A 68,414-nucleotide genomic window follows, 5' to 3' on the forward strand; every position below is an offset into this window, starting at 1 on the left:
AAGAGAGAGAGAGAGAGAGACCCCTGAGAAGAAAGGGGTGAGGGGAGAAAAAACCGAGTGTGACAATAAGAGTCAATGTGAAGACTCCAGCCTAGGAGTGGCAGGGGCCGGAGGCGGCAAGTGTGAGCAAGCTTTCTCCCAGCTGAGGGCCAGGGAGCGGGGCAGCAGGGATTTGCAGAGAGGGGAGGGGGCGCCTGCAGACAGATTTAGGATTAAGAAGTCTGCTGTGTTTCAGACGCTCCCCCATTGGAATAAGATGGGCTGTTGTTTGCCAGGGCCTGAAAGGTTTATTTAACCATTCCAGATAGAGTATCGCCAAACAGATGTAGTCTTGTTCCTCGAAAGAAGAGCCGGTTGGCGGCGGGGGAGGATGGGGAGGGGGGCAGGCCCATCTCAGGGCCACCGCAGCCCCGCTCACATTTTCCATAGCTGCTCACCCTGCCGGGACCTTTTCAGGGAAGCCGGTTGCCACTTCTCCCCCAGTTCTGATCCAAGACCTCCGCCTGGCCCGCCGCGGCCTCCCTGCGTCTTGTCCTGATGACCAAGAGGCGCTGCTGGGGCCTGGCCGGATGCCAGATCCAGACTCTTGTGGGGTGACACTGGGGGGGGGTACCTGGAGAGGGGGGCACCGGGCTGTGGGATTCTGGGAGGGACGGGGATAGAGAGGGAAGGGGGGATGTTGGGAGCTGGGACCCTGGTGAAGAATCAAGAATGTGATGTTTATGGGGCTGGCCTTTCCCACAGGCATCCTGTGGCCCCCTCAAGGTCACAGGGTGGGAGGCTTCCTGGGCCAGGCAACTGCTTTCAGCTTGGCAGGAATACTCCAGGGTTTGAGGACCTCCTAGGCTCACAGGGTCTGAAAGCCTGTTCCCCATGGCTGAGGAGGCCCTGGCGCAGGGGCCACCACGCTGCAGACCTTGGGCCCGTCCTGGCCTCTGTTTGCTCTTGGAAATAAAATAAATAAAATGTTACTACTGGAACACGGCCATGCTCCTCTCTTTGCACATCATCCTGGGCTGCTGCAGGCCTCAGATGGTAGAGATGGGTGGTTGTGACAGAGACCCCAAGAAGCCCCCCCCCAACCCGTGCCCGAAATATTCACCTGAGGGTCTTTGCTTTTGCCGACTGACTGACCCCTGATCTAGAGAATTTCGGTGCAGCAATGCTTTGTCAGACACCCCTCCTTCAGGTGCAGTGGGTCCCACGGGCCTGAACCCATCCAGAATTTCCACATCCTTATGACCTCAACCATCTCACAAAAGGACAGAGGGGACACCTGATTTAGTTCACGGTGGGCCCCCATCTAAAGCATCTGCACTGCTCTTTGGGAAACTGTGAGCTTCAGAGGCCGGGAAGGAGTGGGGGCGGGGGGTGGCCCACTGGAGGGAAAGGTGATGATTTTATTCCTCCTCCAAGGAGCCACGGGGCTCCTTGTTCTCCAGGCAATGGGCAGCAGCTTGAGGAAGGGAGGTGCTGGGGTGACAGCCTGACTTACGTGCACATCTTCTCATCAATAAAGAGCGGTGGGGACTGAGCCCGTCATGCCGCCCAGAGATGGCCTGTGCAACCTCTTCTGTCCTGCGGGCTGATCCTCCACCCCCTTGAGGATGAACAGGCCTGGTGGCCGTCTGACTGGCAGGATGAGGGGGGCATGGATTCTGGATGCCAAGAAGCCTTGCAACTTCGATCTGGTTTCCTGGAACACTCCCTCTGGGGACACTTCCTCTTGAACCCCAGCCTCCTCATCCAGGTCCCCGAGGAGCCCAAACCACGGGGAGAAGCCAGAGGGAGGCGCCCTGGTCCACCACCCAGCCCAGTCAGTGTCAGCTGCCGGTCAGGCAAGTGAGCTACACTCTTGGGTGTCCAGCCCAGTCAGGCCTCCAGGTGACCCAAGTCCCTGACACTGTGGCTTATAGCCTGTATGCAAATTACCCAGTGGAGCCCTGTCGATCCACAGTAAGGCAAGAGATGATACAGATGGTGGTTTTAACCCTTCAGTTTGGGGATGGTTTTTGCACAGGGAGAGGAAACAAGGCAATGGCAGTGTGGGCCACGAGGGGGTAAGGGACAAGTGTGGCCATGCACCTTGATGTTAGCAAGTCTTGAGTTAGAGTGTTGGTCTCCCCAGAGTAGTAGAAAGGTAAGGGAGGGTCTGACATCCGGCTCTATTACACCCTATAGCCCTTCCTCCACCTACAGTGGGGTCGAGTCCCGATAAGCTCATTGGAAGGAGGAAATGCATCATGGCTTAGCCTCGCCCACCTTAAAGGTGCTCAGCACACAACGTGAGCCTCGGGTTGCACAAGATCATCTCACACAAAGCCCATTTTGTAATAAAACGTTGACGATCTCCTGTAATTTATTGAATACTGTACTAAAAGCGAAACCCAGAATGGTTGTAGGGGTTGGGAATGGTGGTAAGCACACCGGTGGCTGACCCTCGAGATCCAGGACTGCCGATGAGCCGCGGCCCCTGCCACTCACTGGCGGGGCATCAGGAGAGAGAACCGTCCACGCAGTGCTAGCCTGGGACAAGATCCAAACTCAAAATTCGAAGTATGGTTTCTACTGCAGGCACATTGCTTTTGCGCTGTTGCAAATTTGAAAAATTGCAAGTTGAAACCACTGTGCGTCAGGGACTGTGTGCAGTTGGCTGACTGGGGACAGGTCCCTTAACCTCTCTGGGCCTCATCTGACACTCATGAGAATTAAATGAAGTAACGCCTGGGAGAGTGCTCTGACTTTTGTTCCATGCTTCCTCTTGTCACCGACCTTCGTTGCCTGTGGCTGTGGCCTTGATGATCAGTTGGATCTCCAGCCAGGAGGGATAAGGTTCTGGACTCCATGGCCAGCTCCATGCCTTCTTCCAGGCTTCTGAGGGAACACTATGCTCTGATGTCTACTTCTATTTCTTTCTCGTTACTGCCCCCCTTTTTTTCTGTCTTTCTTGTTACTCTTCATTGCAATTCCTGGAAGCTGTGTGCATCCATTATCCCCTTCCTGCCTCACTTTGTGCCAGGGATCTACTCCCACCCCTTCCCCACAAGCTTATGATGAATTCCTCCTCCTGCAAACATCTTCCCAGCCTTTTTTTTTTTTTTTTAAGATTTATTTATTTATTTGAAAGCGGGGGGCGAGGGTGCACATACACATGCAGGGGAGGGGCAGAGGGAGAGAAGAGTCTTACGCAGACTCCATGCTGAGTTCAGAACCCAACGTGGGGCTCGATCTCATGATCATGGGATCATCATGACCTGAGCCAAGATCAGGAGTTCACGTTTACCAACTGGGCCACCCAGGCACTTCCATCTTCCCAGCTTTATTAGAGGAAGGGCCTTCCTGGCCTCACGCTGAGGCCCTGTCAGCCTCATGCTCCATTCCCATACAGCGCAAAAGGACATGGGCCCCTCTCATGAGCAGAAGGTAAGAACAACAGCGAGACTACTGTCAAGGGCTCTGTGCTTGGTGGAGGGTTTCACTTACTCCTTGCACTACCTCTTTGAAACAGGTGTTGTTATTATCATTCCCTTATTACAGATGGGAAAATTGAGGCTCAGAGAGGCAAAGTAACTTGCCTCAAACCACACAATCAGTAAGGGAAGGGGTCGGACATGCATCCAGCCTGGCCCAAAGCCCTTTCTCCTTAACTCCTCCACCAGCCTCCAGGGCTCGCATTCCCACTCCGCTTTTCCTTTCTGTGCTCTCTCTCCATTTGGTTACTTTAAAGTCACTCAACCCAATTTCATATCTTCTAGAGGGCAGGGCCACCCAGAAGCCTGAGCCAGCATCTGGGAAGAGGCATCTGGTCCAGATGCTCTGAGGACAAAGATGATGATGGTGATGGGATCTAGTTGTTAGCCTGGCATGTAAGGCCGGTTCAGGAAATCACCATGAAGCATATGCAGCCTCTTATTTACCTCTGAGCACTTTTTCCATTTTTTAAAAAACTCTTTTCCATGGCGATGCTCCTCAGATTCTCCTTATGGAGTTTCCCACCAAGGAATCAGATCAGAAATGCTGGAGGTCATCTTGCTTTTTCATTGCTTCAGGACTCACCAAGGAAGAGGTACACTGGTCTGTGGTGTTTCCTAGCAGTGTGAACAGAGAGAAGAGGATGCTTCATCTGCTCAAGCAATACTCTTACCCTTTTTCACTGCTTTCTTCCTCCTGAAACAAACAAAACTTCCAAAATAAAAATGTCTGCACCTGGTGTGGCCAGGATGATTTTAGGCATTACTCACAGTGTTTAATCATGATACACGGGCATGACATTATATAACCTGATATGATAGGATTCTCTTTTAAAATTCACCCCACTGGGGCACCTGGTTGGCTCAGTCGATTGAGCATCTGCCTTTGGCTCAGGTTGTGATCCTGGGGTCCTGAGATCAAGTCCCACATCCATCTGGGCTCCCTGCTCCGTGGGGAGTCTGCTTCTCCCTCTGTCCCTCCCTGCCCTGTTCATGCTCTCTCTCTCCACTCTCTCTCTGCCAAATGGATGAATAAGATCTTTTAAGAAAATAAAATTCATCCCATCCTATCATTAAAAAGGTACTCAACTTACTTAGTCATCTGGGAACTGCAAAATAAAACCACAAAGAAAGATACGCAACTATAGATCTACCATAACGGGCATGTTGTGAAAAGATGGACTATGTCAAGTGTTGGCAAGGACGGGGAGCAAGAGACTACTGATAGCAGTACAGATGCAGACGTGGACTTTGCAAAACTTTTTCTGCCTGTCCTCGGCCTACTAAGGCTGAACACATGTATGCCCCATGACCCAGAAATTCCGTATCTAGTAGAGATGCAACAGAAATGTGTGCACATGCTCAACAAACAGCATGTTCTGGGAGGTTCACAGCAGCTGTGTTCAGAAGAGTCGAACACTGGAAGCCGTCCAAACGCCCATGAACAGCACCAAGGATAAATACACGGTGGTATAGTCATAGCACGGAACGCTACCCCACAGCAAGAAGGGGCCAATGACCACATCCAAGAACGTGGACGAATTTCACCAGCACGATGTGGAGCAAAATAAGCCAGAGACAAAAAGGCTGCCTGCTGTATGTCTTCATTTATGTGAAATGCAAAAACAGGCCAAACTCATCCATGGTAGTAGAAGTCGGGATAATGGGGTGTTGGAGGTGATACCTGGAAGGTCTGGGTGCTAGTCATGTTCTCTCTCTTCACCTGGGTACTGGTTATGTGAAATGGCCAATTTGCGAACATTTCTCAAGTTTATGATAGGTGCACTTTTTTTTGCCCCTATGACATTTCAGTACAATGTTTAAAAAAATATACTTCTCCTTCTGATGACTTAAAGGAGACGAATCACACCTTGGGTCCTGGCTTGCCTTTAAGGCTTCTCTTTAGACTGGCTCATCTTTTGTTAAGCAGAGGCGTATGCCGGGTTCAGAGGCATCAGTGGGCAACAGTCTTCAGCTTGAATGACACTGTTTTGCTTTCGTTGTGTTTATTTTTATGGTTGCCATCTATAGCCGGCCATCAATCTTGATTTTCCATTTACTGTAGTGATGTAAGGTTTGTTTTAGAAATAGCTTTTACTTGCAAAGAAAAAAAGTGAACTGACTTAACATTAAAACAATATTATGTAAATAACAGTACAGGTGGTACTTGGTGAAGGTAAACCCTGGGAGGGTGGAGTTTGTGAAACACTTTTCAAATGGAAAAAGGCAGGGATTAGGCAGAGGGGAAGCAAACCAGTTTCAGCCTGTCCCCAGCTCTCAACAAGTCCCCACTGCCTGGCAGAGTCTCTCAGGCCTAAGTACACATCCTTGATAGAGGGACTCAGGAGCAATTTAAGGTGAGGCAGGCTCCAGAAACAGTGGGCATGGCAGGGATGAGGACCGAGAGCCGGGGCTCACCCAACAAATGCTTATCAGAGCCTCTGAGGGCCAGGCACTGTCCCAAGCCCTGAACCTACAGTTAGGGAAGAAAGTGGTGGGTCAGGTCCCTCCACTTCTCCAGGCTTCGGTGGATGACAGGTAGCCATCTAGTAGCAGCAGCCAGCCTTTCTGGAGTAGAACTCTGAACCTCACAGGGGTTAGGACTTCAAAAGATGGGGTTAGCGGTGGTGGTGGTGGTGGTGGTGGTGGTGGTGGTGTGTGTGTCTGTGGGGAGGGGCCATAAAACTAACTCTTCACCAGGGAACTAGGAGAAAAGAATTGGGAGTCTGGATGTCAGACTCATTCAAGAGAAGTCTCGAGTATTTTGCATGTGTCAAGTTAGCTTCACTTTGTTCATCTCCACAGTTCTTGGCTAAGGAATCAAGAACCTTTTTTTTTTTTAAATTTTACCCGATCTAATTTTTATTTTTTTATTTTTATTTTAAAGATTTTATTTATTTATCCATGAGACACACACACACACACACACACACACACACACACACACACAGGCAGAGACACAGGCAGAGGGAGAAGCAGGCTCCACACAGGGAGCCCGATGTGGGACTGGATCCCGGGTCTCCAGGATCCCGCCCTGGGCGGAAGGTGGTGCTAAACCACTGAGCCACCCGGGTTGCCCCCCCGATCTAATTTTTAAAGATTTTATCTATTTATTTGAGAAAGAAGGAGAGGAAGAGCATGAGCAGAGAGAGGGGCAGAGGGAGAGGGAGAAGCAGACTCCTTGCCGTGCTGATGTGGGTCTGGAGCTGGATTCCAGGACCCTGGGATCAGGACCAGAGCTGAAGGCAGATGCTTTTTTTTTTTTTTATAAAAAGATTTTATTTATTTATTCATGAGAGACACACACAGAGAGAGGCAAAGACACAGGCAGAGGGAGAAGCAGGCTCCACGCTGAAAGCCCGACGTGGCACCCGATCCCGGGACTCCAGGATCATGCCCTGGGACGAAGGCAGGTTGCCAAACCACTGAGCCACCAGGGATCCCCCGGAGGCAGATGCTTAACTGACTAGGCCACTCAGGCGTCCCTGATATAATGTTTTTTTTTTTTTTAAAGATTTTTAAGAATTTATTCATTAAAAAAAAGGAATTTATTCATTTGACACAGAGAGAGAGAGAAAGAGAGAGAGCGGGCGCACAAGCAGGGGGAACAGGGGAGGGAGAAGCGGGCTCCCCATTGAGCAGGGACCCCCCCCCCTCCATCCCAGGATCATGACTGGAGCCAAGGGAAGGCGCTTAACCGAATGGGCCACCCAGGTGCCAGATCAAGAACTTTAAACAGAGCTGGAAAGAGCATGATTCTCAGATGGTCTGTGAGTAGCTGAATGAATGAGTGAACGAAGGTCTCTCCTATCCCCTCTGCTGGACATCACAATGGAGAGTGAGAAGAACTGCCCGGAGTATTTTTGGAGACAGCGCTTTTCACCCATTCACTCATTTATTCCTTCACCATATTTATTGAGTGCCCACTAGGTGCCGGGCACTGTATCTTTAGTCCACATGGTCACAACTAGTCGCCTGTGGGTGTTATTTAAATTTCGGCTGGCTCAAATTGCAATGTGCTCTAAGCACAAAATACACCCCCTGAGCCTGAGGATTTCATGCGAAAAAAGAATCCTAAATCTTTCATTAATAATTTTTAGTACCGATTACATATTAAAAGGATATTTTGAATGTACTGAGTGAAATACTGGGTTCCGCCTACCTCTTTTTACTATATTTTAACGTGGCCGCTTGAGATTTGAAAATTGCAAACGCGGCTCACATTTGTGCTTCGCGTGAGACTTCCACGGGCCCGTGTCATGCTAGACACTGTCCCTATTCTGAAGGCGCTCAGACCCAGCGGGTGAGAACAACAGGAGCAAATGTTAAGCGGGCAGGACAAGGAGCCAGGGCACACCCAGGGGGAGAGACCAGCAGCCTCCCCACCACGCTCTCTCCTTACTTCTTCAGATCTGCACTAGACACAGCTCTACCGATTTCCAGAAGTTCAGCTCCATGGATCCTACTCCTCTGCTCAAACATGGACACGGCCTCCCCTGTCCCCTGAACGAAGCCACACCTCCTCACAAGTCAATTGGCTTTCCTGCCAGTGCTCCCTGCCTCCAAGCACTCTGCTGGCCCAAGTGGACTTCTTTCCTCAACCTTCCTGTCCCACGTCGCTGTCCTTGCTTCGGTTGGCCCCTCTGTTCCGAGTGTCCTTGTGATCCCTGCATTTCTGGGGGTAGGGGTGGTGGTGGTAAGATTTCTAAGTTTCGATTTCAATTCGGATTCACCCATGACCCCCAAACCCTCATCACCTCTCCATCCAAATACTTCTCCTCCTCCAAGCCTCTGACAAACCAGTTGTTTGTTCATCTTACCAAAATCCTATCCCCAAGCACCAGTTAATCCTTAAGCCCGAACTTGCCTTCCCTGGGGCATCTCACTCACCTTCGGGGCCAGGTGGCCACTTGGTGAGGAGCTGTAGAGTTCAGTCAAATGGCTCTAGTCCTAAAGTTAGAGCTGGCAGGGAGGGCTGGTGGGGGTGGAGGGTGGAGAGCAGGGCAGAGGTATTGGGAAATTAACTGTGGGCTGGAGTCAGCTTAACGGTGCGTCTTCTCTGACAGGGGTCTTTGTTAGGGTCACAACCCAGGGACGTGGGTGATAATGAAGGCCTGGGTCCTGCCTGGAGTGCTGGAGGCTGGGGGGCAGCAAGGAGAGGGACTCCGTGTAAACCCAACAGGACAATGAAGGGAGGTCGTCCTGGTCCATCTGCAATACTGGAGAGAGCTCTCAATGCCCTTCCCCGGGGCCTCCTCTCACACCTAGAAATCTGATCTAACCTCTCCAGGCTCCCTGAAGCAGGGTGTTTTGGGATCTGTCCCACAGCAAATGCGTCTGGAAGACTCTATCTGGAGAGGTCACAACTAAGGGATTACTTTGGGGACGGGGGTGTCCGAGGAGGCAGAGAGGAAGGGAGCAGGTTTCTCAGTGCCCCCAAATTGCATCTCTGGTAATTACATGTTACCGGACGCTCGAAGAGTTGGGAAGCTGGCGTGGTCCCTAATAGGGCTGCTCGGGCTAGGCTGGTGCAGAGGAGGGGAGCCTCTTTCGCCGGAGTCATCGCCCCAGGCCCCGCGTCTGCGCCGAGGGGAGCCCCGAGGATGGAGGGGCCCGGTGGGAGTGGACCCGGACCCGGACCGGAGGTCAGGACTAGGTCTTCTGCCCTTGGCCTTTTGCCCCAGCGGTCGGCCCGGTGCCGGCCACGTGGGACGCACGCAGACTAGGTCCTTCCGAACCCAACCGAACACAGGAGACAAAAGCGCCCACTTTTCTCCACTCCCGCGCGGATCCTGCCCCAACCCCGCAGTCATTGGGGGGCGCGGGCGCGCGGAGCAGGGGGGCGAGCGGGGCGCGGGCGGCAGGGGCGTGCGCGGGGCAGGGGCGCGCGGAGCAGGGGCGCGCGGAGCAGGGGGGCGCGGGGCGGGGGTGCGCGCTGGGGACCCGCGGAGCAGGGAGGCGCGGGACGGGGGCGCGCGGAGCAGGGGGGCGAGGGAAGGGGCGCGCGGGGCGGGGGCGCGCGGAGCAGGGGTCGCGGGACGCGCGGAGCAGGGGGGCGCGGGCCGGGGGGCGCGGGCCGGGGGGCGCGGAGCAGGGGGCGCGCGGGCGGGGGGCGCGGGGCGGGGGCGCGCGGAGCAGGGGGCGAGGGAAGGGGGTGCGCGGGGCGGGGGTGCGCGGGGCGGGGGCGCGCGGAGCAGGGGGCGAGGGAAGGGGGTGCGCGGGGCGGGGGTGCGCGGGGCGGGGGCGCGCGGGGCGGGGGTGCGCGGGGCGGGGGTGCGCGGGGCGGGGGCGCGCGGAGCAGGGGGCGAGGGAAGGGGGTGCGCGGGGCGGGGGCGCGCGGAGCAGGGGGGCGAGGGAAGGGGGGGCGCGGAGCAGGGGGGCGAGGGAAGGGGCGCGCGGGGCGGGGGCGCGCGGAGCAGGGGTCGCGGGACGCGCGGAGCAGGGGGGCGAGGGAAGGGGGCGCGGGCCGGGGGGCGCGGGGCGGGGGCGCGCGGAAAGGGGGTGCGCGGGGCGGGGGCGCGCGGAGCAGGGGGGCGCGGGGCGGGGGCGCGCGGAGCAGGGGGGCGAGGGAAGGGGCGCGCGGGGCGGGGGCGCGCGGAGCAGGGGTCGCGGGACGCGCGGAGCAGGGGGGCGAGGGAAGGGGGCGCGGGCCGGGGGGCGCGGGGCGGGGGCGCGCGGAAAGGGGGTGCGCGGGGCGGGGGCGCGCGGAGCAGGGGGCGAGGGAAGGGGGCGCGCGGGGCGGGGGTGCGCGGGGCGGGGGTCCGCGGGGCGGGGGTCCGCGGGGCGGGGGCCGCGGGGCGGGGGCCGCGGGGCGGGGGCGGGGTGGCGAGGGGCGCGCGCCCAGGGCCGGCGCGCGGGAGAGCGGGGAAGGGGGTGGTCTCCCGAAGGGGGAGGGGAGAAGCAGGGGGCGGGGAGAAGCAGGGCCCTTTAGGACCGGGCTGCGGGGGAGGAGGGAGAAGCGGAGGAGGCGGCTCCCGCGCTCGCAGGGCCGCGCCACCTGCCCGCCGCCCGCCGCCCGCCGCCGTCGCGCTGCCCGCCGCCGAGATGCCGCTGCTCCTGCCGCCGCCGCTGCTGCTGCTGCCGCTGCTGCTGGGCGCGGGCGGGGGCCGCGGGGCGCGCGCCGAGGTGCTGTTCCGCTGCCCGCCCTGCACGCCCGAGCGCCTGGCCGCCTGCGGGCCCCCGCCGGCCGCGCCGCCCGCCGCCGCGTCGGGGGTGGCCGGGGGGCCCGGGGGGCCGGGGGGGCCGGGGGGGCCCGGGGTGTCCGGCGACGCCCGTGCGCCCTGCGCCGAGCTGGTCCGCGAGCCGGGCTGCGGCTGCTGCTCGGTGTGCGCGCGGCTGGAGGGCGAGGCGTGCGGCGTCTACACCCCGCGCTGCGCGCAGGGGCTGCGCTGCTACCCGCACCCGGGCTCCGAGCTGCCCCTGCAGGCGCTGGTCCTGGGCGAGGGCACTTGCGAGAAGCGCCGCGACGCCGAGTACGGCGCCAGCCCCGAGCAGGTTGCAGGTAACTAGTTGGGGCGAACTTGGGCGGGCGCGGGCGGCGGGCGGCGGGCGGCGGGGCCCTGCACCGGGGGGGGCTGCGGGGAGGGCGCTCCCGGGCCGCCTGCGCACCGCTCGGTCGGGTCGATGGGCGCAGGAAGGGCCTCCCTGATCCCTGCTGCCTCGTCTCCCCCGGCTGCAAGGCCCCTCCACTTCTATTCTGGAGGGGGGATTTTCCGGGGAGGAGGGTGTCGGCCAGACCCCGGGGGGGAAGCGCTTGAGGCTTATTTAGGGGCACGGCTTGAGTCGGTGGCCGCCGGCGCAGGGATCCTGGAAAGGTCCCGGCGAGGGCGCTGCTGGGGGTGGGGGCGGCGGGGGCGGCGGGGGCCGCTGACTTCGGGGACGCCCGGCGAGCGGGGCGCACGGAGAAGGCGGCAGCGCCTCGAGGACCCTGCTCTGGGTCACTTCTCTCCAGGATGCCCATCCGCCTGGGATGGTGAGGAGGAAGGAAAGGACTTGGGACTTTGTCGGGTGGGTTGCTTAGGGGAGAAGTGCAGAGGCGCGCTGCTGTGTCGGCGGGGAAGCAGGAGGGCTCGTGCTTCCTTCCCCGTCGGTGGAACAATAAAAGTGGGGCGTTGGGGAGGCTCAGCCCCGCGGGCGGGTCCGGGTGCCTTAGGCCGGGGGCAGGCGTGCGGCCCCCGGGAGCATCTGGGCCCCCGGGAGCATCTGGTCCCCGCCGCCCGGCCCCAGGGGACTCCCTCCGCCCGGTGGGATGGGGGCCCCGGGAGTCCTTGTAAGGCGTCCGCATCGCCCCCACCCACGCGGAGGTTCTTGAGGGACACTCTCACTTTTGTTTTGTTTTTGTTTTGTTTTGTTTGTAAAGTTCCAAAAGCCTCCTGCCCCAGTGGTCTGGAGGAAACTGTAATTTATTTTCTTTCTTCTTGGAGACAGTTGGGAAATGTGTCCACTGCCTGCTGCTGTTGTTGTAAAAAGCGAGCCAGCCTGACCAAGTTCCTCAAGCTAAAAAAAAGAAAGAAAGAAAGAAAGAAAGAAAGAAAGAAAGAAAGAAAGAAAGAAAGAAAAGGAATAAGTGCAAACATTCTTGCATGCGTGTAAACTTCTGTGGTCCTAGCACAACCCCCCTTCCCCCGTAACCCCCCAAGGGCCCTCCCCCCCAGGACCCTACAGCCCCTCGCCCTTCCTCTACCCAGCTATTGTATTTTCCCTGTTCTCCTTGGGAATGGAATTGGGGGTCAGAGTTGAAATCTTTCCTCTGTGTCTCTGGCACAGTTTTGACCTTGAGTGCAGAGCACGTTAGGGCTTCCTCCCTCCGAGGGAGCTAAGCTGAACCCCCGAGTTCCTTTCTTCTCTCTCCGCTGGCTACCCCCCCCCCCCCCCAGCCTGCTTGCTTCCAAGTTAACCCTTCCCTGCTGCTTCTCTTAGAAAGTCATAATAGAAGGGAAATACTCGGCTCCGCCTTCCTCCTCCGTGGCCCCTTCCAGGCGGCCGGATCCCCCCCAGCCCCCCTCCAGGGAGGTGCTGCGCTTTTGGAGCTGAACTCTGACAAACCAAACCTCTTCCTCAGCAGGGTGAACTTTTCCAAAGGCCTCCGAGTTCGGAGACTCCTTTGGATTTTGACCGTCTTCATAAAGTGCATGGTACAGGTCCTCCCTAAACGTTGTAGTATTTTTTCCCACCCTTCATCCCTCTCACTGGCAGCTTGGAAACCGGCTCTCGGGCTTCCCAGCCCCAGAACAGATGCGGGACACTGTCCCCGTACCCTCCTCCCCGCCAGCCCGAAGGGGACCGGGGAGTTGTCAGGGGAGTTCAGGGACAATGGGGCGAGTTCATGGGAAGAATGTCACTCCGGATTTTCTGCCTGGTTGTGGGACTCCCCTCCGCCAGCTAGCCCCAGCTGCCTCCTCAGCCTTCTCCTCCCAGTGTCCACACGGACGCCTTCCGCATTTTTCTCTTGTGCTCCAGACTGGGAAGAGGGGCCCCTGGGGTGGGGGTGGGAGCTAGATGTGGAAGCCGGGTGGGCACCCTGGAGAGAAGTGACCCAGAGCAGGGTGCTGAGGCGCGAGTGGGGCTGGGTGAAAGGGGGCGGTGCAGGGAGAAGCCTGGGCCGCCAGGGGTGCAGGGGAGAGAGGGGCAGGCTGTGAGGCTTCTGGGCAGGAGAGGGTCTTGGGCTGGGGCCGGGATGGGGCGCTGCCTGGAGAGCCCTGGGGTCCGGCTCGGGTGGGCGGCCAGGACGTGGCCCGGAGGGGAGCGGAGCCCTGGAGGCCGCTGCCTGCCCCCCCATCTCCCATCCCCTCTCCCCCCCTGTCTGAAGAGCGAGCTCTCTCCCATCCCAGACTGCATTCCTCTTTGAGCAGGTTGCTTTTGAGAATTTTAAACATACCCTCTTATTTTGAGGCAGCAAACCCCAGCAGTTCCGGCTTTGCTGTTAGCGCTTTTGTCTTTGTTCCCGGGACGCAGGGGCTGTGTCGCTGACTTCCTGGGGACGGGCTGGGATGCAGGGGGTGGGGGGGCCATCTGCGGGTGCTGAGCCTCCATCCCTTGGGGGGTGATGGGGCGGGCCTGGTGGGCTCAGAGCAACTCGGAAGTCCGCCTGCCTCCGGGTTGGAGTAGGTGAGCGAGCCTGGACGAAACAGGGGAGTGGGGCCCCCCCCGGCCCCCCCCAGATCCGGCGGGGTCTGGACCTTAGCAGCGTGTGGGTGTGTTTGCTGGCGGAGCGGGGCTGAACCGAAGTGCCTAGAAATGTCGGGGGGAAGAGGAGGAAGTGGGCTCCCTTTCAGAACCCAGGGCCGGCGGGGGACTGGCCGGCTCCCGGCTCCCCTGCTCCTTCCCGCCGCGCACAATGCCTGGGCTTCTGCCGAGGGGCGGAGCCGCCGAGTGGCCGTCTGGCGGCTGCACATATAAAGGTGCTATAGAAATGTGCAGTCATTCAAAGTCCCCGGGCGGGCGGCTCTGAGGAGGCTTTGCATCTGCAGTTGCTGGGGGAGCAGAAAGGGGGGCAGAGGCGAGCGCTGATTTACAGTGGTGCCGTGCAGCTTCGAGAAAGGGGAGAAAAAGCAATGGGACTTCTGGCTCACAGCGCGCTGCTTTGCATCTTGTCTTGCATAAATTTGCATACTGAGTTCAAAGTCGTAAAATAGACTTGGGGAATGAGTGGGACCCACTGTCACCGATCGCTAACGCCACTACCTTCCGCCACCCTCCCCCCCCCTTCTGGACAGAACACCCAGAACTAGCTCTGCTAGGCCGCCCCGCCTGAGTCACCACCGTGCATTGGAAGGAGGCGATGGGGGAAGCTGAGGGCTGCTGCTCCCGGGGCTCCGGGACGCTGAGTCCCTGGGGCCACTGGACCCCGCGGGGGGCGGCCCTGAGGCAGGGCTGGACTGGAGGACGTGGCTCGCCAGTCCCCAAGCAGCCGAGGCAGGCGGGGCAGGGTTTGCAGGGTTTGGCCGGTTGCCTCCCCTTCCTCCTCCTCCTCCTCTGTGTGCCTGGAGGGCTGGAATTTGAGGAAGTCCCAGAATCTGGGTTTTTGCCGGCAGTCTCCTTAGTCACCTTCCACTTAGGTCCACACCGTTCACCCAGGTAGTTCCCCTTGTGTGGTAATACTGACCCCATCTATTCCTTTGACAAAGGTATTTGAAGAAGCTTCGAGGGGAAAAAAAAATCCTATGTAACGAGGTCAAAGGATCTCGTAAAAACAAGAACAGGGCTAAGGAGTCTCTGAATTTGCACACGTGGCGGTGTCCAGGGGGAAGAAGAATCTATCTGCTGGTGGCCACCGCGAGGGGCCGTCTGGCCAGTGGGTCCTGGCCAGGTTGGACTGCTGAGTTTCCCGGCAGGCAGAGGGAAAAGGGAGGCTTAGATGATTCTCATTGTTAGCTTTAAACTGAAAGCTCTCGTTGAGCTTTAAACTGAAATTTTCAGGCAAATCATGCCTTTGGGTTAGGGGACTGCATGGAAGTCGGTCCTAGAGAGACGCCTGCAGGTTACTTGGAAGCGGGAGCGTGTTTGGCCACCAGTTGTCCAGCATGTGAGGGTTTAGGGTGAGAGATTTGAGAGGATCAGTGCACCGTAGTAGCTCATTCATCAGGTTAACTTCTAGTCGGGTCTCACGTTAGCTCTTCTTTGCCATAGGAAACTGGATGCACAATTGCTAAATTTTGGTAGGAGGAAGTTCCAGGAATTCTTGGTTCCAGTGAATTCCAAAACAGGACGACAGTATTTGGTGGGGGTGGGACGGGGGGCACAGCACGGGCTGCTGAAGGGTGTGAAGGAGGAGCAGGAAATATGCAGACCTTGCTTGCATCCGTTTGGTTTTGCTGTTGACCCTCCTCACCTACTACAACACGGTACCAACAATAACAAAGGGCTTGGTCGTTACTGTTATTTTTAAAGAGCCCCCATCAGCAGGGACTGCTTTAGTTTCAACCTGTCCCTTCCTAGTGCTTCCAGTCCCTCCCCTGGCCCCCCTGGCTCCCCTAGGCCTCTCCCACCATGGCTGGGTCTTGAGCCCCCGGCTGGACGCTCAGTTAGGAGGACAGAGCTACCCCAGCCTTCCGCAGGAATCCAGGTAGGTGGAGACCACGTAGGTGATGGGGGACGGAATGCTGGGAGCACATCTGATCCTGAGATGAGGAGGGTAGTTGGCCGTGGCACAGGGGCTGGGCTTGGTGGGGGGGCGCGGGGGAAGTGGCCGTATCCCCAAGGGGGTTTGTGCTGAGGCTGCTCCCCCTGCAACCCGAGGCAGGGAGGAGCAAGGTTATGCTTTTAAGTCACCAGGGGAGCTGGTGTTCTGCTTGGCACCCGTTCTAGGCCTCTCTCCTCCTTGCTGTCTCTGGCCAGCATTTTGCTGAGGTGGCAGGCAGCTGCCAGGGGTTCGGTCGCCTTCCCATCTGTCCTCATCCTATTATGAACTGGCTTCTTAGCCTGCTTTGTCTCCTGACTTCCGAGATCCCTGGGAGGGAGAGAGGGAGGCTTTTTACCTCCGTTTCGCAGGTGTGGGGGACTCTGAGGTTCAATCAGGGGAGGCCTTAGCAGGTAAGTAATGAGAGGCCTGACCTTTCTTCTGTGCCCCTCCGCCCCCATGGCCAAACAAGGGAGGGAGGGGGTGTTGGCAGCAAAAGCCTTTGACCCTGTCAGCCAGAAAGTTTGTTCCTGGACACCTGCCACGTAGGGGCCAGGTTTGGTTATTTGCTTTCCCTCAACTCCATTGGGAGGCCCACGTCCTGGGGACTTCAGAGGGGAGTGACCAGCGTGCAGCAGTCAGGAGAGACAGAAGCGCGGCCTCAGAAGAGCTGGTGGGCCAGCTTGTGCCGCCACAGGGACTGGGTTCCGTTGCAGACCTGTCCCCGAGAACCTGAGCGCTGGTGTGCAGGGGCCTCCCTCAGATGCCAGTGTTGGGGAGACGGGGATGGCTGCGCTGCTGGCCAGTGTCTGGCACAGAGCAGGTGCTCACACGTATTAGCTCCTCAAGCTCAGCAGGCCGGGGCTCCCCCCTGACGCCTAGGGAGCCCGTCTCTGAAACGAAGAAGGCCACGCTGGCTGCGTCAGGCAGGCCACTGAGTCTCCCCAGAGGTTTCAGTGTGGCACTTAAGTGGCCTCTTCGTGGTGTGAACTTGCTCCGGCTCAAAGCCCAGTTTCCAACCACACACTAATCACCCAGGGCAGGAGATAGGTCCTTCTTGAGCCTCTGTGTCCTTATCTGTAAATCAAATATTGACAGCACCAGCTCCATAGGGTGGCGCCCGTGTGTGTGTGTGTGTGTGTGTGTGTGTGTGTGTGTGTGTGTGTGCGCGTGCGCCTAGAAAGCTAGATAATACAGTCAAAGCCAAGCACTTTGGTGTTTTTTTGGGGGGGAGGTTTTTGCTTTTTGTTTGTTTTTTTTTAATTTTTTTAATTTTTATTTATTTATGATAGTCACAGAGAGAGAGAGAGAGAGAGGCAGAGACACAGGCAGAGGGAGAAGCAGGCTCCATGCACCGGGAGCCTGACGTGGGATTCGATCCCGGGTCTCCAGGATCGCGCCCTGGGCCAAAGGCAGGCGCCAAACCGCTGCGCCACCCAGGGATCCCTGCTTTTTGTTTTATTTTTAATTAAGTCACTTGCTTTTCATCTCTTCACCTATAAAATAGAAATATCCGTACCTCCCGCCCACTTCCATGGACTGGAGTTGTAGGAAGAGTAACGAAACTATACTTTAAATATAGTGTCAGTGGATTTGACGTCAGGCAAGTGGTTTGAGGTCAGCCGGCTTCCATTTTTTTTGCGGAGGAGTTAGGCAATGTTCTTTAGGAGCCGGGTCCTGATGTCTGGGACTGACCATTTTTGGTCTGGGAGCCTCATTCTTGGTCTGGCCGCTCTTGGTCTGGGAGCCTCAGTGCCTCAGTTGGGGGTGGAGGGAATGTGGGCACAGAAGTGGCCCTAGAGTTGGGACACTGGGTACATTGCAGGCTTGCTGCTCCTAAGCTGGCGACAGGGCTGGGTCCTGCCTTCACCTGGCCAGTCAACCTTTAGCCCTCCAACTGCAGGTATTTGGAAGACCAGAGAAACTCTGAGGCCACATGTCCAGAGGGGGAAGCCCCTTCCTCCACGGACAGCCCTCCACAGGAAGCGCTGGGACCCAGGCTTCAGAACAGTAGGGGCAGCTAGGAACCAGCCTGGTCTTAGCACGCCTAGTACGTATGGCGTGGGTGAGGGCGCGTGGTAGTTGAGTTGTCCAAGCCTGTGAAGGCCCCGTGGCGCCTGTTTCTTGCTCCAGGAGAATGGGCTTTCACATCTATCCTGGCTGAGCCTAGGGAGCCAGAACGTTGAACGTGATCCTGCCAAAGAAATTGGACGTTCTGTCCAGAAAGTAACGTTTCCTTTCCATACTACGCTGTCTGCAGAGTTGACCTCACTCCCTGGGAGGCCGTTTGGGGAGCAGCATCTCATTTCGAAGGGGTTGATGGGTTCCCCACTGGAGTGCTCGGGGGGTTGGGAGGAGTGTTTTCTGGGCACTGAGATCCTCCCTAGTGTCTGATTCCATCTGAGTGACCGCCTGTCTGGGCGTAATGATAGGACGACTGTGTTTTGGAGCATCTTTTGGAGGTGAGGCCCCAGAAAGCAGAGGAGGGGGATGCTGGAGCCTTCAGGGGTCAGCATAGGCTTGTGGTGAAAAGCAGGACAGTTGGGACAGAGGACAGCATTTGCCACTGGGAATCTGAGCTGGCGGGTTCCTTAGACTCCGAGGCCCTTCATGACTGTGGGGATGCGGCCTCTGGGAGAAAAAAAAACCCACTTTACAGATAGGATCCTCAATTCAGAGAAGTTTGCTGGCTTTTGGGTTCCAGGGTAACTGCTGACCCCCAACCCACCTCCCCAGTGAGGAGTGTCTGGGCAAAGGATTTTATTTTCACTCCTGGGAAATGCCCCCCCACCCCCACCCTGTGCCTCTCCCCCTCCTCGGCCACTCCTGTCCTCTCACAAAGCCAGGGAAGATCTGCTCTGGCTCAGCTCCTGGGTGTCAGTCAGGACGCAGAGGGAGACCTTGCTCAGAAAGCCGGCTCCCCCGGAAAGAAATACAGAGTCGATTGTAGTCAGGAATTGTTTCTACCCCCCTCCCTTCTTTTTTGATGGGGGAGGGGGCACTTGGCAGCCCATGGGGCCCCTTCTGGCCGCAGGCCCCATGTCTCTTCCTGGCTGTTGGGAGGCAGGGCCCCAGTGGAGATTGGGGAGAAGGGGCAGGGGCTGGCAGGCCTCCAGCTGCGGGGCAGGAGACTTGGCCCACAGGCCCCCCTGGTCGCTTGGCCTGAGCTGAGCAGAGCCTGGGGTTTCTCATTAGCTGATGGGTATAGGTGTGTCTGCCTGTGTTTCATTCGAGGAGCTGAGCCCCGGAGGCAGGAGGCCAGGGAGGGAGGGGCCCAGAGCACGGGCCCAGGAGGGCTGAGGGTGCCCAGGAGGGCCTCAGCCCGGGAAGATGGGCCTGGGGGGGCTCGACGTGTTCATGAAGGTATCCGGGAGGTGAGGCCTTCTAGCCGGAGGGATCCGAGCTGGATTGTGGGCTGCAGTGAGCAGAGGGTCAAGGACAAAGTCATGCTAATTCAAATTGCTTTTTTTCTAGACATCCTCCACTTTGACCCAGCTGCCTGTAGGGTTTTGTTGTTTGTCTCATTTCTTTCCAGCTCTGCTTTAGCCTCAGAATTCTCCCCACTTGACAGATGAAGAAATCGAGGCTGCGTTCGGGTTCCGGTGCTGAGGCAAGCACAGACCGGAGTGGAGGCTGGGTCTCCGGACTCCCATCCCAGGGCCCCGTTCCCGGAGACTCATGCGTGCAAAGAAGCAGTGAATTATAGATTGCTGCTCCGAAAAGCTCCTTTTCCCTGGGAGGTGGTAATTAAGGCACAACTTCTCAAAAATATTCCTTAATGCGACTCCCCGGGAAGTTTCTTTTAGATCTGTTGTCTTGACTTCTGGATGGAGGTGCCAAGTTGCCTCTGGATGGTGCCCCCGTTGCTTTCTGAAGTGCCTGAGGCCAAGATAAAATGAAAATGGCAGGCCCCTCGAGCCCTGCCTCTGCAGCTGCCTGATAAGGCTGGGTAGTTTCTATAGCAACAGTGGCAGGAGGGGTGTCGGGCGGGATGAAGGGCAGTGGGGTTGGGATGGGGTTGGCATCGGTGTACTGGATCAGAAGGGTTTTTGAGGTTGGGTGGGCCTGGCTGGGATCTGACTGATGAGTTCCCTTCCAGGGAAGAGGTGGGTCCCGTCAGGAAGAGGGGTTGAGGGATAGGGAACAGGAGTAAAGCACTGGGGTTGAAAGCTGCCGGTCGAGTCTTCCCTTAGACGATGCCAATGACCAGACCCCATCCTGGTTGGTTAAGAGCTATGGAGCTGAACAACCTGGATCTGTGTTGGCTTTGCCGTTGACTACGTGACTTTGAGCAATTGGCCTCAAGCATTATGGCTTTTTTTTTTTTTTTTTGGTCAAGGTGAGAGGGGATAAGAAATTATCAACCTCGTGTGATTGCTCGATGATAAAAAACGAGGTTCTGTACACAAACCGCTTAGCACAGAAACTCAGATAATCAGATGATGTCACACCGGTTCTCCTTCCTTCTTCCTCTAATCTCAACACGCAGAAGGGAAGGAGAAGGCAAATGCCTGTTTTTCCGTGTTTTCTGATTGGACAAGTTTAGTAGAACAGGGATTTAAGGATCTGGTTCAGAGGCACGGCTTTCTCCACGGGGTGCGGCTTCCCTGGATAGCTGCCCTTTTGCTTTGGAAAGTCCAGAATGGCGTTAGAGGTGGACGGGTTTTCCAGGGGGCCGTCCTGGTCTTTGATGCCATTGTCACTCGTCATGGTTCTACCAGTGATTGAGAGCATGGCCCATTTATGCTCCAGAGGCGACGATTCTCCCTCGAAGCCCTGCTGCTTGTCTCTGGTTCTCTTTGCTGCCCCTAAGCCAAGAGAGCACAGCCAAGGAAGACCCCAGATGTGATACAGTATTAAGTCAGACACAATTAGTGAACTTTTAGTTGAAGAAAAAGAAAAGCCTGGTGACCTATTTAAAGACACTTATTTATATTCCGGACACTTCTTGTGCTGGTTTGAGAGTGTGGCAGGCAATCCTGGACATCTTTACAGGTTTTTAGTTTCTGTTTGCACCCTCTGGGTTCAGTTTGTCAGGCCTGCAGTCTCGGGGAAGAGTCTTACGGGGATGCAGAAGAGGCATGGAGAAGAGGTGGGCAGAAGGGGAGAGGTCAGGAGACAGGTGGGTAGGACCCGGTCTTTAGCTCTCTGGGAGCTGGCCTGGGGGGTCATGTCATTGGACAGTTTGAATGTGGGTCCCAGGAAAGGGAAGCGTCTTTTTCTCTCCCATCTCGTACTTCCATTTGCTGACTGCCCCCCCCCTTTTTTTTAATAAACCTCTGACCACTCCTACTGCTATAGGGCCTGGATGGAGAGGGAGAGCCCAGAAAAGTGAGGAGAAATAATACATGATCTGCTAGGCCAGAGAGTGGGATGCTCTTTGGGTAGTCAGCTCTCCTGATGTTCACACACCGACTGAGCACGCACTGCGTGTGGGACTTTCAACCCCAGTGCTTTATTCCTTCTGTTTCCTATCACCTCATCCCCTCTTCATGATGGGACCCTCATCTTCCCTGGAAGGGAACTCAGTGCAAGACTGTAAAGAGGCAGTTGTCAGTGCTCCCCGTAACACATGCTTTTTCATCCTGGAGGGGAGCCAGAGAAGCGTTTCATTTTATTTAAAACAATTTTTTTAAAAAGATTTTATTTTATTCTTTTAAGCAATCTCTATACCCAACGCAGGGCTCGAACTCACGACTCCAAGGTCAAGACTCTGGATCTCTCCTGTTTCAACTTAGGGCTCCTATTTCTCTGGGCTTCAAGGAGCTGGAATGGGTTCCTCCCTTCCACTGGGCGTGACTGGCCCTTGGGCACTTCCATCACTCCACACCTCTGGGCACCCCCTGGTGCCCTCTGGGCTGCACTGGGATGAGCTCGTCCCTTGGCTTTCCATTCTCAGGCCTGCCCCATCTTGATTCCTTCGCCGTCCTCTCCTTGACCCTGTAACTGTCTCCCATTCTCTTTGGGTCTTTGCCTCTGGCCCATTTCCCAGTTCTTCATGCCACAGAGACCTGGCCAGGAGCCCATGGTCAGCCTCTGGCAGGCAGTGATCCTGGTGATGCTGCGCTGGCCTCAGAGTGGCAGTGAAGTTGGCCATGGTATTACTGTTCGGTCCTCTTCCACCCAGGGGGCTTTCAGGAGCACCTCAGATTTACTGATACCCCTGCTTGGCAAGGAGAGAGAAGAGTGAATGTGGTGAGGGAAGTGACTTTTACAAGAAAATGGTTGCAGCGTGCCTGGCTGGCTCAGTGGAGCGTGCAGCTCTTGATCTCGGGATTGTGAGTTCAAGCCTCACATTGGCTATAGAGGTTAAGGATTATATAAACATGAAATTTGTAAAAAAAAAAAAAAAAAGTAAAAATACAGATGAGTAATAAGAATTATGCTAGAACACCAGTCTACCCCCTACAGCTGGGAGTGGTTGACATTTTGTCCTGTTTGCTTCACGTCCCTTTAAAACACCTCCGGATGACCTTCCCCGCCAGCCTCTTGTTGCTGGTCCCTCGTCCCCAGAGGCAGCCACCAGCATGCATGACTTCGTGTTTCTCTTCCTTGGCTAAACAGATTTGCTGATCCATGGCCAGCATCTAGAGTCGTTCTTGTGCTAAGTCAAATGTGCAAAAGGGTTTCATTCTGCAGCTTTTCCCCCTTTGTCAGTATTAGGTTTTGAGATCTGTCCACGTTGGATAGATGTCAGGAGTGATCACAGGTCAGAGCGATCTTGTCGACTGCCGTGTATGACTCCATTGTGTTTCCCTGCTGATTTTATTTAGCCATTGACCCGCTGAAAGGCTTTTTGGGTCAGGTTGCCAACAGTTTTTGCAGCTACAGGTAATGCTGTAGTGAACACTGGTGCCCGGTTGCCCCCGCACCCGTGTCGGAGAGAGTTGGACTTGCTGGGCCAGCCACAGTCCTCCTGTTCCCATGGTCCCTGTTCCAAGTTTGCACCAAAGCACATTCTCTCTCTACTCACTTGGGCTTTTGGCAGGTAGGCCACCTTGCCAGGCTCTTGGATGGCTTTGGTTGAACCGGAGGAGAACTGTTTGGGACCCACAGAAAGAGTGAAGGCTGGTAGTGTGTTTGCCACCTTGATTTCAATTTCTCTGGCTCTTCCAGGACAGCCTGGCTCACGGAGTCCCAGGGGACCTTGGCCGAATGTGAGCGTGTTTTTGTTTTCTCAAACGGTGTGCCTCAGTGCTGACCCTCCCCGGGTCTTTGTGACTCCAGGAATGACCCTGGTGTTTATAGAGCAGCCCACGAGAGCGCGTAGGCAGGGAAGCTCCGTAGAGGCTGTGCTGTTTCTGCTCACTCAGGGGGAGCCCGAGAGGAGACGGCGTCGGGAAGGCATGCTCTAGAAATCTCCGCGACGCTTGGCCAGGAAGGGCCTCCTCTGTGCGTCCAAGCATGCATGTGTGTCAGTTTACGAACTCATGAGTCTCTGGATGGAAAGAGCTCGAGAGGCTGTATCTTCGTAGGGTGAGTATGTGAAGTCCTAGCTCTTGAAAAGAAGAGGCGTCTTTCTCCTCCCATTACCAAGAAGTTCATCAGCAAACTGAGGCAGGAGCCAGAGAAACGCAGAGGAATGGGGCCTTGGAAATGCCGGAGCTTTAAGGGGGTTTTTCAAAATACCTAGTCCTTGACCTTTGCCCAGGCGTGCTGTCTGTGAACCCTGGGGGGCTGGGGTTGAGGACCATTTGTAGCAAGCTCTTTAGATGATTTCTGATGAACAGCCATGGCTGGGAAACATTCCCCTTATCTAACTCCCTGAATTTATAGATGAGCATGCTGAACCCTATATATCTTGACCATACAAGCTCCTTTTATTTCTTTAAAGTGATCTCTAGATCCAACATGGGGCTCGAACCCATGACCCAGAGATCCAGAGTCATGTGCTCTACCAACTGAGCCAGCCAGGTGCCCCCATCTATTAAAGCCCTACACATTTTAAGCACCTGTTGGGCATCACTCAGAGTCCACAGTCATGGTGGTAGGTTCGGAATCAGACCTTGCCCCCCGGTCCCCCCCCCCGCCCCCCGGCTTTCAGGCCAGCACTCCTCTTCCTGCTGTGTCAGAACCAAAGCTTTGAACCCGAGAGCTGGCCTTCCAAAGGGAATCCAGAGGGGGAGCTTGGCAAGCAGTGGGCTCTCTCCCATCCAGGAGTTTCAGTTCCTCCCCTGTGTGAGTGTGGGTACTGGCCGTTCCCCTCCCTGGAGGTTATGAGGGTAGCAACGCCTCGCTGGGCGATAGGCCCATGGCAGTTCTGAGTGCAGGGTAATGATCCTTTGGCGACAGTGGCCAGCTCCTGCCCTTGTGTGGTACAACCTGGATGATGCGTGTATCTGGAACCTCTGAAGAGGCCGCTCGCAGCTCTTCCCCACCACAGGGGGATTCCTTTTGTGCAAAAGCCATGCTGAGGAGCTACTGGTCCGTTGCCAAAAGAGTTTCTCCCAGAACATGGTGGCATCTGAGAGACGTCAGGTCTGCTTTGCTGGCACCATGCAGAGAGCAGGGCCCCAGAGGGCGGGGAGAGAACGGGAAGGGAGTTTGGAAGGAAGCTGGGTGTCAGCAGGGGGGTAGATGGGCTGATGGGAGGACGTCATTCGAGATGCTGGAATGTGTCCTGGGTGCCAGCCTCCACCACAGCAGACGTTCGTGGACACACTCTTCGTAATTCCTGCGTGAGGGGCCAATGTGGCCTGCCGCCTGTGACCTTTAGAAGAAAGAGTGGAGGGAGGCACACAGACAAGGCCACTTACCAGAGAGACCAAGGACCTCAGCTGAAAAATAAAACAAAGAAGCTCCCCTTTCTTCCCCACCACTGCTGACTTCTGCTGGCCTCCCTTCCCCCCACCTCCCAAGGTGGCCTGAAGGATCCCCCCCAGCCTCGGTGGCCTGTGTTACTGCCCGTGGTGGCCAAAGGCAGCCCTCCGAAGGCACTGGCTTCCAGTTCTCTCCAACAAAAGCTGTTTCCCCTGTAAGTTGGTGACTTTACCTATGAGCCCTGTTTCCCCTGTGCATGCGTGATATGTGGGAGCCACCTCTCCTTCTCCCCTCCCTTTCTTTCCCTCTCTCCCTTCCTCTCCTTTCTTCCCATAAATTCTGTGAAGTTAAAGTAATTTAGGCAAATCCACACTTGCCCAGAGACTTCCATCAAATGGCAGAGGGCTGTGATGTTTAGTGACAGACGGAATTCACGCAATCAACAAAATGAGGCTTTAGAAGAAATGTCAGACAGACAGTATTGCGGGACCTTCTTGTAACTCCTGTCTCCCCCATGCATATGGCCATTCTGCAGATCGGATCTCATCCCCCTTTCCCCTCTGCCTGGCCCATGCATCTTCCATTTACCCACTTGAGAAATAGCTCATCTGTCTGCGCATTTCTTCCGGGGCTTGATTTTGCCCACATTGGGCAAGTGGTCATGACAAATAGCAGCCTTCACTTGAGTAGGGTGATTATTTGCATTTTTCACACTTGAGGAGTTAGAGCTCAGGAACGTTAAAGGGTTTGACCAATGTCACGGGTGAATCGTAAGCGGCAAGGTCGGGAGGCCTCTTGACTCCTGGAGGCCTTTGCCCACTCAAGTTTGTTAATGAATTGTCCACTGCCGTGGCTGTTACTGGAGAGGTTGTCCAAGAGGAAAGAGGAAGATGGTAGTATTAATTCTTTTGCCCAGCATGCGTCAAGATTAAGTGCATTTGGGGAGAGACCAACAAAGCAAGAGCCACATGAGTTCTGTGCCCAGCGAGAGCGGAACCGGGAACGTGGCCAGCATTCCCCTGGCCCATTACTCGGAATCCATTCTTGCAGGGGCCTGCGATGCTGTTACCTGTTGAAGGAGGTGAGTCCACTGGAGGGCATGATTCATTTGGGGTCGGAGTAGGCTGCCAAGGAATCAAGGCTTTCCTCAGCCTACAAGCTTGTCTCATCTCCCCTCAGTGCCCTCAGCTCTTAGATTTCCAGATAGGAGGTAGGCTAAGGAGAAGGTTGGATATGGCAGCAGAAGGAAGTAGGGAAGCAAGTCATCTGTTAGGAAGATGTGGCCTGTTCTGGGGAAAGTCCTCTCTCTTGCCAGGTGTGCATAGGGACAGAGCCTCACGTTCTAAGCAAGAAGGAGTGTGGGGGGCTGCTCTTAGATGTTGGGGGCCTGTTTTCCTAAGTGGGCTTTAAGGTGCTTCCATAGATCAGGAATCGCCAGCTGTCTCTTGGAGCACGGAGGTCAGAGCACGGTGCTAGGAGGAAATGTGGTTTCATGAGCTTAAGAATCTGTCGAACACGATTCGTGCATTGAGTGATGTCGCCAGTGCTATGATCCGACAAGATTACGTCAGGGAAAAAAAAGGCGATGCCAAAATTAAGTTTTAAAACCAGGGTATTAATGCATAGTCTGGAATGCAGAATGTAGGTGTAAAGCTCTTTTTCTCCTGCAGTGGCAGCTTCCAGCTGCCAGCCCGGGCCCCTTGGCAAGGCTGGGTCAAGGAACAACGCCGGGGCCCCATGCCCGTTGGGAAGCGCGTCTGCTGATGGCACACAGGTGGGGTGTGCTCCTGTTAGACTGGGTGGTCGTCCTTCTGGGCTTCGGGCTTGGTGTCTGTAAAACGGGGCGACTCGTCCCTTGCCTCTCATTCTCCTTACCTGTCTCATGTCAGCTCCCCTCCAGGTGCATGAAGTAGAGAGGTACGGCCGTACACCTGCACAGGACAGGGGTTCTCATGCTTCAGGCCCTTTGGGGTCTCCGCCACCTGTCTTTGGAAAAGCTTTCCCTTCTTATATAGTCGGCAAGTCCCCTGCTGCAGTGTTGAGCCATCTCCGGGGGCGCTGTGTAGAGAACAGCTAATCCCTCCGGGAAGATCTCTGGGGGCCCGGGAGGTCCCTGTTGGTCATCACTAAGCCCGAAGCCTTTCCCAGTTATGTGATTTGGGCTGCTAAGAACCATTTCTTAGACTGACCTTTGCACTGCAGCCCACGGAGCTGCATACATAAGTGGTTGCATAATAAATATTATTCTGGACCTCACTCTTAGGCAGGCAAAAAAAAAAAAATGCAACTTGGTATTTTTGTTCTGAGGGCAAATTCCATCTCTAGTTGGAGTTCTGCATTTGGAATGTTTTCCTACGGGCTGCTCCTGTCACCTATAAGAGAACGTATGGGAGGAACTTGGTAAAACGGGCCAATGCCCTCGTCCGCCTGAGTGGAGGGGTGCCGTGTGGGTGCTTGGCCGAGTGTGGGGAGACGTGGGGGCAGGTGAGAGCCAGCTCCGTGTGTGCCTGGCCCTGTGTCTGCGTGCAGCACCTCTGGGAGTCTGGCTGCCCACTGTTCGTCCGTGACTTCGAGATGAGCCGTGGAGCCCCAGAGAGCTTAAGTAACTTGTCTGGGGCTGCGCAGCTGACTGGTAGACCTGGATTCAGTCAGGCGAGTGGACTCTGGACCTGAATTCTTGACCATCTCTGGCTGGGAATATAACAGTCAAGGAATCCAGGCTTTTCTCTGGCTGCAGGCTTGTCTGCTCTTCACCCGGTCAACTCTCTCGTTCCCTTCCCTGGGCTTCTCCTTCAAAGTGTGGGGCGTCAGCATGTGCGTCAGCAAACCAGGTTTCTTCATCTTATTGGCACGTTCGTTGGCAGAGCCGAGATCAATAACGGAATGGGGTGAAACCTAGCCTTGAATCCAGGTGGCCTCCGTGTGCATGGACAAACTGACCTTTACTTTGGGAGAATGGGGCTGTCTCGGGATAGAAAGCCAACTCCGTCCTCCTGGGAGCGGGCCGCCCAGGTGGCCCCCCATCTTCCAGGGCCTGGCCCGGGGCTGTGTTAGGACCGCGGACCCTGGACGCCTTGATGTTTGTGGCCCTTCCTCCGTGAAAAGATGTTAAATCATATATGATGACCGCATCTTCTAACTGTGAATGTATCGGTGTTGGCGGCTAAGGCTTAAAAATTTTTTTTTACCTAAAAGCTTATTTTTCAAGAGATTGATTTTGTTTTATTTTATTATTATTATTTTTTTAAGAGGTTGATTTTAAAATAGATCCCAACATTTCTTAGGCCCTTGGGCACTGTTCCTGCTGTGCCTGATGACAAGCCAGCCCTGCCTGGAGCCTGCAGGCCTGATGCGTATTTATCTGTGTGCCTCTTACATCTAATACGTTTTCACATGCTTTGTTGTCCCCCCTGGGACTCAGCCAGGGGTCCTGCTTTGACCCCTCTCAGTGGTCTGGGTGCCCAGAGAGCTCAGAGAAGGGGGAACAGCAGCCTGGGAGTCTTCTGGATGCCTAGGGAAGCCCCCTAGCCCCCGGCCAGGAGGTGGACTAGTGGACGCGAGAACTGTACTGGGGATGGAACAGTGGTGCGGGGTCTTAGCTGAGGGAAGGGAATATAGTAGAGCTTGGATCTGCCTTATTCGGGGCTTGGAGTCTTCAGCATGGAGCTGGGGAACTTCTAGGCCTCTGGATAAAGCCCGACTTCCAAATGATGGTTTTCGGTGGGGGGCACTTTTGCTCCCCAGGGACCGTTTGGCAGTGTGCGGAGGTATCTTTGGTAGTCACAGCTTCAGGAGGGTGCTGCTGGCTTCTGGTGGGTAGAGGCCCAGAATTCTGCTTGGCGTCCTACACTGCAGGAGCAGCTCCCCAGCGAAGAATCCTGGTCCCAGTCAGTAGTGCTGGGGTCAGGAGATAGGGTGAGTGATGAAAGTTTGGGGTGGGTGGGTGGGTCTAGTCCAGCATGGTGGGGACCGAAACTCCCATCCAGCCTGGTGGCAAATGCTTCAAATAGGTCATCCACTGCGGGTGGTGTTGGGGCTTCTGGAACAGAATTGATTGGTTTTAAAGATTTTATTCATTAATCCATAAGAGACAGAGAGAGAAGCAGAGACGTAGGCAGAGGGAGAAGCAGGCTCCTCGCCAGGAGCCCATTGTGAGACTCGATCCCAGGACCCCAGGATCATGCCCTGAGCTGAAGGCAGACACTCAACCACTGAGCCACCCAGGAGTCCCTGGAACGGGATTTAATCTGTGGTGGGTTTATTTATGGTAAAACCCAGGCTCCCCTGGAGCCACTGGGGAAATAGTCATTCTAGAGAGAATTTTCTGGGTTTCAGAGGGCTTACTCATTCAAATATTTCCATTTTTATTTTTCTAAAATTTTAACAATTTTGGATAGAAATCTTTTTTTTTTTTTTTAATGCTAAATGCTGGACATGTTATCCCACTCGCCTTTTTTGACCTCCCAAGGTCCTCGTCACTATCCACACAAATCTTGGGCTACACGATATGGAAGTCCTCAGGGGTCATCGATGGGTGTGGAGTTGTTTGCTATGCACTAAATATCCCCAAAGTTCTTATGTTTGGTTTTTTTTTTTTTTTTTTTTTTAGTGTCCTCTTTTCTTCCTGCCATTTGATACTTCTTGCCACTGTTCACATGCCTTCGTTCTCTCTCTCGTTTTAATTTTGTTGATTTTATTCTGCGGTGGCCCGGGAAACCAGACATCCAGAGCCCAGGCTTGCTGGAGCCGTGCTCCTGTGAGCTGTCAGTGTTCGTCCTGTGCCGAATGTCCCCGTGCCTTGTGAGGAGAGCACTGGAACTTGACCAAGCATCCGTAGAGCGACAGCTGTTCCCATGCTCAGAGGCTTCTCTTCCTCCGCTTCTTGGTTCTTGGGCGGGTTCCGTGTTGCTGACCGAGCGCATAACGGACAACTGAGGCAGTTGGCATCTTCGTCCTCATCAAAGTACTGTCACCAACAGGACACAGAGTTTCTGTGCTCTAGGCCTTACTTAACCTTATAAGCTTTACATAGAACATCCGCTCAGCAGTCCTGTGAAGTGAGAGCTATTATGATCCAACAGTTCGGGTAACGAAATGGAAGCACAGAGAGGTGGTATGTGCAGGACAAATTGAGCCGCTGTAAAAAGTCGGGGAGCTGGGCTTGTCTTACCAACCAGTGCTCGCCAGTCTGGAGAGCTTGTGCTGGGTTTCTAAAGGAATGTGGCCGTGGCTGGTGAGGACTGGCCAGGGGTCAGGTGGCCAAACTCCACCTGGGTCTCCTGGAGCATGCTCTGTGAAAGCAGGTGCCAGTACCCCGTGGCGCGCAAGAGTGTCCCCATCCCTTTGTCGGCGGGGAGTGAGTGAATGCCGCAGCTTGCAACCACCCACGGTAGGCATCGCGGCCCCCCTTTTATGGGTCAGGGTCAGCTTTTTCTTCCATAAAACACTGCCCAGGACAGTGGCCATCTGAGCCCACCACGCTGTGCCCGGCTTCTGAGGGGACCATCAGGTCCTAAGTGCCTCACCTGAAGCTTTTGGGTAGAAATATATGAAGAGCCATCCCGTTATGTCATCAGAGCTGTAAGTTTTTGAAGGCACAAAAAAAGAAGAGAAAATGCAAAATTTGCTTAGAAACATCCCCTCCGCACCTCCAGGTCTTGTCGGGACCTGCTGGGGAGCCGCTCCGGGCGGCTTGGTCAGAGGCGCTGTGTGCTCTGCTGTGTCTACAAGGGCGGTGTGAGTCCCGGGCCTCCTAGAGCCCGTGGGGACTTACTTGTCTCCCTGGTAACCACTCTTCCATGCCCTTCTGTTCCTCTGGCCTGCCCCTGGCTGGACATACCTGAGCCAGCGTGAGACCGTGGGAGCTGGGGGCTGTTCTCAGGGCCCCCTCCACCTGAGCTGTGCACTCAGTAGGAGCCTTTCCCTGTTGTTGACACACTGGTGGTTTAGGAAAGTTGAAAGAGACTTAACAGATGCTCCTTGGACAAGCATCTGGGTGAGGCTGCATGCCTTGCAATAAGCTGACAGTTCGGAGTCGAGCCGGCCCCTGTTCTCGGGGCTCCCTGTAAGGTGGCAGGCGGTGGCATGCATGGACAGACCAGTCAGGGCCGCGGGGTGGTGCTGAGCAGCCCTGGGACTGAATCTTCAGGGCACACGAGGAAGGGGGCAGGTGGGCAAGTGAGGAGAATAGCAGGACTGTTAGGAACTGGAGGCCGTGGCTTCTGGTGGTGGCTCTCGACCTCACTCCCTCGCCAGATGTGGCACGGCCCGGTGATCTCTGACGTTAGTTTTTAAAAACTGTACCTTTTAGGGCACAGATGATGAAGACTTCAAATCGGAGGTTAGGGCGGGTGGATCTGGGATGTCTTTCTAGGGGAGAGTGTTGGATCCAGAAGGACTTCGTCCCATTCCGGGGTGGGAGCCTTACAGACGCGTTCATCCTTCTGTGCTGCCCCGCTCCGCTCTGGCTGGAGGCACAACGGACTAGGCCTCCCAGACAGCCTGTGTTCCTCCCAGACCAGATGTGAGGTCTCGGTCTGGGTTTCTGCGGGCCTTGCCTTGGCCGCCCGTCAAAGTTGGGGTAGTGCCACCCGCCCCTCCCAAGAGTTGCTGCAAAACTGAAGTTGATAGTCGGTGTAATTTGCTCAGTACTGTTGCCTGGACGTCAATCACCTCCATCTTCACGGGTTAGGACAGTCCCGGGGTGGGGGGCCGGCACTCGGGAAACAGCACCCAGGGTTCTCCTTCCCTTCTTCTCTCTGCAGACAACGGCGATGAGCACTCTGAAGGAGGTCTGGTTGAGAACCACGTGGATGGGACCGTGAACCTGTTAGGCGGCGGAGGTGGTGCTGGCAGGAAGCCCCTCAAGTCGGGCATGAAGGAGCTGGCCGTGTTCAGGGAGAAGGTCACCGAGCAGCACCGGCAGATGGGCAAGGGTGGCAAGCATCACCTGGGTCTGGACGAGCCCAAGAAGCTGCGGCCCCCACCTGCCAGGGTCAGAGGGGCCGGGTCTGGGTGGCGGAGGGCCCCGGGTAACATCTGAGTCCTGGGTCGGGAAGCGCTTTCCTTTCTGCTTCTGCCACTAACACATGTCAGCGACCTTCAGGCTGATCGGTGTCTCCTTTGGGGACCTCAATGCCTTTGGTTGTGAAAGGGTGGATGATTTCTTGAAGCCCCGTCCTTCTGAAACCTCCACGTTTCTGCTTGGCTTCAGGCCAGAGGCCAGGCAACGGGTGCTAGAGGTGGCACTGGGTGCACTTGAACTTGCTCAAGCTTGCTGGGATGTGTTCCTTTCGCTTAGCTGCACCCCCTACCCTCCAGCTCCCCTCTGTCGTCTGGGGTCTTGGTCCTGGTTGGGTGGTGGATGGAGAAGAATGGAGGTTGGCCCACTGGGTCGGGGTAGTGATACGCCAGAGATGGCCACTCGAATGCACTTTTGCAAGTAGATCCCATTTTGACCTCTGAAAGCCACTGACACAGAATGAGTGACGGGCGAAAACCCCTACGCATGCGACTTTTCCTTAAAAGGTGGAGTGGGGCACGGTGACATATCAGTGCGATCACAGTCAGAAGTCCCTGGTTCCACCAACCAGCTGCGTGGCCTGGGGAACATCCGTTCCCTGCGCATGAGCTGCTTTCTGAGGCTGTTCCCAAGCCAGTGTTCTGTGAGCTTGGGCTCACTCTGAGCATCCTCTGTGCCCGTCTGTGCCCACAGACCCCCTGCCAGCAGGAATTGGACCAGGTCCTGGAGCGGATCTCCACCATGCACCTTCCGGATGAGCGGGGCCCTCTGGAGCACCTCTACTCCTTGCACATCCCCAACTGTGACAAGCACGGCCTGTATAACCTCAAACAGGTGAGAGAGGATCTCCTTGGCCGCAAGCCCCACAAGCCTTGTTCCTACCTTACCCACCTGTCATTCTCTGAGGTCTGAGAGCTGAGGGGGGCATGGGGAGGCCAGCTGCCAGGCCTGTCGGGGGTTGACTCCACTTACCCAGCTACCTGCCGTCAGCCTGTGGTGTCTAGGTTGGGAGGGAGCCTCTGGGAGAAGAGATGTGGGGTTACACCAATGCTTCTCAACATTTCATTGAACATTAGAATCGCCTGGCAGTGATTCCTGGGCCTTACCTCCCATTCTAGAAGGTTGGGTGGCAACCAAGAGTGTGCATTTCTAACAAACTCCCAGGGGTCGCTGAGGGTCCGTGGACCACAATTCCAGAATCATGGATTTAAACCATTGACACCCACCCCCCTGGGGGGTCTCCCTTCCTACCTCCTTCACAGCCCAGGCAGGCAGGCAGGCATTTGCCCCTCGAAATAACCAGTCTAGTGTTAAAAGCTACCTGTACACGTGCCCTCAAGATGTAAGCCGACTACTGCATTTGGAGCTCAGAAGAAGAAATAGTGATTTCTTCCAATGAAAAACAGGCTGTGTCCTGTCCCTTATGGGGTAACTCAAGGGATTTTCCGTGGTAATTAGTTCATAGGTAAGGAAAGGGACCCTGGGACAGGAATGGCTGGGTTCACATCTCAGCGGTGCCTCTTACTAGCTGGGTGACATTGGGCACCTGTCTGTGCTTCCTTCTGATCATCTGTGAAGTGGTGAAATCACCGTACCTGATTCACGAGGAATAAATGAACGGGGTTATGCTAGATAAAAAACAGGAGGGTCACCTGGCTGGCTCTGACGGAAGAGTGTGTGACTCTTGATCTCAGATGTGACTCTTGATCTCGGGGTCATGAGTTCAAGCCCCACATTGAGCCTCGAGCGTACAAAAATAAGTAAATAAATAGGGGCACTGGGGTGGCCCAGCGGTTGGGTGTCTGCCTTCGGCCCAGGGCGTGATCCCGGGATCCTGGGATCCAGTCCCGCCTCGGGCTCCCCACAGGGAGCCTGCTTCTCCCTCTGCCTGTATCTCTACCTCTCTCTGTGTGTCCCTCATGAATAAAGAAATAAAATCTTAAAAAAAAAACTTAAAAATGAAAGTTTTAAACCATAAATGAGCAGCGTGGAGTTTGCTGACACGGTGCGAGGCACATAGCAGGGCCGGTGCTAGCATTGTCTCCCCTCCCACTACAACCAGACCCCAGTAGCCGGGTCCCCCACTGGGTGGGGCCTCCCTGCCAGGTGGGGACAGACTCTTCCCACCTTTGGGCAGCCCCCCTACAGCCTTGCTCACTGGAGCGCGGCCCGGGCACCAGCATCCCATGGGGGCTTGCTAGCCCAGCAGAGTTTCAGCCCTGCTGCAGACCTGCTGAAGGGGAGTCTGCATTTTAGGGTGCTCTCTGGCACGCGGTCGGGGTTGGGGAGCCCCGGCCTGCAGGGCTAGCTTGCATGGCGCCCTGGAACTGCTCCCTGAACCTCGGGCTGGGAGAAGCAGGGACAGCTGCTGGTGGCAGGGCCGTCTTCCATGTCCTTTTTTTCTCTCCTCAGTGCAAGATGTCTCTGAATGGGCAGCGTGGGGAGTGCTGGTGCGTGAACCCCAACACTGGGAAGCTGATCCAGGGAGCCCCCACCATCCGGGGGGACCCCGAGTGTCACCTTTTCTACAACGAGCAGCAGGAGGCTCGTGGGGTACACAGCCAGCGGATGCAGTAAAACCACAGCCAGCCGGTGCCGGGCACCCCCCGCCCCCACCCCCTCTCCAAACACTGGCAGAGGGAGGAGAGCCTTGTGTGGTGGGTGGGGAGGGTTTTCCAGGAGTGTTGACACGTGTATTTATATTTGGAAAGAGACCAGCACCGAGCTCGGCACAGCCCCGCCTTCCCCCTCCCCGGGGCCCTCGCCTTCTCCTGTCCCTGCTGGGGAGGGAGGGTGCTTGCAGGGGTGGAGCTGGGGTGAAGGTTGGGGAGGGGGGAAAAAGAAATTTTTATTTTTGAACCCCCGTGTCTCTTTTGCTTAAGATTAAAGGAAGGAAAAATACAGTGTGTGTCTTTTGCCTGAGTCTTTGGGGCTTCCCTGGGAAGAGATCCTGAGGCCTACCTGCCTGTCTGTCCAGCTCTGTCCCTGACCCCTGGGGACGTGTCCTGGGAATGCGATAGGCACTGCTGTGGTTCCCGGTGGAGGCGGGATCCTGCAGGGCTGCAGGGCGGCCACCTGAATCTGGCGTTTCCCCCTGGACAGTCGTCCCCCGGTGGGCAGTGAGGGAGGGGAGGTGGCTCAGAGCCCGTTCTCTTTCCCACTTTCAGGTGCATTGCAGAGGGAGACAGGACAGGGAGACACTGGACTTGTGGTCCTCTGGCCCCTAAAAGGAGAGCTCCCTTCTGTGCAGGGGGAGGCAGCCCCCAGGTCCTCAAGGAGAGGGAGCAGGCTTGGTGGGTGCCAGCATGTTCACCAGAGCGCTGCCCCTGGGAATTCAGGAGCTGCTCTCCGAGGGGCCCACGTAACCGTCGGCCTTCCAGAACAGCAAAGTTGACATGACCAGGGACTACACATGTGCAGATAGGGACCCTAGCTCCGGAGCAAAATTCTACGTGAGAGCTCCACCCACTGTGTTCTGGGGGCCCCTAACCCCTGGCGAATTGCAAGCCCCCCACCCACGTTGCACTGGGCCACAGGGAAAGGAGTGCTCTGCTCCCAGCACAGGGCACAGAGCCCCACCTGTCACCTTAGCCGCTCTCCTGTGTCTGGAGTCTGACCCTTTCCTGCCGCAGGTGAGGGCAGGTGGTGCTGCTCCAGCCATATCCCTCCTGACCTTCCAGCACCTCAGGAGAGGCAGGGGGATGCTCGGGGCCCTCACGGGGGTGGGAGTGAGATGAGCTTCTCCCCTTAGAACAAAGCCAGGTGCCCCGAAGCAGACGACCCTGGCCAGGGTGCTCCGGCTGCGGCAGGCCGAGGCCAAGGTCTAGGCCAGCAGGCCATTTGGTCCCTTAGCGGGGTTGTTTGGTCTGCTGCTCCAGGAGTAGTCCATTCATGAATCCACAAATGAGGCTCTATTAGCTCCACTTTACAGATGAAGAAATAATCCACAGAGCTGCCGCCGCCCAACCTCCAGGGCCCAGGCTGGGGCCCCTAACTCCAGAGTGTGGGTGCTCCCTGGGCCATGATGCCCTCTCTGGGAGGAAGCTGGGCGGGCCGCCTGGAGAGAGCCCCGGGCACTCTGGCTGTGGGTTGGATCTGCACCCTGAGGGTCAGCCGTCCTTACCTGGGGCCTGATTTTCTCTCGTCCACGGGTGGGTGCTCCTGCCACCCGTCTCCGTGCCCCTCGGGTGTAGCAGGAGCTGGTGGCTGCTGGCCTGGGATGGGGCAGCCGGTGCTGGCCCCCCTGCAGTTGCAGGGGTTCTCAACCTTGTCTAACACGTGAGTGGACCAGGGCACTTAAAATACTCCTGTCCGGGGATCCTTGGGTGGCGCAGCGGTTTGGCGCCTGCCTTTGGCCCAGGGCGCGATCCTGGAGACCTGGGATTGAATCCCACGTCGGGCTCCCGGTGCATGGAGCCTGCTTCTCCCTCTGCCTGTGTCTCTGCCTCTCTCTCTCTCTCTGTGACTATCATAAATAAATAAAAATTAAAAAAATTAAAAAAAAATACTCCTGTCTGCACCCCCCCGTCAGAGAGTCTGATCTGATTGGCCTGGAGTGGAGCCCCGGTAGGTCGGCTTGTGTGTTTTAAGGGTCCTGGGTGGTTCCAGGGCAGAGCTGGGCAAGAAGAATGCTGGAGTCGGGACACCTGGGTGCGAATCTTGTCCCGTTGCCCTGGTCCTACGTTACTCGCCTTATCAGAGACTCCGTTTTCCTCATCTGTCTAATGGGCATGATCTCAGCCTCGCGTAACAGGATGATGCTCCATGTGAGACCGTGGCTGTGAATGTGCTTGAAAACTAGAGGGCCGGGTGAAATGGGAGGGCTCGTCACAGGCCGCTGCGGGCGGGAGCACTCAATGCCAGGCCCCAGGCCCCCAGCCTGGCCGACTCAGCTCTGCGGTATTTTGGCAGGGTGCTTCCGCGGCGGTCACAGTCGCCCTATCCATTTCCATGCCGCTTGCCCACCGCCTCCCTGTCCTCTAAACCCTCTGGAGAGGAGGGTTTTATGGGTTCCGAGCTCAGCACCCCCGCTGTGGCTCTAGCTACAGGACCCCCCTGACGGATGGCCAGATGCCCCAGAAACCTTGGCCGAGCGAAAACATAATTGCATCCAAGTGGGAAGGTGGTTAGCTGGGCAGGGATCTCCGGGATGTCAAGCCGCCGCTGCTCGCCTTCTGGAAGCGGCCAGCTGTTGGCACACGCCGGGGCTACGCTGCCCCCGTGAGGCGGCCCCGGGAGCCGCACCTGGCCCTACGCGGGACCTCGAGGGTCCTTTGGCTTCAGCGGGGGTCCCAGGTGTCCGCCGGGGGAGCTTGTTAAACTTGCCCAAGCAGGGCACCTGTTGTCGTCATCGTCGTCATCGTCGTTGCAGACTGCCCGGCTAGAAGCTGGGAGGGCGTCTGGGAATCTGCACTGGAACATTCCAGCCCCCCTGCCCCCCGGCGCAATTCTAATTCATACAATCACCCAATTTCTCTGTGACCTAATTTGTAAAATCCAGGGCACCTGCAGAGCCCCTTGTTCAGAAATTATTAAGAATTTCAAGAGCGCGACAGCAAAGCGTGAAGCTGAGCACAGGCCCCGGGTGGGCACGCGGGCAGCCGGCCCAGCTCTCGGGCCCTCTGAGTTAGGAGGGTCCCCGTGTGCAGCGACCCCGTGGGTTAGATGTGTCCGGAGTACTGGCTGCGTAGGGATGAGGTAGGTGAGAGAGCATCGCCTGGAGGTGGGGCGGTCTCCGAACAGAATTTGGACGCTACCACTTTCAACTTAGGCGACTTCGGACACATTCCTAACCTCTGAGCCTCACTTCATCTTTAAATATTAGGATAGTTTCTATTTCAAAGAATTGCTCTGAGAATGTAAACTCATTCCTGTGATACAGCAAGTGCTGCCTAAATGGAGTTACTACTGCCTCCTGGGCCCTGCGTTTGGGTTTTAGGATGTAGGAGTAGATGAGGATGATGTACATTGTGGTCCCCATCCTAAATGGACAGAGGGAGCCACAGAACTCCTCCCCGACCGCAGGTGGGATGGAGGTGTGCCCAGGTGCAGGTAGGAGAATATCCGTGTCCCACAGGGGGTGCAAAGACAAGTGTAGGGAGGAAGCAGGAATATGAGGGACGATGTGGTGTGTGTGTGTGGGGGGGGTGGGGTTCAGGCAGATGGGGCATGAGCTACACACGAGCTTGGGGCTCCCCGTGGTAGAGGAAGGTGTAGGTGGAGGAGAAGTTGGAGAGGAAGCCAGAGGAGAGCTCATCGGGAAAGCCTCTGGGGGTCTTGCTGTGGGATTTCAGCTTTGGGCTGAAAGTATTTAAGGAGAGGATTTGTGTTTTAGAACAGGAACCCCCTCCTGTGATACTTAGTAGGGATGACACGGGACTGGGCTGGTCCTGGCAGGAACAAGTGGCCGTGATCCAGGTGAAAAGCGGGTGTCATCTTGACTCGGCAGCGGAAGTGGGGAGCGAGGTCAGATTAGAAAGTTTTCCACGAGGGAGCTGGTTCCCAGGGCCTGGGGACCTGCTGGACCTGGGAGGGGGTGAGGGTGAGGAATCAGCGGTGACTCTGGAGGTCAGGCTACGCAGCTGGGTGGATGCTGGTCCCATCGTCTGGGAGGACGACCAGATGGGGAGGAGGGAAACAGGGCAGGGGGTGGTGGTAGGGAGAGTTTAGGAGGGAAGGTGACGAGTTCAGATTTTATTGGTGTTTTTGAATTTGTACTTCGTAAGGGGTAAGATACCTGAGCGGCCAGGACGAGTTCAATTTGGGGGCACATGGAATTGGAGTTGCCTGGGGGACACACTTGACTCTCCCATCACCCTCATCCTGACATCCTGTTCACGAACAAGACCCACTGGTTCTGTCCCCAAGATGCTGTTCGTACGTGTCCCCTTCTCTCCCCCTCCTGCATCACCTACACAGAGGAGAGGGGCGGTGGTTGGTGGGGAAGGGCAGGAGCGGCAGGTCGGGAGGGCACAGGACGGGGCCTGTCCTTTGCAAACAGGAGGGCGGGTTTGGAGAGGTTTTCTGGCTGACTCCAGGGGTTTGGATGGGCAGGGAGGACATTCTCACAGTCAGGTCTTGGTTTTCTCGGATGGGGAGAAGGCAGTGTGGGGAGAAGCATGAAAGGGTGTTGTAGACACAGGGGAATGTGGGAACGAGACAGCTCGAGCAGGTTTCCCCAGGCAGGATTTCAAGCTGGGGGGTTCTGTGGTGATGTCAGCCCGCACTGTGGGGGGACTGTCTCCATCAGGGCTCCGCAGGGTTGTGCGGGGGCCCCAGTGTTGGCCTTTGGGGCTCCTCCGGGCTGAGATGCTGCAGGGCAGGTGAGCTGCAGACGAGCAGAGGTGATGGTGGAGCCTGGATCTAGTCTCCTTAGGGACGGAGGCAAGGCCGGAGAGGCTTGATGGGTTGGGGAATAGAATGGGGAGAGCAGAGACTCCTTCTTCCATCGGCACGACGTTGACATTGAGGCCTCCACCTGGCCTCTCACTGCGATGTAGACCATGGGCCGAGCGGGCAAGTGGGGTGTTCAGACTCTCCATGCGGAGCACTGAAGCTCAGAGAGTGGCTTCCGAGCACTGAGTGATGGACGCAAGACTGGTGAAGTCAATAGCAGTGGCCTTGGACCAGCTTGGCCCGCCGGGGGTGAGGGTGGCATCCAAGCAGGCTCCAGCTGCCAGCCCAGTCCCTGCTGGGTCACAAAGGCCCCGTGAGTGTAGGATCCCCGGGGTGCTGTGTGGGTTGCTCTGATGACCCCTGAACTGTGCAGGGCAGGGCGGAGCAAGGTGTAGAGCGGCCGGGAGCTGGAATCCCAGATGACCTCGTGCGTGAGCCGGGGGTTCGCAGATGAGGGTTGTCAGGGCCAAGAGGAGGCCCAAGGGCAGCAGAGGAGCGTGGTAGAGAGGGCCCGGCTGCGGCAGGCCCTAAGGGAGGAGCCACGGGGAGAAGACGACTGGGTCACCCCCACGTCCCCCAAAGCTCCCCTGCAGCATGTGGGTGGCAGGAGGGTGAGCAGCTGCCGATGGAGAGGCCGGGAGACGGTCCCCGGGGCAGGTGGTGCCATGTGGCTGGACCAGCACGGCCTTCCTGAACGCTACTCTTCCTGAGGCCCCTCCTCAACCCCCCTACAAAGGGAGGTGGGGAGACTCTGGATCCTTCTCTGTGCCTCCTAGAGCAGCCAGGCAGAGGCAAGGCCAAGGGGCCTGCTGCATTGTTGCCTTTGCTGCTGGGCGCTGGCTGAATGACGGCACGGCTCAAGGGCCTCGGGGAAACGAGCTGCAGTGCCCTCGCAGAAGGAAGGGTGCCTGCCCGATGACAGGCCAAGCCCTTGCCAGGCTGGGGTGCTCCCAAGTACTCCACTGGCCACATGCCATGGAGCGGCGGGGGGTACAGGGGTCTGGGCTGGGCAGGGTGGGGAGGCCACCAACTCTGAGTACATGCTGTGCACGAGGCCTCACAGGGTGCCATCAGGGGACGCGTAAAGGGCTGTGTGCTGCTCTCACTCCCGCACAGGAAGGGGGCACGTGGGGATGGAGGGGCCCAGGTGGAAGGAAAGACGTGAAAGAATGTGGGGCAACGGCTGGAAGGTGGGACTCGGGTCACTAGCCATTCTGTAGCTTTCTTCTTCACGGGGAAGAGACAGCTGGGGGCTGGGTAGGAGCGAGAGGTAGGATTCACCTTGCCCGGAGGCCCCTGGTGGTTAAGAGCTTATGAGGCCTTGGAATGAGCAACTGATGAACAGTCTAGAAATGCCTTCCTGAAAATTCTCTCCAAGAAAGAGACCTGTCACGCGCCGAAGGGTAGGTTAGGGCCCCTTGACTTAATTGCAAGAGGCCTGCGATTGCCCACTTGCTGCTCTAAGCGCCCTGTGGACACTACCTCACTGGACTCTTGAACGGTAGAGAAGGGGGCACCCAAGTCTGGATGGGAGGCCGGGTCTGGGGGCTCCCCTCTGGAGGGACAGGCCCCTTGTGCTCTGGAGGGTGGCCCGTGGGCCTCTCACCCTCCACCTGGCTTCCCTGGGCCCTTGGAGGACGCTGACGCAGGGCTAACTGAATGCATAACTTTATTAAATAAATGCTTTGTCATGACAAAAGACAAAGATCAAGGAGTAACATAAATTATAAGTTGAATAAATAGTATACAGCAATCTTCACTTTTTTAATAAAACGTGAGATCCTCTGGCTTTTTTTTTTCTTTTTTTTTATTTCCTCAGGTACAAAATGCTAAACAGGAGGCGAGCCCCTCTGCATTCAGGTGATTTTTTTTTTCCCCGCTTTTTTTTAAAATTCTTTTCCCCACAAACTGGTTTTATTTGTCAATTTATTTTTTTTTCATCCTCTTCACCAGTAAAGATTATGAGCGTTTATTAAAAAAAAAAAAAAGTCGAAAACAAAACAAAGGGAGAGAATAGAGCTATGATATGTATGTACGTAACACTACAAAGAGCTACAGTAATATGTGCTGTGGTTATTGCTGTCTTCAAAAAAGAAAAAAAAAACCGGTAGGCAACTCGGAATCTGAAGGAATCTTGTCTGACAACTGTCTATCCGTGTGGGCTACTGTGTGGTGGTGGTGGTGGTGGTGGCGGTGGCGGTTGTGGTGGCAGCGGTGGTGGCGGCGGCGACGGTGGCGGGAGATTCGGGACTCAGGCTGGTGGCCGGGGACCTGAGAAGGTGGCTGACGCTCCCCACCTTCCCTTTCCCCACCCAGAGGAGTTTGAGAGGGGGGCCAGGGTCTGTGAGGATGGCTAGACCATCTAACTCCATTAGAAAACCCAGAAAGTACGTTTATAAAAAGAAACAAAAACCCAGGAGGAGAAAAAAAAAAAAAAGTGGAGAAAAGTGCAAAAGGAAGTCTTGCACTTTAGTGGTTTTAAAAATAAAGACAGTACAACGCCCAGGTGGCTGGCTTGGCAAGTCCCCATCCCCTTGTGCCACCACTTCTCAAAATTTAGCCTCCTTTCTCCTGCAAACCACAAATGTCCTCTTTGAGACCCAGGGTTGCTTCTCATGGGCTCACTTCCCTCGAAGGCCCCCGTGCACCGAGGCCCTCCCTGGTGCCAACAAGCCAGGTGTCGGGAGAGCGGTGGCCGGGCCCACCTGCCCGGGGGAGGCTGACCCTGCAGGATTCCCGGGGAGACCACTGAGATGGCGATGGGCAAATGAGCGAGGAGACAGGAGGTAGACCGCACGGGGCCGCCTGGGCCTCCCGTCCTCCCCTGTGGGGGTTGAATGTCTCCAGGCCTGTGTAGGCCTGGCTGTCTGAGAAACGTTCGAGCGTCACCCGTCCCAGATGCCCTGTTTGCCCAGGTGGGTAGGGAAGCTCTGGGGGAAGGAGGTCGGGTCCTGGCGAGGCCTCCATCCGCGACCCGGCGGCAGTGGCAATGACAGGTAGTCGTCTCCCTGCCAGAGCGAGGCACAGGTCAGAGGGGATGGGAAGAGGCCTACTGTTGGGTGGGTGGGTGGGGGGTGACATTTAGTCTTGAGGCCACAGAGAACTACAGAGCCTGAGGCCTCGAGGTGAAGCAACAGTAGGCTTCAGGCAGCCTGGAGTCAAGGAGATCCCGGGTCAGGATCCCCGCTGGCGGCGCTGCCCACCAGCCTTCCCTCCCGCCCTCCTGGCCCAGGGACGCTCCATCTCCATCCTCCTCCTCGACTCCCTCCCCAGGCCAGGCCGCCCCCTTGGGAGGCTTGTTTCATCCATCATGCAGGTCCTGCGTCCTCTAGGGAGTGGCCAGCTGACCGAAGTCACCCCTGCAAGCACTGGGCTCACAGGCTTGGGTGAGTCGCAGGAGCTCCGGAAACCCGAAGACTGCTAGGGTTCAAGCAGGCCCTACTCCCCCACCTCACGGCCGGCGGCAGGCGCCCCTTCAGAGTCCGGGACGCAGCAGGGGGAAAGGAGAGAGCCTCTCTCAGGAACCAGGTCCAGGTCTTGGGAGGGGTGTGCGGTGGGGGGTATGCAATTCCTGGCTCAGTCTTTTCTTAGGGGGAATGGCACCCCAGTATCCACTTGGCAGATCCCAGTTAGACGGCTGCTCAAGATGCGCAGAAAGGATGGGCAAACGGTAGAGTGAAGCGGGAAAGGTTTACAATACTGGCCTCAGACACGGAAATGTGAGTCGGGGGTTTGGGGAGAGAGTTGTGCAGAGAGATGGGGCGCACTGACACGGCAGGTCGACTCAGTCCTCTCGGCCGCCATCCCCATCGGGCCCTTTGTCCTGTGGCAATCGACCGTCTCTCCTGTCCCAGCCAACTGTCCTGTAGGGGGGGCGGTTAGGGAGGCAGGAATCCCCCCCTGCACCCCAGCCCCAAGTCCCGTAGCTGCAAGTCTCCCACCAGCTGAAATCTGTCTGCTTCTCCGCTGGAGAAGTTGGGCGCTGGAGTGGTCCCCACGGCGTCACGCCACCAGGGAAGAGTGGAGAGAGCTGTGTCCACAGCGAGGAGGGGGCCCCTTCGCCGGTGTCCCAGCCCCCTCTCCCAGCAGGCTGGCTCCGGCCTCCAAGGAGAGCCCCACGGGCGCCGGTTTGTTGAGGACGTCAGCGGGAACGGGAGTTTCCTTGGTTCCGAACCTGGCTCCTGAGGACAGCGCCCTGCAGCATCCGCTTGTCCTGGGCCCTTGTCCTGTCCCCTGCCCCAGGGAGAGAGCCTGTGCTGGCCGGAGGCGTTGAAGGGCTTGCAACAGTCTGCCACCTGTCCCTCAGTGCAGAGCGGAGGTGGCCACCTGCGTGCACGGTCTTGTCCCTCCGAAGGCACGGCTGGTCGTGCCAATCCCTGCTCCTGCCCAGCGGCAGGTGTCTAGAGCCCACCTAACGGTGCCCACCGTCCCCGGCGCCCAGGCCTGGAGCAAGCTCATTTCTCTCTGAGGAACTGCACCCCCATTCTCTTCTTGCTGTCGTCTCGAGTCCCAAAGGCCTAGAGGATGGGGAGCCAGGCAATCGCGCTGGGCTTCGTCCCCCTTCCTGTTGCTTTGCTCCAGAGCTAGAAGGAGGCAGTCCCCGCTGGCCCTCCAGCTGGTCCCCCCACCCTGCTCCCCTTTTACCGGCTCCCCTGTGTTCACCCCAGCTCACATCCCTCCTGCTCACGTCCCTCTCTCATTTCAGGCTCTCTCCTGCTCGGCCAGCGCGGAGGCCGAGGGAGGCCCTCAAAATGTCAAAATGACGGGAGAAAAAGGCTGGGCAGGACCAGTGGGTCACACTCGGCCCCGTTGTGCTCGTTTGGTGCAGGGTCCAGAGGCGGTGACTCCGGGAGGGTCTCAGGGCTAACAACGCCAGAGGCGCGGGGGGCGCGGGGGGCGTGGGGGGCGCGCCGCAGAGAGCCCTCGTCTACCCGGCTGGGTACCTGCGGGCACACCTGCCCACACCTGCACGCGGGAAGCCGGGAAAGAGTCTAACACCGTGGCCCACCGAGGGTTTGCGTCTGCCGCTCATGGGAGGCTGGCAAAATTGCAGTGATGGGTTGTGTCAGAAGAATATGGGTTTTCTCGGTTTTCCCAGAACGAGGGAGCTCCTCAGTGCACCCAGAGGAACTGCTTTGAAAAGTTAATGCAAACCTTCGAAGGAAAGGAAGGAAGAAAGCAAAATAGAAAGAACGTAGACGTATATGCCTTGTACATGACTACATGGAGCCTCGTAGAGAAGTATGGACGAGGCCGCATTGATGTCAGCCTGTCCTCCCCCAGAGGGAGCGCCGCGGGGGGCTCAAACCACCCGTGTCAGCATGATCTAGTCACCCTGGGAGAGCAAGCGTCTCGGCTCCGGGGTGTGTCCTGCTTTCTAGAAGTCTGCACGGGGCCTGAGGTACGCACACCTACTTACTCTTGGTATTTCTGCGTAGGCAAACCTATCTATCTAACAGCACTCGGCTATGCAGTTGCTTTGTTTGGAGAGGAGTGGAATGCATTTTAGTTTTCAGAAGTTTTGGGGAAGGAGAACCCTCTGCCGGGGGGAGAGGGGAGGAGGAGCGGGTTCAAGCCATGCAGCTTGCTGGCTGGCGGTGGAGATAGGTCAGGAGAGGCGCTGACCCCTCCGGTCTTTTCCCTTCTCCCCCCGCGACCAATCCAGACGGGAAAACCCCCAAGGGTGCCATCGGGTGCCACACCTTGGGCCATACCTTCCGGTGCCCAAACGTCTCCCAACTCAGGCCAGGGCTGGACACGACGACGGGCCGGTCCAGCCGTGGTCCCGGTGATCTTTCCCTTCCTGCCCACGTTCTTCTTTCCTTCTTCTTCGAAACGACGCTCTGGTGTCTCCCTCTCTCCTCTACACGTGCACTTTCTTCCCTTCTCTCTCCTCTCTCGTGTCCTCCTCTCTTCCCCTCCCTGTCCCTTCAACTTGCCTCAAAAAGAAAACCATTTTCAAGATTTTTCAAGGGGTGTGTGTGTGTGTGTGGGGGGGTCTCCTTAGCTGTCTGCATCTCTGCTGTTGCCGGTTTGAAAGTTGAGACCTTGCTAGCGATTCCGAGGTCCTCAGTTTCCTCAAATAGATAGATATATGATTTTTTTTTCCCTTAAATGAGATGAAATGAGTGGCGTCCTGGGGTGGAGGGAGGTGCTGGCTGGAGTCGGGGCTGGGGGTGGGATGGGGCCAGGGGAGGACGGGGAGGGGACGCGTCACTCAACGTTGCTGCTGTCGAAGGTGTGGCACTGAAAGTCCCCGTCGACATACTCCATGCCTGGCAGCTTCATCCCATACTTGTCCACGCACCAGCAGATGCCACGTTTGCGGCCACGGGAAGGCTTGCACTGGGGGAGGGGGGAAGGGAGAGGGACAGGTGGTGAGGGTGGCTGTCCCCCCGGAGGCTCTGCTCCTTGTCTTCCCCGCCCCAAGACAGACTGTGACCCCAAAACCATCGGGGTTCTGCTGTGCCCCCTGCACGGGGGTGGCCCTAGGGAAAACGCTCATGTAGACAGCCCGCCCTCCACTAGCTCTTACAACCTCTCTTTCACGCCACCCGTTCAGGGCCCTCCAGCTTGATAGTCTCCACCTGGCTACGTGATCTGCTGAGGATGGGGTGACAGCGATGCTGCGGCTGCATCATCTGTACGGCTTTATCGGGTACCAGACGCTACTTAACGCTTCCCACGGAGAAGGTCCTGTTCTAAGTCCTTTACAAAGATGAATCCCTAATCCCTCATCACTGCGTAAGGATAACAGGTACGATGGTCGTTTTGCATCAGAGTCTGGGGGCAGAGACTTTAAATGAGGAGATAAGGAGGGCACAGCTCCTAAGTGGGAGAGCCAAGAATTGACTCAAGGCCGTCTGGCTCTGGACCCTCAACTTAGACTAGGGACACCCTTAGGGAGCATCAGGGTCACCTGAGAGGGAACTTGTTAGGAATGAGAAATTCTCAGGGTCCACCCCCAAAGCCCCGGGGTGGGGCTCCACAATTGGTGTTTTAACAAGCCCTCCAGGTAGTTCTGACGCCCCAGGATCCCGGAGAACCACTGGCCTAAGATAACGGGGTAACTGCTTGAATAGGCTAAGTGTTAGCGCAGAAGTGTTGCCCAAAAGGGCAGCCTGGCTGGGAATGGGACGTAAATCATTGCACGTGGTTCCTGCAGAAAATTCGTTTGGAAGTCACTATCTGTGCGCATATATTTACGTGTGTGTGTTTATCAGAAAATAACCTATACAACCTGTGACATGACACAGTGATAGAAGAACGCTTGCTTTTTTGGTGAGTTCATGTAATAAGGCGGGTCACTAAAACGTAAGGTCCGCACAGGAGGGAAGGGGGAAAGTCACGATTGAGGTGTTTGCGTGGATATCAGGGATTCAGGAAACACTGTTGTTAACGGCACAGACCTTCAGCACTTAGAGGTAAGGGTATCTGGCAGCTGCCCCTTCAGGGGCCCCCTGAACTTGGGAGCAGGGGACGTACCTGCTTTCTCTTGTAGAACCCTTTGCGGTCACAGTTGGGCAGGTACACGGCACGAGGCACCATGCGTGGGCTGGCTTTGAGCTCCTGCAGGGAAGCCTCCATGTGTCTGCGGCAGGGGCCCTGTGTGAAGACGGCAGGAGTGAGACCCACGGCAGGACCCAAGTGGAAACCACCTTTCTGGGGACGCCTGGGGGGCTCAGCGGTTGAGCGTCTGCCTTTGGCTCAGGGCATGCTCCTGGGGTCCCGGGATCGAGTCCTGTATCGGGGCCCTCGTATGGGAGCCTGCTTCTCCCTCTGCCTGTGTCTCTCCCTCTCTCATGAATAAGTAAAATCTTAAAAAAAGAAAGAAAGAAAGAAAGAAAGAAAGAAAGAAAGAAAGAAAGAAAGAAAAAGAAACCACCTGTCTGTGCAGAACGAGGGGCGCAGGGCACTGGGAGCTAAAGGGTCGGTGGAGAATTTTTTTCAATTAGTCGCTTCCAGAGATCTCTCCTCCTTTGTACCTGTCATGCACTCTGGGTGTAGAAAAGTGTGCAAAACCAGCATCTGACCGGCCACGGGGGCATACCGTCCCACTTTTCTTGCACAACACCCGCCCTGCCCTGATTCAGTCTGGAGGTGGCCGTCCGCAGGTGCTCCGGGGAGCGTGCTGCCCAGGTGAGGACACAGCCCCTGGCGCTTGAATGAGTGCCTTGAATGAGCACCGCCTCTATGCCCCGCTCAGTTAAGCCCTGAGTTCTGATAAATGGAAGCCGTGAGACGTCTCTGAATTCCATGCTAGGACACACCTAAGCGCTGGCTGCTGAAAATGCTCATTTAGAAGCAAGGAAAGGTCAAAAGGCAGGGGTGGTGGTGGCAGAGGCGGCCTGGCAGGGATGCCGGTGGAGGCGGGGGGTGGCGTGGGGGGCAGTGTCCCTGTGACTCACCTGCTCAGATTCCTGTCTCATCTCGGGGGCAGAGATGACCCGGGGGTGGGCAGTGTTCTCGGCGCCCCCCACAAACTTGGACTGGGTCAGCTTCTTCCTGCGATCCTTCTTCACCGCCTCGGCCTTCAGCTCGGAGATGCGGGTGTGCTTGGGCCGGAAGATCTTGGGCGAGTAGGTCTCCTCTGCCATCTCGGAGGTGGTTGGCTCCTCGTGCTCACGGGAGTCTCTCTCTGCAGGAGAAGGAGGCGGAGGGTCAGCCTCTGGGGTCGTGCCAGAGCTTACCAGACTGGGGACAAGCAGGGGAAGAAGGAGGACATAGGGGTTCTCGCTGCCGGAAGTGCTGGGAAAGGCTGGCATGACTCGAGTCCAAAGGAGCAAACCTGGGAAGGCTTCATGGGGTGGCATGGGGTTGAAAAGGTCAGGCTGATAAATGAGGGCAAGTCTGACAGGAGGGAGAGGACATTCTGGGGGCAGGACGGGTGGGTGTGGGGGGACGTGGGTGGGACGTGGCCCGTGGGGGTGCTCAGTGCTGGTCGGGGGCTTGCTTGCCTGCCATGGGGCTGGCTCTGTAGATGGAGCAGTGGCTGGATGGGGGCTGCCGTCTAAGAGCATGACCTGGAGATGCAGGCTGATGGGGGAAGGAAGGAAAGGCCAAGTCTGTCCCTGAGTGGGGCCTTCGTGCTTCCAGGACTGTTAGAGCTGAGATCCGTTCAACTTGGAATCGGGGAGCAGGAGGGTCCTCGGGATCTAGACTAGCCGGGTGGTGAGGACCATCATGAAGAGGAGGGGACCTGAGAGGGCCAGACAGGTGGGGCCTGGAGGATGGGTGGGGGGACCTGGAACCCCACAACCCTGCCCCGGCTCAGGGCTGGCTCCGGGCTCTGGGCCCTGGGAGGCTGGAACGTAACCCAGCTCCAGGCCAAGAGAGGCCAACAGCTGGCGGGGGCTGGAGCAGTTATATATAGGAGAGACTTGGTGACAGTCTATACTTAGCTGACTTATGACCTTTAAAGAAGTAGGACTTTGTCCATTTATTTGTTGATCTGATAATTCCACCCCCGGCCTTGTTTCCATCTGCAGACTTCCAGTACATTCTTATCTCCCAGGCACTCTTCTCTGGGCCCCTCTTCCTCCTCTCAGCTCCTTGACCTCGCCAGCCTTGGCAGACCCAGAGTGGGGAGGGCTCCATCGCTCTTCCCAGGTGGGCAGGACGTGACCAGGATGCCCGCAGGGAGACCAGGTGCAAGGTGGGGGTGGGTAGGGGCGGGTCAGTCCTATCTTCATCGCCTTTTTTCAAATTTTAGAGAGAGAGAAAAATAGGGCTCTGGGGTGACCCCGGATAACTCATGAGGTGAAGGAAAATCCTGTTCTCCAGCCACTCCACTGTCACTGGGCTCTCCAGGAGCCATGATGACAAGGCCCTGGGATGGGGAATAGGAGAGGAGTCCAAGGAGGTGGGGATGACGGGATGCACAGGGAAGGAGAATCTTGGTGAAAAGACACTGTTTTGTGTCCCCAGGGGCAGGAACCCTCTTTCCAGGGGAAGTTCCAGGTGTGGGTTAAGGGAGGCATTTGGGGACCTGGCCTAACCTGGTCAGGATGGCAGGTGGCAGGAAGCACCTGAGCACCTGTTTGTCTCTTGGCTTGGGATTTGTCAAACTTAATTGAATAGGCATCCGGCCTTTAAGGCCCTGGCAGGGAAGTTCCCCGCCCTGAAGAAGCCTCCACAAGTTTGCAGTGTTTTGGGTGGTTAGCTGGCTTGGATATTTATCCACAGAGAGGAAGGGAGGCAGTCACTAGAGGGACACGATGCGGAGAGAGCAAAAGGCAGAGCAACGGGGAGGCATTCTCGGAGCAAAGTTCGGAGCCAGGTCCCCATCCCCCACTTTTGGTCTTTCCCTCCCTCTTCCCGCCTTGCCTGGACTCAGGGCTCTGACTCTATCAGACCTGCTGCGATCATTAATCAGTGTGGTGGGCGATGCGCCTGGTAGGGGGAGGATAGCCGTCTAGGGTTAGCTAAAGGAGTGACGTTTGGAGTAAACCAACTTTTCTTGGTTGCGGGACAAGCTAGAATGGGGGGACATGCAGAGAAGCAGTGGGGGGCTCTGTACAAACCGGAAATGCTAGGGCTCTGTTATCTAGTACTGAGCCCGGACCCGAGGTTCAGGTCTTGGGGAGAGATGCGTGGAGAGGAAAAGCCAGCTGTGGGACGGAAGGTTGCTGAGCCCATCTTGCTGAGTGATCTGAGGCACTTCCCACAACCTCTCTGGGCATCACCGAGTGCTCTGACCCTGAGAAAGCAGTTGACCACTGGGGAAGAAGAGAGGTCAAGAGATGGCTGCCATTGAAAGGTTGGGAGCATTGCGGGGGGGCATGGCCACCCCCTTCCCCTAATCAAGATCATAAGCAGGTGAAGTGAGCAAAGGTGGGTGAGGGCACAGGTGGGAGGGTGGAGCGGCTCCAGCCTGGGCCGGAGGGCCAGCAGGTTTGTGTGTGGCTGGGCTCCAGGAGTTGCCACTTCCGTGAGGGAGATCCCAGGGAGCTGCTGACCTCCAGTGGCTGGAGCTGTACCAGCTCCTGGAAGCCTTCCAATGCACCGTCAGGTCCATGCCCCTGTGTCCAAGCAGAAACAAGTACATGAACGTATCTCAGGGTGCTCTTTCTAGCTCTTAAAGACATCGGAGATGGGGGTGCTGCCCCTCCTCCTCTGGCCACCTATTGTGCTGGAGCCCCCCTGTCCTTCTGGTCAGGGGGTGTCATCCACCAGATGTGGCGTCCCCTCTCCCGGGGCTTCTCTCTCTGGCCTTGCTGGACACGGAGGCCTGCTGGCTCACGGCACTCCACATACCAACAGCTCTTCTCAAGACCCTTCATCTTTTAGGACCTTTTCTAAGAAATGCTGTGGGCTGCCCTTAACCTTGACTCACTCCTCCTGGGACGGGGATGGGGCTGTTAACAGTGGCTCAATAAACTTGGGAGCAACTTTTCTTGGACCTTAGTCTTTTCCCCGAAAGTGTTCAACGACGGCCTTGGGACTAAGCGCATGTTCATACTGGAAAACGATGTGGATTCCTGTATGTTCTTTAAGGAGCTCAAAGCACTTCTGCAGGGACCCTTGAGTGGTTTGCCTCTGCCTTCGGCTCAGGTCATGATCCCAGGGTCCTGGGACTGAGCTCCACGTCGGGCTCCCTACTCAGTGACAAGCCTGCTTCTCCCTCTCCCTCTGCCGCTCCCCCAGCTTGTGCTCTCTGGCTCTATTGCTCTGTCAAATAAATAAATAAAATCTTAAAAGAGAGAAAAACCCTACAAAAAAAGCACTTCTGCAAACGCTCTGTCCTTCCCCGGCCTCACGAAGGCAGGGTTCCGAAGGCATGCCCTCCCCGGTTCACAGGCGCTTTTTTGGCTGCTTCTGAAGGGCAGGCTTAAAGTTTTGATGTGTCTCCTGGTTTTTTGGTGCCGCTTAACCCCATGGGACCTATTACTTAGGCAGCCAGGGTAGTGGAGTCTCAAAGATACCAGTCAGGGTCTCGTGGTCATGTGCAGGCTCCAGAGACAGCGGAAACGCAGCACAGAGCCAGTGCGGAGCTACAAAGGTGAAAAGGCTGGAGAGTAAGACTTTGGGGGGCTGGAATGCCAGGGCCCGCTAGCCCTCCTCAGCTGCTTGCTGGCCAAGTCATAAATAGGCTTTCAATTTGGGAAGGGCTTAAGTTTTAGCTAAGACAAGAAGGCACACGCAGACTGGCGGTTCCTGTGCTCATTCATGGAGAGAAAATGGACCAAGGTTGCAGAGGGGATTTTAGGTGGGATGAAAGGGAGGACTTCCCCAACTGGAACAGCAAAGGAACTTCCAAGTGCAGGGGGTTCTCGAAGCTGTTCCACAAACAGGCCAGTACCTCCACGTGGCCGGTAGGTGGCGGAGGAGACTCAGGCTGCACAGCATGTCCCCGGTGCTTATTTCCAGGGACCTCAAGGCACTTTTAAGATCTGAGATTTGTGTGCTGCCCTCCTCGACTTCTGTGACAGCTACCCAAATCCTCTCCTTCCCTCTGTGTGTCTGCAGATGCATTTCAGGAGTCAGGGCGATGGACAGGTGAGGACTAGAAAAAAAACACCCATGTACAGGGAGGGTGAAGGCAGCTGTGAGAGCTGGAGGCTCATGGGGGGACAAGGCCGACCTGTGCATCTGTGCATAGCCCCCCACTGCTTCTCTCGTCTGCAGCTGAAAACTGATCTGGGGAAGAGGGGACCCCTTTGAGGGCCCCCTTGCCCTTGTCTCCATGTCCTTCTGAAAGGATTCTGCAGCAGCTGGAAAGTGGGGAATGCTCAGTATTGTTCCCGCCTCCAAGGGGCAATGGAGGCAGGGCCCGTTAATCCCTTGATCTCATCCAATGGCCAAGGGAGCAGGGGCTGTCACATGGTCCTGATGGGTGCATTTCCTGATGGGCGGGTTCTGAGTCTGGCCTGCATCCCCACAGGCTCTCTGATGGCCCCTGTCCCTGCCCCATCGTGGGGGCCAATGCAGTTCCTCCTTCATTCATGAGGGGGTTCTGGGTCCTGCTGCTGCGCCAGCACCCACGGAGGCACACTCAGGTACACGGCCCTTCCTATGGCAACATGAACACCTGCTGGAGGACTACGCCGTTTTCACGTCCCAGCAAACACAGAGGGTGTCTGGCTGGAGGCCCAGCGGCTCTGGATCCGGAGCCATCGTAGAGTGGGCAGCACTACCACAGCACAGTGGACAATGCCCGAAGCAGGCCCATGCTCTTAAGAAGCCTTCCGATTCCATCCTGCTCCATGGGCTGTGATGGAGATGCTAGGGACCTGCTGCTCCCTGCAATCTATCCCCCCATGCTGGTCATGCCCTGGCCCCACTAGCACCCTGGGCCCAGGCTGGTGGTAGTTTCCCACTCTATCTTAATCTCATCATCAGACTTCAAACAGAGTGGCCCAGATACCGCCACTTTGCTTACGGAAATTGAAGAAACCGAGGCGTAACTTGGAATTCACAGCTCAGGAAGACTGTGGGGCTTGGCCAGGCCACCTGGACCTGGGGAGAGGAAAGTCTCTTTTTGTAGCCAGGAGACAAGATGGGTTTGCCCAGAATCTCTCTACAAGGAATGAAAAGGGGAGCTGGGTTTCCTCTGGCTCTCACTCTAACTCCTTCTGTGGAATTTAAAAAGTAAGCTTCTTAAGAGCGGAGCCTGGTCACCTATGTTCACCTCTCCATCGGATGGCATTCGGTATATAAGCTGTGAATGGAGAGATGCACAGATTTCTTCAAGAGATAAAGAGAAGCGGGTCTGTAACATAAAGTCGGGCATGGTACAGTTCCACGGATGCCGTGAGGTCACCTCACCCTGCCCCTTGCCTTGAAGCCCTGGAGCTGCTGCAGAGGGAGCCGGGAAGCCGAGTAACAGGACCAAGTACGGCTCCCCTGGATTTCCTGGGCTTCTCTGATCTAAAGTCATGCTCTCCGATATAGCACTCAAGAGTCACATGTGGCCACTTAAATGAATAAATATTAAATCGAATTACAAGTGGAGCTCCTCGGTTGCTCTATCCACTTTTCAAGGACCCGTAGCTCCAGTGGTGGATTGGCTGCTGCGGTGCACAGCACAGATGCAGAGCATTTTTATCACTGCGGAAAGTCCTCCTGGACAGCGGGCCTGAGGGCACCGATCCACCCCTGGCCGTGGCCGGATGCCTGCACCCCCTCCCCACTTTGCCCTGTTTCCCCGCCAACCTGCCTCCCCCTGCTCTTTGCCAGGACATGCAGCTTATGGGGCAATGATGGATCGGCGGCTCACTGTTTAAAAAAACTGTGAGACGCGTTTCAATCTCCTGAAGTCTGACCGTTTCCCAGCCGTGGATGCCAAATGAATCAACGACACCGCGTGTGCATGCCTTTGCATAAAGAGAACGGGCCCAGGGCGGTCGGGAGGGGCTGCCGGGCCTTCCAGGGGAACTGCCTCCTCTTAGCCATTCCAGTCCTGGCCAGTGTGTGCTTTGTCCCAGCCTCTCTTGGAAGACACTGTTTTCTTTTCCTCTGTGGTCAGTAACAGGCCTGCATGTTCTGGGCTCTTTTTAACACGAATTATGGGCTGGGAGGCAAAGGAGCGCTGTCTTTTCAAGAGGAAAACAAACCCAAATAACCATCATCCTGAGGAACAGTTGCAAGAAGACACTGGAGAAGGAAGAAGTGTGACTCGGGGTGAGTGGTGGAGGCAGGGAGCACGTTTCAGAGAATCAGTGACTGGACAGTGAGGACAGGAGACCTACCCTGCTGAGCTCCTCTACAGCCCCCACCCCATTCCAGACCAGAAAACTAATGTAGCTGGGTGCTCTAAACCAACACCAAAGTTGGCCAATGTGGGCACGCAACATCTCTATACTAAATGGAGAATTGGTGACATCATATCGCATGGTGGGTGAACAGAGTAAGAGTTGGAGTACCAGGAAGTCTGATTGCCAGCCCCAGCTGAAAGGAACTGGTCCCCACCTAGAGGGTTCCCTCCAGAAGTATCCCCCCGTCTAATGGCATTACTTCATGCTGCGTTAGGCATGAGGTCTCCTTCCAAAAGATGGAGAGAGAAAAAGTGACCCACTGCCCTTAATGGCATAACCTGGCTGCTGTCAAGTTGGTGACATTCCTCCAGAATGAAAGGCGAGGCTCTCACTCATGCATCTCCCATTGTCCCGGGAACAGAGGTAAAGGCAGAATTCCCCCCATTCTTTTCCCCCAGGGCCAAAGTAGGATTGAGGGCTGCGCTTTCAGTACACATTTCTTGATCCCTGGGAGACAGTTGGTGATAAACTTACGTGTTAGACATACACACTTATGTCCAACTCCCCAGATAAGGTTCCCTGGCTGGGTTTCTCTAGAGCTGGGGAAGGTACAGCATGCTCAGGAGAAACGTCTGTGTCTGTTCCCCACGTACACCCTAAACCAGAAGGGAATGGAGGGGGCTTGGTGGGAAGCAGCCTCTGAATGGAGAAGGGGGAGAGGGAGAGGAAGCACTTGGCCATTTCTCTGACCTGGCTACACTTCCACTCATGACTCATCACAGTCCATTCAGAACATTACAATTAGGCAGCCACATTCCCTGAGAACGGTCCTGGGTGACCAGAAGGGGGTGGCAGGGAGCAGGCAACTAGATCTTTCCCTGGGTTCCCTAAGAAAAGAGAGCTGCTGGGGGTCAAACAAGAGTCCTGTGGTGTCTGGAAGAGTCCGAATTCAGACTCTTCCTGTTGGACTCTTTGGGGCTGAAGGAGAGAATGCAGAGATATTATTTCCCTTCTCAGGTCGGGGAGGGGCTTGCTAGTTAGGCGGCCACTAGCCACATGTAGCTATTAAAGCTTGAAATGTGGCTAGAGGGGCCGAATTAAACATTTTATTTCATTTAGGGCCACCTGCGTGGCTCAGTCTGTTGAGCATCCAACTCTCGATTTCGGCTCAGGTCATGATCTCAGGGTGCTGGGATGGAGCCCCGAGTCGGGCTCATGCTGGGGGTGGCTCCTGCTTAGGATTCTCTCTCTCCTTTTCTCTCTGCCCCCCCCCACTCTAAAGAAAGTTATTTCATTTTAATTGATTTGAATTTTAAAACTAATACTCAGTGTGGTTATCAGAAACTTTTTGAGTATGTTTGGAATGACTCAGGTATATGAATCCAGTTTTTCGACTGTAAACTTTTTTACAAAACTTAAATATACAAATCGAGTATTTTTAATGAAAATTTAGTGTCCAAACTGGGATGTGCTGTCCATGCAAATCATACCTCAGATTTCAAAGACTTTAATATGAAAGAAGGAACGTAAAATATCTCATTATAACTGCTGGAGTATATGTAGAAATTATAATATTTTGGATACATTGAATTGAAATATATGGTTAAAATTAATTTCACCTGTTTCTCTTGGCCTTGTTAAAAAGTGTGGTTACGAGAAGATTTGAAATCACGTGTGTGGCTTGTATGCAGTTTCAGCTGGCCCGGGCTGTTCTAAAGCATCTGGGACGAGAGTCATCCTCAGTGGTGTGACAAAGAGACAGTGGAGCATACTCAGTTCAGCTGTGATGGCAGGACCTAAATGGTTCAGGATAACCAGAGCCCACCTAAAACATCTGTGCGAACCAGCAAAGGTCAAAGGAAGCCAGGTTCTGAGTGCAAATTCGGTCTGGGCCTTGCCTCAGGATTTGGCTAGGGAAAACCCATGTCTGATGGTTGAGGTTGAGGGATGAAAAATGAGGTCACTAACCTATTTATATTAAAATTTCCCCCAGGGTGCACTTGACAGGTCTAACCTCTTGGGAAGAGGTCGTTAACTTATCTGCCTCCTTCTTAAGAATCCCCCAAGAGAGGAGCAGCCACAGCTCCAGGATGTGTTAGCCTGGCTCTCCGAAATGCCTCAGATTCATCTGAGGCCCCCAGGTGTAATCAGGAGGCTCCACTCTTCTGTCCTTTGGAAAGATCGCTGATAGACCTGCCCCTGTTCCAAAACCTGGTGACTCTCTGGCTGTCCTCCTTATCAACTCTTAGGGCGTGTGATTTTTCTCTCCTGCTCCCACCCTGCCCCACCGGAGGAGCTGGGGTCTCCTCATCTTGCTCGCCTGACTCCATGAAAGGCCTGTGCAGGTAGAGGCTGCTTGCCAAGGAAAGTTGGTTGCTTAAGGGCCATGTTCTCTTTCTATACTGTAGGCTGCCACACAGCCAAGGGGAAGCGAGGGCCTGCCTGCCTTCCCAGATCAGGAGAGCACCCCATAGTTCAGGAAAGGAGGTTTAGTCCACGGCCCCAAGGCCTGGGCTCAGCACTGCTCCTTTCCACCCCGGCCTAAGCCAGTCTTGTTTCCAAGACCATGGAGAAAAAGGGATACAACGGAGTGTGGTTGAAAATAAAAGCTGGGGGTGGGGGTGGGGGCTGCATTCTCCACTTTAGGGCCACTTCACTTCTTACCTTAAAACAGAGCAGTCCCCCCGCCCAGTTCATCTTCACAAGCTCCACTATGGGAAGACAATGTTGGGCCATATTTGCCAAAGGCCTCATGGTAAGTTAGGCCAGGCCTTGGTGAGAGCCCTAGTGACTAGTCTAGGAAGCCCAGAAGAGCGGAATGGGTATAGAATCAATAGGACTGTGAGACTGAGTTCCATCTAGTCCTGGCTCTGCCACTAACCCTGCACTCCCTGCCTCGGTGTTCTCATCTCTGAAATTGCTGTTTTGAGTACTAAGATCTATGGGTCGTTTCCAGCATTAGCACTCTTTGGCCAGTACCTAGACCATTCGTGGGGAGACACTAGGACCAAGCTAAGCCAAGTGGCCAGGTAGGAAACGTCACTTTATCTCCCATAGAAGTTTGCAATAATTCCTCTGGATTTATATATATATATTTTTAAAAAGGCATCACAATAAAAATCATGGAAACAGAACTGGAAACAAAAGTGGGGGGATCCTCTGGATAGAGGGCAGTGGGAAATAGAAGCTTAGAACTGGCTTCTTTATTTATTTTTTGCAAATAGGTAATGAATCTTATTGTTTTGGAAAACAAAATCCAGACTGTAATTTAAGGATGGCCTCCGGGGATTGTATCTTTGGGACCAACTATAGTAAAAATGCGAAACAAAAACTCAAACAAAATCCCTCCAAATTGCCTCTTCGTCTCTCACCACACCCATTCTCCCATCCTCTTCACTTCTACTCCCTGTTGATCCCTCACTGGTACCTGGTCTGTACATGGAGTCCTTCCAGTTTCTGGATGCAGGAGGCTTGGAGTGTGCGGATCCATTCTTCGAAGTTCTATGTTCTACGCATTAAATAACCCAAAGTTTCAAAGGCATTGCTCAGGTACAAAGTCAAAGCTTTAGGCAAAAATTACCTTCCTTTCCTGCTAGCCACCTCCCCCCACCTCCCATCCCTTTTAAGGGGACTGGGGCTTCTGTGGGATTCCTACTCCCATGCCCTTTGCTGTAACCCCCATGGTGACCTCTGCCTCCTAGGTCAGCCCAGTCCTCTCTCTGCAGCTGCAAGTCCACCTGTCTGCTCAAATCCAACCCAAGCCTAAGCACTAACTGGCAGCTGCTCTGACTTAAAACTCAAGCCCTCAGGGAATGCCGTCAAGCTAGGGGATGGAGAAGGGGGGGTGGGGGGTGGGGTCCGAAGGAGGGATAAGAAAAGAGAAATATGGAAAGAAAATGAGTTCTCACTGTGGCCAACTGTCTTTGCTCTTCCAGTCTGAGCTGACACAGCAGAAAGAGGGGGCGGGAGGCAAGAAAAGTCAAGTTAAAAGCACCTTCTCTCATCTTCCCGGCTCCCATTTTGGTTGGCTCAGGGCACAGCCAGCCTCTCAAAGGCTTATTTCAAAGGGAGGGGGTGCGAGTGGGAAAGGAATCTGGCTCCTTTGGTTTTCCATGATCTTGTTCAACCCAGACACAAATTTGGCCAATAAACCGAACTCTGGGACTTGACTTCAACATGGCATTTGGACCAGGCTTGGAGTGGAAGCCAGGGTGATGGACGCCAAACCCCTCAGAGATGCAAAGGCCAAATTCATTTTTATTTAGGTAATATTTTTTTTCGTTCCCAGAGCATACTTTCTGTCCACTCTCTCTTATTTCTCAATGACAGAATGGAAACGCAGAACCCATTTCTCCCTGTATCCCAAGCTTAATGTCTCAGGGGCTCAAGGGAGAGCTCCCAGAACCAGGCCAGGGCCCTTCTCCCAACAATGCCCAAGCAAAGCCTGGTGCGTCCTTGCCTCCATCCAGCTCACCGGTATTTATTGAGTTTGGCTCAATAAAGGACTCCTGTCTCCCGCCTCCCTCCAGCCTCACACACACTGCCCTCTGTTTCTATATCTATCTTTGCCCCAGAACTGGCCAAAATAAAATGCAGGGCCCAGCGGGCTCCCAGCACCCAGTTCGCGGGCGGACTGGCTCTCTGGTTGCTCAGCAACGCGCCCAGCAAAACACCAGTCTCCGCCTGCCCGCCCTCAGCTCTTCCTCCAGCAGCTTTGGCTGCCTGCCACCTCGCTCTCCTCAGCTCCCCATTCCGGATTCGAGAAATACACTTTTTTTCTTTTGCTTAAAAAAAGATATGTATCTATATCTTTCTGTGCGCACATATCTTTTGGTGTGTGTGTGTGTGTGTGTGTGTGTGTATGCATCCATCATCTCTACCTGTATCTCTACCTGTATGGCAACCACAGGGGGGAGAGGCAAATCCGGATTCTCACTGCCCACCTTGGTAGGGAGGATACGGTGGTGGGGTGTTGGGGAGCAGGATTTTTGGCCAAGGGAGCTGACACCTTCCTCCCTGTCTCTGTTCACTTCCCTCTCTTTATGGAACCTCTCTGCGCCATCTCCAACTTTTTGGGGGACCCCCTCAACGGTTGCAAAAAGCTAGAGCCAGGAGCGCCCACTACCATCCTATCTTCCAGGAGTTAGGAGTCCCCGAAGCCATCCTGCAACCGTGCTCCGTTGGCACCTGCCAGAGGCCGGGTGGAGTCGCCAAGAAAGTCGGGGTGGGGCGGGGAGGCAGCCACGGGTTCCCCAGGAGGCGGCTAGAAGGTAGGGGTTGGGGAACGGGCTGCAGAGAAGTCTGAAAGGCATCTTGCTTGGGACAAAAGCCGGTGTCTTTGTGTGTCTCTGTGTGTATTACGTTCAACTGGAAAGTTGGATGATGAGCCAATTTGCCCTTCCAAGCGGTAGCGCGCGTGCGTGCGAGCGCCCTGCGCGCACACCCTCCGCACCAACCACATCACACCAACCACACGGTTGGGCAAATAAAAGCGAGGCCAGAAAGCGGCTGAGTGATACCTTGCATACTTTCTTTGTGACCGGATTATTACCCAGAGCGCCCGCTTCCAAGCCAGGAAATCAATTCATACCTTTTCTCCCCCAGGCGCTAAGCTTTTCCAAATCCACATCCCCCAGGATGAGCGCGGCCAGGACCGCCTTTGAAAAGTGGCTCTTAATAAAAATAACTCCACAAACCCGGCCCCTCGGGCCTCCAGGGCCTGAGCGTTGCACTCTGTTCCTTTTTTTTTTTTTTTTTTTTTTTTTTTGCAGGCTGCAATCCGGGGGAGGACTGCCTCTCGCAAAGTGGGGAGGGGGGGGGGCGGCCGGCAAACCCTGCGAGGCTTGCAGGGTTCCAGGGTGAGCCCGGGAAAGTCCTGCAGCTTTGCAAGCGCTTTCGCACTCCTATCCTACATGATCGTGTCTGCAGCTGGCAGTTAGGAAAACCCAAGTCGGGGCGCCCTAATGGACGGGATGGAGGCTGGGAAGAGGGACATTGTCCCAGTAAGAAGCTACACAGAAAAAAAAAAATTTTTTTTTAGCTAAGTTTTAGCCCCCTTCGGAGAGGATTAATAACCAGGTTGGTTACTCATTGGTTAAGAACCCAGATCTTTGTGCACAGCTCCTTAGATTTTTTTTTTTTTTTAAAGAAGGGAGATCAGGTAAGTGCAAAAGAAAACCCAGTCTAAGGAGGGGGTCAGAACCGTTCTGATTTAAAAAAAAAAAAAAGGAAAGAAAAGAAAAGAAAAAAAGAACCGTTCTGATTGAGCAGGCAGCTCTGTCAACGTTTTAAACCTTAGACTCCAGACACTGAGAACTGGGGGGCGTGGCCTCGAGGGGGCGTGGCCTCGAGGGGGCGTGGCCTCGAGGGGCGGGGCTACTCGAAGGAGGGCGCGGCTCCCGGAGCGTGGCTTTCCCGTCTCCGCCCAGATTTTGCATTCTGCGTTTCCAGGGTCCACACCCACTTGTGATCCGGGTTGATAGATTGAGGTGGGGGGGGGGGGGGTTGGGGGGGCGCGGAGGGGGGGAGATGAGCACTGGCGGGGAAGTGGTGATGCCTGAGGCTCACATCCCTTCTTGCCCCTGTATCCACCTTTCTTTCTTCCCAGGTAAAATCTGAACTGGGGCGGGGCGGGGGGGGGGGGACAAGGAATTCGATTCAGGGACGAATACTCAGCATTATTGGACCAGAAACCCTTCTTCCCCCGTCCCCCCGCCCCCCGACCCCGCCGGCCCCCCACCTCCCCACCGCTGCAGCCCAGCGTGCCAAAGTCATTTTTTCCCTTCTCGGGAGGAAAAAAGGTATTTTGCATTTTAATAATGTCTTACCACGTACCGCAAACCATCACACCAAGTCCAGAGCACTGGGTGTGCGCGGGGAGGGGCATCGGAGCCCCCCCTGCCCCCCGCCCCGCCCCCGGCGTTAGCTCCCCAGCGCCCGTGCGCGCGCGCGGGGGTGTGCAGGGGCGGAGGGCAGGGAGCCCCGGGACCGGCCTGCAGGGGGGCGGGGGCCAAGGTGGGATAGCCGCGGAGGGCCGGTGCCGCCTCTCTCTCCAGGTCCCCAGTTAAAGCAATATTTTAACAAAAGAGATTTTTCTTTTTTCTTTTTTTTCCAAGTTCGAGAGAACCCGTGTTGGGTGGGTGGTGGGTGGTGGGTGGCGGAGGGAGCCTGTAGGGTGCCAGGCGCCTTCTCAGACTGGAAGCTGCGCACCTGGGGGTTTGCACCCGGACTCCGACTGGCAGCTCGGGGGCAGAATTCAGACGGGGGGAGGGGAGGGGAGGGGAGGGGAGGGGAGGGGAAGGAGCGGGGGCTCGGGGGGCTCGGCTGGGAGCGCGGCGCGGGGTAGCCGGGTCCGCCAGGCTCCGATTGCGAGGGGCCAGGACCGTGCCCACCCTCCTCCCGGGCTCCACCCCGGCGCCGAGCCGCTTGCCGGGCGGAGCGCGCGGGCCGGCCCGTCCCGGTCCCCGCCGCGCGCCGCGCCCCCCGACCGGCACACCGAGCGCGCTCACCGATCTTGGCTTGCTCGCGGTAGCTCTTCTCGTTGAGGCAAACCCCGCGGCCGTGCAGCAGGGCGTGCAGCGGCTTCTCCTCGTCCTGCCGGGGGAGGCAGCGCAGCCCCTGGGCGCAGCGCTCCGTGTAGACGCCGCACGACTGCCCCTCGGCCAGGGCGCAAGTCATGCAGCAACCGCAGCCGGGCTCTTTGACCAGCTCGCAGCCCAGGGGGCTGGGGGGGCACATGGAGAGGGCTTTCTCGTCGCAGGGCTCGCAGTGCACGAAGGAGCCCAGGCCCTGGGCCGGCCCCGCACAGGAGGCCAGCAGCAGGAGGACCGCGGTGAGCACCATCTTCTCCGAGTCTTCCCCTTTACCTTGGGGCGGGGCACGAGAGCGAGAGTGTGGGGAGAAAGGGGCCAGGAGGGCGCCCGGAGAAATTAAAAAAATGTTTTGTTTTGTTTTTTTCTGGCAGGTAGAGCAGGTGCCCTCCCCCAGACAATTGCAAAATGCGGGGAGAGATGGAGGGCTGAGGTGCCTGCAAGCGAGTCCCAGTTGCAAGGATTAAAGGACTTGCAACAGGTTGGGGGGGAAAGAGCAGCGCCAGGTGCACGCGGAGGGAGTGGAGGCCAGAGAAACAACCCCCCCGGCCAGACCTGCTCAGAATTACAGGGAGGAAAAAGCCAAAAATTGTTCACCCCCAAAGAAACCGCCGAAATAATGAGCTCGGAGGCTGTGGAGGAGAAGGGGGTGGGGCGCGGGGGGGGGGAGCAAAATGGGTCTGTCTTCAAAAATTTGGTTTAAGACCTAAAATGCACCCTGCCCCTAGTTCCTAACCTTCAGCTGCCTGCAGCGCGCGGCTGCCGCGGAACAGGTAAGAGGCGGCGGCGGTGGCCGCGAGGGTGGGGGAAGATGTTGAAATCAAGAAATTAAAAAAAAAAAAAAAAAAGCCCCCAATCCAAACCCCTAACACCTCTCTGCTCCCGCTGTGCCACCACCTCTTGGAAATTCGCAGGTTCTGCGTGAAGCTCGAAGAAGGGTGCAAACGGAAGAGGGGGTAATTAAAAGGAGCAAAAAAAAAAAAAAAAAAAAAAAAAAAGAGAGAGGAGAGAGAGAGAGAGAGAACCCCACACCGGTTTGCTCCTCTTTCCTAGCTCTTTCCCCCGGCAGAAGTTTCCAAAGAGACTACGGGCTCCGGTGGAGCAGGCGCTTTTAAATAGACGGCCCCTGGCTGCCAGCCAGTTTGTAGCTGCTATTTGAGCTCCCCAACACCCAACCCAGGCGAGGATGCCAAGGAGCTTTGCAGTACAAACTCACACGGGGTGGGGGTGGGGAGAGGCCTTCTAGACACACGGGGGCTCCCCTGCGCTCCCGGAGCAGTGCCCTCCTCCCCCCGGAATGCAAGAACGGGGCACGGGGGACCGGGCTGGGCTGCCTACGGGGCAGGGGGGCGGGTGTGTGTGTGTGTGTGTGTGTGTGTGTGTGTGGATAGGTGGGGGGGGGGGTCGAGTGGAAGAAGCAAATATTCAGGAGTTGGTGGCACCGAAGAGGAACTGGGTCTCCCTCCCTCCCACCCCTTAACTAGCCAAGGCTCCGGCTGCAGGGAGAAGCATTTTCTTATTAGCCAAGTGGATATATACCGTGCCCAGGAAATTCTTCCCAAGCTTTGGGAAATGGCTGTCTGCTAGCGTCTAAGTTACCATGTGAGGGGTGTGTGTGTGTGTGTGTGTGTGTGTGTAAAGGGGAGTGTTAGTGCAGGATGGCCAGCTGAGGGGAGTGAGCTGAATTAAAAAGAAAGGAAAAAAGAAAAGAGAAGAAAAACTAGATTCCCCCCAAAGTCCCGGGAAAGGGATAGGGGATTTGATTAAAAGCATTTTTCTCGCTGGTGGAGTGTGGAGTGACTGTCTTTGGTCATAGGATCAAGGGGTGGCCACCTTCCTTCGGCTCCTTGTTGGCCTAGGGAAGCTCTGCGTGTGTGTGCATGTGTGTGTGTGTGTGTGTGTGCAAATGCTGCATGCTTGTGCACGCTTGTGGGTATCTGTGTTGTGTGTGTTTGCAGAAAGGGATATTCATACAGCAGCATTGAAGGGAGCAGTGACTTACAGAGACTGGCACGTTCCAGAAGATGCTAAGTCTGAAAATCTTGCCTGGTGACCTAACGGGTCCTGGTGTGGGGTTTTGGGATGGAAGGAAGGCAGATGGGAGTGGTATTTTCCCTCCACATTTCCCACCCCCCCCCCCCCCCGGGGCATCTCTGTTGGTGAGGGCCACATCTCTGGAGGGCATGGGTGACAGACCGGAGAGGCACCTTGTTAGGTTAACTGGCACACACAGTTACATCTCAGGACGGCGAGCTGACAGGGCCATAGGACTCGCTCTGAAGAGATCCTGCCCAGCAACATTATTATTCTGTTGGAAAGCTCAGGCAACCTCTTCGAACACTGCTGGATCCCTTCTTTCCTTAGGAAAATGAAAGAAAGCTAAAATCTTAAAGGAAGGAAAGTGATGATTTCCTTTGTTTGTGAAACTGACCCAGTCGGGTCAGAGAGAGATGACCTGTCACTGCTGATAGGTCACCTCCCATCTGGGAGGACGTGGGGGTGGGATTCACCCCTCTTACATTTGGATTCACCCCTTTTACATTTCCCTCGGCTCTTTGGAAGTGCTCTCACTTTCCTTTGGAAAAGGGGCTGCATTTCATGAAGTTTGCCACTAGACTGCACCCTTATCTATGATAAGAATTCTTTCTGTAGGACTGCTTTTAAGAAAATATTTCTCTTGCCGGTTTGGTTCAGGAGCATCACACTGGATGCTGTTAACATTCCCAGATCGTGATCTTTCTACTTGCTTATCTGTTTGCTGAAAGGCACATTTTAAAAGGCTGGAGTTTAAAGTTGTGCTTTTGTTTGTAGTGCCAGAGGGGTTTTAGGTGTTGGCTGGGAGAGAGAGGAGGAGCTGCCTGTAGTGATGAAGAAACCAAAACAACAACAACAACAACAAAAAAACCCCACCCCAAACCCCCCCCCCCCATCTCAACAACAACAAAAAACCCCAAACTGCAAGACCTGTTTGCATTGCCTCTCCCTTCTCTCTGGGGGTCTGGGGAGGTAGGGGGAGAATTCATATTCAAAAATTCCGTTGAAATATTTGAGGAACCAGGGAGATCATGTATAATTTTCCCTTTTGTGTCCAGTTCAGACTAGAAGAGCGGCCCAACAGTGTGCGGTGTGTGTTCTGACCCCTGCTCCTATTTCTGCACCAACTCACCAGCAAAGCTGACTCCAGGCACACTGGTAGCATTTAAGATGAATGGGGAAATTGTGGTGCTCCTTCCAGAGAAACATGAGTGGCTCCTTCCAGCCACCCTCTATTCTGAGAGAGACGGCCTCCAGTGACACGTCTTTTTTGTCTAGCCGACTTCCAGTGGCTGGAAAATCAAATGTGTGAGGACAGGTAGAAGGAAGAGGGGGATGATTCATGAAGACAGAAGCCTGCGGAGAGAAGGAGGAGGAGGTGGTGGCTGGGGCTGGTCCCAGGGGTAGGATGCAGAGGGGCCCGCGGGGCACGCATGCTCTGCAGCTCCGTAAATGTTAAGTGACCATTCTGTGTGTCTGCTTAGAAGTGGGCTCAGTCACGAGGGGTTGAGAGCTAGGGACGGACCTGCTCTCCCAGGCACCTGGCGTAGGCTTCTGAAGGGAACATAAGGGAATTCTCAGTAGCTTGGGGCTGTCTGCAGTGGTTTGGTCCAAAGCTGGGACAGGCCAGATGGGTTTGCTTGCACGAGTCCCTACCTAACGTGACAGTGGAGGTGAAGACCTGCTACATGCTCTTGGATTATGGGGCATGCCCATGGGCCTTTCTTGATTCTGCTTCCTTCCCCACCTCTACTTCCTAGGCCTAGATCTGTTCACAATCACCTTTGCAAGACTGCTTCTGGAGAAAAAAAAAAAAAAAAGGGTTTGGGGCAGTGAATTTAGTTAAGAGGGGCTCATTTGATTCCTGCCAGATGCCCACGTCGGAGGCCAGGTTCCCTCCCCTCCTTTATTGCTGACTTGCTTTCCCTGCCGTGAACTTCCCGACTCTGCTCTCCACCCTGGCATGCCCGAGTTTTGATGCCCTTCAACGGCATTTTTCTTGGAGAAGTAAGAAGTTAAATATCAGCCACTTGTGTCTCATCCCGTAGAGATGTCTCCTCCCCATTCCGTTAAAAAAAAAATTACCTGCATATCAAAACCAAGTTTCAAGAAAAGCAACCTGGTGAAAGATGCTACTGTATGGACCACTTTTCAAAAGGCGCCTAGCGTTTTTATCTTGTGGGGCTTGGTCATTTTCTGTGGAGTTTCTAAGTGGTTTTCAAGGCAAGGGTGACACCTGAGAGCATGGTTTGGGAAAGCCGGACTTTTGATAGGACAGTGAAGTATCATGGGTTCCTCGGGTTCCGCTGGAAAATTGTCAGCTAAGGGTCTTTATCCTTTTCCTTTTTGTGTGCTACTCTCCTCACTGCTTTGGACAGACTTGTGGAAACCCTTCCCTGCAGTGAGTGGTTACGCCTGCCCCCTTAAGGATCTCATGGGATTGCCATCGGGCCCTTGGCGGGGACCAGCACACATCGGGCATGCTAATGTTGCCACTTCATCCTCTAAACCTAAGGTGCTTTAAGAAATAAAGCACCCAGTAGCTCAGGTCCCTCCCCAGACAGAGGGAAGTTCAGCAGGATTGAGGTCCTGCGGATGGGCCCAGGGCCGCTCTGGTGCAGTGATGGGGCTGAGGGCTAGGTGGCAGAGTAGATACATCATTTCGAACACGCCTCCTTTCTAGAAGGGAAAGAAGCAGATGCTGGTGGAAGTCTTTGGCAACCGGGCTGGGGGGAGCAAAGGCACCGAGGGAGAGCCACAGCGGTAGTCTGTGAGTCCCCTGTACGTCTCCTGGGCCTTGGCACTGCCCTTTGCCACGACAGCCCCGACCCAGTGGAGGTGGGACCCCTTCCAAGTCCCACTGGCAGCCCGGGTCATGATCGCTGTACCGTGGAGACAGGTACGGCCAGGTCAGAGCTTGATTACTTTGGGTTCATCAAAGAATGCCCTCAAGCTTCTCTGAGGAATAATTAGAATATGACCTTCAGCCCAGGTGCATAAGAGACGTCCTTTCAAGATGTTTAAGTGGGAATACGGTGGGTTCCAAGCTTCCGAAGAGGGGAAAACACTGTAACAGCCTTTCAGAGAGCTTTGTATCCTTCTCGCAGTGTTTTTCTCGGTTTTCCATGAAGTTTCTTATGGAACAGGATCAGAACGATCTGGAGGGTGAAACCGTGAGCTTACTTAGAGTTAATATTGTCGTGGTGCTCGTTACGGTGGCAATTTAACTGCAGTCCACACTGACCCTAGGGCTGACTTTTGATGGAGCTGGAGCCAACTATGACTCAGACTGACTTATACCTCTATGTGAGCAATATAGAAGTTAATAGTGTTAAGAATTGATGTTTAGAAGGCTGCTGGAACCCTTCCAGAGAGATACGGCAGGAGAGGAATGGCTCCATAAACACAGTTTCTGGTTGGAGGCCTTCTTGGATCACGGGATCTGACATGTTTGTGCAATGGACAGCCCTAGAGCTGTGTTTGAATTTTGGAAAAATGAGATTAACTAGACAAAAAATGATCTGTTGTGATTAAAACAAAACAAAATAACGTTGGTAGATTGAGATCTGGGAGGGAGGGGGATGGGCTGGGTAGAGAAGATGGACTCACATGGGCTTGGAGGAGAGCGAGTGTGCCTTAACTGCCCGAAGCAGATGCATCTGAGCCATCAACAGGCTGAATAAAACCACTGTGCATGGTTGGAATCTAGGTTCCATCATAGTTCAAGGGGAAGAAACCAAGAGCTAGCTAACCACCACTAACCTATAGGGCAGATTCGCGTGATTTCGAAAAAAGATCCCCTTCCTCAAGACACTTTACAACTATTTGTCAGAAAATTGTTATAAAATACAGACTTCGTTAGAACAAGAAACTTTGCTCCCCCTTCTGGGAAATTGTCATAATGAAGTGAATGCTCGTATCAACTGTATCTGCTGTATGAAGAGTACCACTTAGATTAGGCTCTTACCGTGTAGTGCCCAACCTGCGCAACCGTATGCCGTGGCCCTTGTTGGAAAAGTTGAGCCTGGCCTCCAAACCATTAGGAGACACTGTTTTTCTACTGGTGCAGGAAGGGTTGGCCCAGTGATAGGGTTTGATTCATTACCAGAGTTGAGGAATGGGTTTGAGCCCCTTCAAAGCAGCTGACTTCGGCCAGGTTCTCATTCGGGCCAACCCACGCCATTGTGCCATTCCTTAGAGAAAACCATGCCTTTCCATGCTCCCATGTCTTTGCATGAGCTGTTCATTCTGACAAGAGTGCTTTCCCCTCTGTTCTGACTAGTGGACTAGTCATTACTAAGGACCAGATGAAATCACAATCTATTTTGACAGATTTCGCCGACTCACATGTGTAGTTTCCTAAAGACACCCCACTGTGTAGCAGCATTTATCCTACATGGTTCTCTGTGTCTTCATCAGTAAAATTGGGGTGTGTGTGTGTGGACTTATTTCCTACCCCATATGTGAGCCTTGTTAGTGTTTACTCAGTATGACCTATTAGACTGAAGCTTTCCCTTTAGACAGAATGTTTTGAAGGACCCAAGGTCTTACTCCTGTTGGTATCTTATTTCCACTTTTCCTTCTTCCCCTACTTCTTGGTCAGGAGCCCCCAGCACAGTTCCTAGCCCCGAAGACCCTTAATAAAATACTTTTGAATGAAAAACATTCACTGACCTCTAACTATTCCAACACTTTTTCTAAGCACCTAGTTCTACTTCTGCCTCATTCTGACTGTTGGTAACGTCCATGTTGATGCATTTCTATCTCATCCCTTTATATACTAGTCTGGTCAACTCTTTGTGTCTCAAATGTGAATAATTTAAATAACAGTATTTTGGCATCTTTTAAAATAACAGTAAACTCCAGTATACTCCTTTTGTTGGACCGAAAATATGTTAATTGTAGTGTAACCTAAATATGTACGTATTAAGGCATAAGCTCCGTAAGCTTATCTCACCATAAAATCCAACAAATATGTAAATGAACTCAATCAAAACTAAAAACCCAACAAAACACAAAGTGATAACATTAATTTAGTGTGTTGATGTTTAGTTGATGTTTTGCTGAAAAGAAACCACTCATGTCATGATTATGGTTTAACTGTTACTGTGCAAGTTTTTTGAGCTTGGCGTATACACATTTGATGTCCTGGTTGGTGATTTAGTTCTCTCGCTATTTTTTTTTTTTAAACTACAGTGGAGTCATGGCTTATGTAGTGGTTAAAGTCAGCTTGAAACACAAAAATTGAGTATAATCAAAATTACCCAGGAGAACTTCACTTGCAGAATGAAATGGTCCCATGACATCTTCACTTTCAAGGCACAGCCTCAC

The 68,414-nt window shown here is 55.3% G+C and overlaps 2 protein-coding genes and 1 long non-coding RNA gene across 5 annotated transcripts; 1 reads left to right on the forward strand and 2 right to left on the reverse strand.

Annotated features, from left to right (window-relative positions):
• Positions 1 to 8,008: 8,008 nt before the first annotated feature.
• On the reverse strand, positions 8,009 to 9,320 carry LOC121480693. The gene is made up of 3 exons (XR_005985054.1): positions 8,931 to 9,320; positions 8,361 to 8,445; positions 8,009 to 8,145 (listed from the first exon to the last, which is right to left on the reverse strand). It is a non-coding gene; the product is annotated as an uncharacterized LOC121480693 (long non-coding RNA).
• A 1,179-nt stretch (positions 9,321 to 10,499) lies between these two features.
• Positions 10,500 to 34,272, forward strand: IGFBP2 (insulin like growth factor binding protein 2). Of its 3 annotated transcripts, none has more exons than XM_041737343.1 (4): positions 10,500 to 10,971; positions 31,113 to 31,342; positions 32,063 to 32,203; positions 33,782 to 34,272. In XM_041737343.1, the coding sequence occupies exons 1-4, from the start codon at positions 10,515 to 10,517 to the stop codon at positions 33,944 to 33,946; spliced, it is 993 nt and encodes a 330-aa protein (XP_041593277.1). In that variant the 5' UTR covers positions 10,500 to 10,514; the 3' UTR covers positions 33,947 to 34,272. The 3 variants fall into 3 exon arrangements, with proteins under 3 accessions (XP_041593277.1, XP_041593280.1, XP_041593279.1); XM_041737346.1 differs by lacking the exon at positions 10,500 to 10,971 and adding an exon at positions 25,307 to 25,429; XM_041737345.1 differs by lacking the exon at positions 10,500 to 10,971 and adding an exon at positions 29,698 to 29,737.
• A 6,144-nt stretch (positions 34,273 to 40,416) lies between these two features.
• IGFBP5 (insulin like growth factor binding protein 5) lies at positions 40,417 to 62,142 on the reverse strand. Its single transcript, XM_041737355.1, has 4 exons — positions 60,969 to 62,142; positions 47,173 to 47,402; positions 46,250 to 46,369; positions 40,417 to 45,109 (listed from the first exon to the last, which is right to left on the reverse strand). The coding sequence occupies exons 1-4, from the start codon at positions 61,300 to 61,302 to the stop codon at positions 44,978 to 44,980; spliced, it is 816 nt and encodes a 271-aa protein (XP_041593289.1). The 5' UTR covers positions 61,303 to 62,142; the 3' UTR covers positions 40,417 to 44,977.
• Between the last annotated feature and the right edge of the window lie 6,272 nt (positions 62,143 to 68,414).

The sequence above is a fragment of the Vulpes lagopus genome, chromosome 22, assembly GCF_018345385.1.
Source record: "Vulpes lagopus strain Blue_001 chromosome 22, ASM1834538v1, whole genome shotgun sequence".
Taxonomy (NCBI): domain Eukaryota; kingdom Metazoa; phylum Chordata; class Mammalia; order Carnivora; family Canidae; genus Vulpes; species Vulpes lagopus.

What these genes read in the sequence shown, in the direction of transcription:
- IGFBP2 (XM_041737343.1), top strand. Translation starts at nt 10,515, where the DNA reads ATGCCGCTGCTCCTGCCGCCGCCGCTGCTGCTGCTGCCGCTGCTGCTG. An exon ending in CAGCCCCGAGCAGGTTGCAG is followed by an intron (nt 10,972 to 31,112) that starts GTAACTAGTTGG and finishes TTCTCTCTGCAG; the next exon opens with ACAACGGCGATGAGCACTCT. An exon ending in TGCGGCCCCCACCTGCCAGG is followed by an intron (nt 31,343 to 32,062) that starts GTCAGAGGGGCC and finishes CTGTGCCCACAG; the next exon opens with ACCCCCTGCCAGCAGGAATT.
- IGFBP5 (XM_041737355.1), bottom strand. Translation starts at nt 61,302, where the DNA reads ATGGTGCTCACCGCGGTCCTCCTGCTGCTGGCCTCCTGTGCGGGGCCG. An exon ending in CCGCGAGCAAGCCAAGATCG is followed by an intron (nt 47,403 to 60,968) that starts GTGAGCGCGCTC and finishes CTTCTCCTGCAG; the next exon opens with AGAGAGACTCCCGTGAGCAC. An exon ending in GGTTCTACAAGAGAAAGCAG is followed by an intron (nt 45,110 to 46,249) that starts GTACGTCCCCTG and finishes CCCCTCCCCCAG; the next exon opens with TGCAAGCCTTCCCGTGGCCG.